Source organism: Acomys russatus, chromosome 12, assembly GCF_903995435.1.
Source record: "Acomys russatus chromosome 12, mAcoRus1.1, whole genome shotgun sequence".
NCBI classification, from domain to species: Eukaryota; Metazoa; Chordata; class Mammalia; order Rodentia; family Muridae; genus Acomys; species Acomys russatus.
In genome coordinates, this window is record NC_067148.1 from 7,509,160 (window position 1) to 7,581,248 (window position 72,089).

The window sequence follows — 72,089 nt, forward strand, 5'->3', positions numbered from 1 at the left end:
TAATTTAGTTCCTTGCTGAAGGTGATAAAGGCCACTCATTTATTCCTCATACCATAGAAATTCTTTCCACTGCTTCAACGTCTTCCCATGATCCTGAAAGTGCAGTTGAGTAATGAGACCTGGAGAACAGTGTCACGGCAGGCAGGAATAGGCAGACTCTTTGTCAAATAACATACAACCCACTCTTTGGAAAAAAAATTTACAGCAGAGAAGTAAAAAAAAAAAAAATAGACTTGCTTTCTCCTTATTAGTAACTGATGGATGTAGGACAATTGCTTGGCAACTTGAGTTTTGCACCTGATGATGAGAATAAGCACTTCTCCATTAAGGTTCACTCATGCGTGCATTTTTCTAACTTATTTCCATTGAAGGTACTATCATCCCTGGACGCGATGAAACAGAAAGATCAGACACCAGGATAGACCTCCTGCTCTCAGAAGGCAGCAAGCAAATGCTCTTCCAACATACGGCCAGCACTTTTGTCCATTATTTTTCTGTAGACATCAATAACTCATTTCCCCTTTGTATCCTGGGGTCTCTGGGGTTCTGACATAAGTGTTAGACATTTGAATGGCTGCGTACAAACTCAGTCTGACCATTTAATAGAAATTTTGAAAGAATATTTAATATTGTTCCAATTTTGTATAATATAATTGAGATACATAGATCCTAATATCAATGGGATAAGATTGGCTTAGGTGTTATATCAGATAATGAAGTAAGAGAACTGCAATGTCCATGCTGTTGTAATTTATCATGCAAAGATGTGCATAATTAATTAACAATTTAAAATTAGATTAAAATTAAATTAAATTACACTCAAATTTTTAAAAATCAGATTTAAATTTTTATTATGTATTTGGAATTTCCAAGTTTTTAATGTACGTACATTTATGGGATTATTTTCCAAACATTATAATCTATTCTTTTTTAGGTTTTTTTAAAACTAAGCCACAGACAGATCAGCTCTATAAAAGAAAAAGAACAGAGAGGAACTCAGCCTATCCAGTGGTGTCGTGTCCTAATGAGCAGCTGCACTGATAACTAGACAACCCTCTTCCGCACGGTTCCTCCAAACCGTAGCATTCACTCACCTTATTACTATAACCTGACCAAGAACTACTTACACAAACTAAACTTAGCCCAGTTTAGAATTAGATGGAGAAAATCTCACTGAGGTAAAATCTCCCATGGAGATTCTAAGAACAACCATATGGAGGACTGGGTTAGTGCTAGCAAGCCAGCACCCTGAGTTTCGGTCCCTCCTTGTCAGCTAGTCCTTTGTCTGCAATTAAAACACAGAATTAACTACTCCAGAGCCCCTCATGACCAGTCAGTCCTGGCTAACTTAGGGAGGATCCTTCATTTCCTTTAGCTTCTCCTGAAAATGCATGTGCCAAATGGAAGACTCTCTTAATAATTTTCTGCGTAGACATTTAGCAAAGAATGCTGTAGCTAAGTAGTTTGTCTCAAAAGTTGTCAGTCTAATTACAATCATGAGAGAATGTTATCACATTGCTAAAAGTACCCTTTCTTTTATGTATTTTTCTTTTATTACATTTGTTCTGAAGTAACTTCACATATATACATAATGATTAGTGGTGGCTCTCACCCAAACCTGCCCGTCACCCCTGTCAACCACCATTCCTCCTCTCAAATCCCTCATGATTATAAGAACCACCTTTTGGGATCTACTTTGCACTAGGTACACAACTAAAGACAGTGTTTTTCCTTTCCAAATCTCTCAGTATGTCCTCCCCACTTCCTTGACTGTTGAGAGGGCTGGTCTTGTGTGAAATCAGTACAAAATCTACAGTCAATGTGGGTTAATGATTATAATTGTATCAAGCCTGAAGAATTCTGATCTCTATTTTCTCCACTTCATGCTCCGCAATAGTCAATATACACTTTGGAACTATATATCAAGTTTCCACATGGTTTTATTTTCTCAACTCCTGTTGATTTATGCATCCCTATGTATCACCTTGCCATTCATGTGCTTACTTATGAAAAGTGAATCAAGCATTAATCACAATTTCCATACAGGTATAATCATAAATAGGTAGGCCTATGGAATTTCATTGAGAATGTAGGAATAAACCCATTCCTGCATGCAAAACCAATGGGTTCCAACAGGGAAGAGAATGCCACTCAGTGAAGAAAAACATTCCATTCAACAAAAGTTCTAAGAAAACTTGAACAGCATAAACAAATGTGTTTGAACTTCTCCCCCTTCACACTGTGACAGAAATGTAGTTGAAACTTTAAAAAGAATATAAACATATGAGCTAAAACTTTTCAAAACTTTCTGAGGAAAACAAAGGGGAAGTCATGCTAATCTTAGATCTAACAGTGAGTTCATAGATTGAAACCAGAGCACAGCAATAGCAACTATATACAAGATTTAAAACATCAGAAAGGTCAGAAGATATTAAGAATTTGAAAAGCTAAACTAAAGAAATGGGAGAGAACATCTAAAACCGTGAAACGGATGAGAGTCTAGGACTGAGAATACCAAGAGAACAAAGTACTATCACCAAGAGAACAAAGTACTATCACCAAGAGAACAAAGTACTATCACCAAGAAAACAAAGTACTATCACCAAGCCATCAGATTAAAGCAGTTTAGTTGACTGGTTCTTGAAAAGGCTTAATTGTTTGTTGGTTTTTTCATGGGGGGATGTTTAATTAATTTTATATTTTGAGAAAAGGTTTCACTACGTTGCCCAAGTAACATACAACTCAGGATTATCCTGTTCTGCTTCTGAAAGTTGATATTCCAAGCTTACACCAAAGTTTCTAGCTTTCCTAGATATTTTATTGGCAATTAATTGACAAAACTCAAGTTTGTGGATTATAAGGATAACAAGCATGAATTTACCTTACTTAACCTCTACATACTTTAAGTTAATATTATAATAAAAATAATTATGGAAGTACTAAATGGATGTATCTCAGACAATATTTTTCCATATTTAATTAAATAATAAGAAAACTAATAGCACATCTTAAATATTTACAAAGGTGCGGCTCAAGAAAGGAGATGCACCATAATATTAAAGAATTCTGAGTCTTGTTTTGCTAGTCAAGAAATTAATTTGCTATTTAAGTATTCCTAAAATCAGGATGGAAGAAAGCAAGTAAATATTTTTGGGAGGCACAGGCTTTGTAAGATGAAGTTTGCAATAAGTAGTACAGATCTCACACTTGATGCTGAAGACACTGGTGAAATTCATTTACAAGTATATTTCAACTTAAATAAAGAAATTGCTTCTATGTTAAATTAAGTTTAACTATAACATTCCTTTATGATTTGCTATCAAAATAAATAAATATGTGTCATTACAAATACTGGGTATATTATTAAGTTAGGCAATACAGTATCACCTGTTTCAGAAGCTCAAGTATTGAAGGTAAGGCTTTGCCCGTCCTGTAAAACATGAGGTAGGAGCATGGCGGGTAATCTATTCTCCTAACATGTGTGGACAGTGTATTTCATGTTGGGGTAATAACCTGCTCTTAACATTACAAGATACGTGTGTGGTTCCTTTCACTTGATTTGATTTTGCATATTATACCTAACTGCTACAGTTTTGATTTTTTTCTGATTTACCATTCACTCATGAGTATCATTATATGTAATACCTTTTCTTGTTAGTTATAACTCAAATAGTATTTATAAAATGAGATAACAGTGTCATACAGATGTTTCCCCTTGCACATATCAAACATGCATATTAAGTGAAAATGTCTGTTGCACAGACACGTGTTTATGCAGTTTTCTTATTTTGAACAATATTAAGAATTTTTTGGGAAATGAGGGCAATAGCAGGTTTCTGCATTTAAAGGATTTCATTAGATTCTAATTGTGATTAAGAAGTGTATTTGCAGTTCACCTTATGGGCATAGATTAAAGATGTGAAGTGGCCCACAAGGGGCCTCATTAGCATGGCGATTACAAGTTAATCAGTACTACAAAGATCAGAGAAATAATGAAACAGAAAAACAAATTTTTGATGCATTCATTATTAGATTTTCTTGGCTTTTAAAGGTTTAAACACTATCAGGCTAATGTTTGTGGCTTTCATCTCTCTGCATTATGCTACCCTAGGGGAACAGGTTTGTGCTTTAGGTTAAAGCCACTGAGGGAGTAGCAGCATCGGGTCATTTATTTTATTGTAGTTTTTTTCAAACCAATAAACATTTAGGAAATGAGTAGCAGGATCGAGATGCACTGATAGGCACTGTCGTGAACACACGTGCAAACAAGACTGGAGGTTGATCACAAGAAAACACATTAAACCAAGGGAACTTGGTATATGAAAGAAACTCTAGATGAGTATATGAAAGAGAAATTAAAAAACACTCCAACTCTATGTAAATCTTAAAGGAGAAGACCACACAGCTCAGTAGTTGAGAGTGAGTATTGTTCTAGAGGACCTGAGTTCAATTCCCAATACCTATATCAAGTGGATCACATCCTCCTGCACCTCTAGGGGATCCAACCCCTCTTGCCTCTCAGGGTACCCACATATGTGTACTATCCATTCACATAGATATACACACATGATTAAAACATAAAATAAATCATTAAAAATAAATAAACAAGAAGGGATACAACTATAAAAAATAAATCTGGGTTCAAATGATAGGAAACACCAGTACAGTGCAAAGAAGATGGAATTTTCACCTCTATTAAACAAAGAAAGTGTTGTGGTTTTGTTTGCTTGTTTGTTTGTTTTTGTTTTTTGCTTTGTTTTGTTTTGTTTTTGAGTAATCAGATTTTGGTGTGCTCCAAGTTCCAAAGCAAAAACAAAAAACAAACATATGCTTTCTTAAAAATTGGAAAGTAGAAGGAAATAGCGATAGTGTCTCTTTGTACTATCTAGAGTGATTTAAGCCTTTTTCCTCCTAGGATTGATGGATGAGCAGAGATGTGAGTGGATCACATATCAAAATCAGTGTAAAGGTGTATCTGCTGGGACTGGGCTCCATAAGTCTGCATACCTAATGACTGTGGTTTTCTGGAGTGGTCTCCATCTGTTGTGTGACTTTACTTGATGATGGAGGGTGAACACTGTATTTATCTGTGGGTGTAAGAACAGCACTCCCACATCCAAAACTCAGAGAATATTGTGGAAGAGAAGAATATTGTGTAAGAGCCAGAGGATTGGGGAGTTTGCTGTGAGTTTGTGTCTTCTGATAACATCACCAGCTACACTCATACAGTCTCACTGACAGGACATGAGCTGAACACAGACAACACCAAAAGGCATGTCAAACCGCGTGAGGGAAAGCTTACAAAATAGCAACCCTACCCAAAGAAATACATAAAACTGGGAGAGACATAGGTAACCTTCCCCGGGGAAGAGCACATCAACTGGTTGTCCAGTGCCAAATGTTCAGCCCTGAAACCATGCATACAAGTAGCATTATACAGACTCAAAAGCTTTTTAAGGAGTTGGTATATGTGTATATGCAAATACATATATGAATGCAATAACAACTGATGAAAAAAGAAGCCATGAATTGAATAGAGATTAAGGAGGAGTGTGTGGAAGAATTTTCAGGGAGGAAAAGAAGAGAGAAATGTCCTACTTGAAATACGGCCTCAAAAATAAACGAAGAAATAAGCAAAAACAGTAAGAAGAATATAGGCTTCAGGTAACGGGCCCTCTTCTAACCTTGTACTTTACTTTTTACGTATTTTCTAATGTAAACCATGTAGTGATATTATTAGCATCCCACCTTAATGAAAAGAATTAAATGATTATTCCCAAATTAATAACCAGTTTATACAGAGTCAGACTACAAGTCAGGGTCTCCCATAATCTAAGTGCTCTCTACTTTTTACAAAGGAAATTTCAAGAAAGAAGTCTTAATCCCAATCATATGCTAACACCTGAATTTATCCAAATGACCAGAACAAAGGACTAAAGCAACAGCATCCTCCATACCAGTCCTCACAAACTTATCCCCAAAACATCTATCAATAGCATCCACCAAGACTCCATTGAGATCTTATGTAAGTTAGATATAAGCATGATCTTGAGGCCCTTAGCCTATCGAAATATTTGAAGTAAACATTTAAAAAATAAATATCCATTAGAAAGTTTCTCTGGGATATATGGTATTGAGGCCATAAGACAATTTCCTTCCTTCTGGAGAGATGTCAATCGGACCAGATTACAACTTCTGAATCCTTTTTCCATGGCACATTCTCACTAAACTGAGGACTGTATTTCCGATTATGTGAGTTGGGAGGAAATACATCTTGAGTCTGAAGGCATTTGTCTAACACCAGTCTGTTCAGCAGGTGGATTTAACCCAAGTGGTCCTTGCCATAGAATGTCCCAGCAGTGATAACCTTTGGAGGAGTCACTTTGTGAGTTGACTAAGCTAGAAAGGTTGATTTATGACAAAGTACTAGAAAACACACTTGACTACATACCTAAACAATTTCTTATAACTAGCTATCTCAACAATGAAGTGAGGGTCTTTTCCTTCTATGACTGATTGGGACTGTCTCTGTTGGGTCTACATTCTTTAATGTTTCCCTAGACATTCTAAGCCTATTATCTCCTTATTTATAGCCACAGAGAGGGAATAGTATTTTTTTAAATCAATTTTCCAATGAGGAAATTGCAATGGGACTTAAATGCCTTAATAACTTATATATAGCCAAACAGCTAGATAGTGACAAAGTAAAGACATGAGCTCATTCTTGCCACTTGGTCATTCTCCACCTACACCACAGGGTCAATGAGCAGCCTCAAACATCTAGAGTCATGTATGATACTCTAGGTCTACAACTTTGTAAATCAAGGGAATGCCGAGGAAAATCATCAAAAGAACCAGGAAGTATTTAGAAAAAGAAAAATTAATGTCCTTTTCTCAAGCAATTTTCTAAGACATAGGAAAACCCCCTTATCTTGGTCATGACTCTTAGGCAAGAATCCACCAGTTCTGTTCTATACCACATGAACTGCAGATCCTAATCGACTTTTTAGTATATACAGAGAACCAAGTAAAAGCTAGAGTTACAGAAATTAAGGGATATAGCTTTCTTTGGGTTGTTGCCAACACCTAAATTATCCCCACAAAAGAAAATTTTGAATGCTTAATCTAGGATGCTGTCTATTGAGATACTAGGGGCTCTGTACCTCATTTAGAGTCTAATTCCATCTGGAAATGATGAGGGTGTGAATCAGTAAAGTATAGCTGAGCCATGGGAAGTAACTATGTCATCATATCACATTATAAAGAAGATAGCTTGTATGTCGGTCATCATATAGTTAAAGAAAGTACATGAACATGTGTTAAATATCCTTACTCTGCAAGTAAGCTTCTGTGTCACAGAGTCATCAAAACTCCATGGATTCATCAACTTACCAAGACTCCAGGGGACCCAACACATAGCAGTACACAGAGTTATAATGTATTAAACAAAGGGATGCAAAGAAAGATGAAAAGCCACACGGATAAAGTCCACACAGAAGCAACCACATGCTTCCTCAAGGCTTCTCCCCAGAGGAAAAGCAGATGCTCTTCATTCTCAGTTCTCCAGAAACATGTTGTGACAATGTGTCTGGAGTGTTTCCAACCAGAGACGCTCATCAGAAACCCAAGGCCTAGGGTGGTTATTCCCAGGGGTAGTGTAAGCAGCCTGCACCTGGTAAGTTTCACAATCCCAGATTCTGAGAAAGTAAGCAAGTGTCCATACAAGACATTTGCTTAGATTTAGGGAAATCTGTTGTTAGGTTTAGGCAGAACAATTTAGCAGTGAGATACTCTTGCCAGTTAAGGACAGGAAATCAAAATTCCCAGATGTCACACAAGGGCCAGTCTTGTAAACAGGACTACAGGTCATCGGCCTCACACCTGCTACATTAAAACTTTCGGCACAACTTTCCATGGGGAAAATACAGGAAGACAGAGATAAATTATAGAGAATCAGGACTTCCTTGTTCATTAAAGAAAATAAACCAAAAAGTTTCTCTTTCTTCTGGACTCAACATACATGACAAGATAGCACAACAGTTAAGAGTCACACTGTTGTTGTTGTTGTTGTTGTTGTTGTTGTTGTCGTTGTTGAACATTCAAAATTCTTGTTTTATCTAAGGAATGTGTCAGTGGTCAATACTGGGATGATAAGAAGAGTGTAGGTTTGCAAGAGTATTTTGAAAAATGAATGATGTATTTGATTTCTAACAATAAATAGAATTCACCTGTATTGAAAATGAGAAAAACAAAAACAAAAACACCACAATCATTTTAGTCATGCTCAATTCAGTATGGCCCTTCACCAGAAATTTAGCAGAACTTTCCAAATACTTTGATCCATTCATTTGTGTCTTTACAAATAGAAATCATACTGTAAGAGATAATTTCTTTTCATTTGTTCTTTGAAATTTTCATATATATGTATGTGTATTAGGTATGTATGTATGTATGTATGTATGTATGTACATCCCTCTCACATTCATGTCTTTTTGCTGTTTATTTTTCTGTTGTGACCGACTGTCGCTAAGAAGGGTCACCCAGGTGTTCATAGGTGTGAATTTATCCACCAGAGCATGACCAAGTCCCCAGTGGCTAAATCACTGAGAAAAAAGAAAGAATCCTCCTACCTCAGCTGCTATTAACTGTCAATGGCTCTCCAGGAGGGGCAGGGCCACAGAAGACCGTCCACTATCTGTGACTGAATGTTGAAGAACCTCTCTTGTCAGGATTCTATGAAGTTAACTTTCTCTTCTGTGCGTTCAAGAATTCTGTGATGTTTTGAATATGATTGCCCCCCATAGGTTCATGTTTGAATTGTGAGAGAGTGCATTAGGATGTGTGGCCTTGTGGTAAGAAGTGTATCACTGGAGGTGGGGCTTTGGGATTTCAAATGCTCAAGTTGGGCTCAGCATTTCATTCTGCATGCTTTCTGTGAATCCAGATGTAGAACTTTCAGCTACTCTTCAGTGCCAAGTCTCCCACCTGCCACCATGCTTCCTGCCATGATGATAATGGATTAAACCTCTGAATCTATAAGCCAGCCTCGATTAAATGATTTCCTTTAAAAGAGTTGCCATGGTCATGGTATCTCTTCACAGCAATAGGACACTAACAAAGACAAAGTCCATGGCCATGTTATGCCCAGAAGACACATCACAGCCCTCTCCTCCATCCTAGACCTTTCCATCCTTTCACACCTTCTTGCTACACTCCCTGAGACTTGAAGGGATAATACAGACTTCTCCTTTAGCACTGAGTACTCAACTGTAACTCATTCTTAAGACCTTCACTGGCCCATGAGTCACTTCATTAAGGACAGTTTGCTGAAAAGGCTGAAAATGGCAATAATCTACAAGTATAATCTTACATATTTAGGGGGCAGTTTGACAGCATGTCTTCATTTAGCAAAGCAGAAATAGTTGATTACCTGCTAGGACCTATGACCCCACCGCATTTGACTAGGTTCACGGGGCAGGAATAACTAACTTCTGTGGAACCGACCTCAAATCCAGTTAGAAAACAGTTGGTTACAGCCATAACAATTTTGCTACTGTTGAATCAGTGGACACATCTTACCTGAAGCTTGATTTTGGTCCATGAAAGGTCTACATGTATATAAGAAAAATAATGTAGTTCCTGTGCCAGCTGCTTGCATTGACATCGTTTAGTACTATGAAGGGTGGAAGCTTCCAGGCTAATATCAGTATGATTTCCCTGTGCACTGCAACCAATGTATATGGTACCTTCTGAATAGGGTCTTACCCTGTAGGTCAAGTGGGCACTAACAGCAATATCCTGTGAGAAATCATAATATCTTGGTTCAGCAATGTGTTTTCCCTTGTCGCTGTTCACAGCTTTCTATATCGCTGTACATCGTGTTGTACTGATACACTGTAGGGTATTTATCCACGCATCAATTTCTACATGTCAGACTGTCCTGGGTAAAAAATGGGACAAGAATCATCCAACTGTCAGGGTGCTGACATTTTGAGACGAATAAAAGCAAAGATAGTGGATTATTACAAGGAGTAGCAAGTAATGTGGAAAAATACACAGTGTGACAGGCAGAACAGAAACCGCATCCCCTGTGAAGACAAATAAAGATCTTCTGAGCGTGCTTTGAAACTTTACCAATGTAAACAAGCTTGACCTGGGTGATCTGAAGAGAGTGGATTCTAAAAAGCGCCATCAATCACTGCAGAGGCATGTAGCCAGCAGGAGTACTGGTCACAGTCACGGATACACCATATCTGTGCCTGCCCAGTGTTGAATCCAGAGAATGATGAGTTAAACTTTTAAAAGGTCACTCTGGGAACAAATCAACATTCGTCCTAGGAAGAGAAGCTTGTATCCAAAGTTTTTCCTCACTTGCATCTGTAACAATGCAAGTGAGAGAAAACTTAGTGTGAAATAAACACAAGAGAGTTGGAGTAAGCTGGTCACATGTGGAAAATATACAGAGAAAAAGCCAAGGAGAGTGTCATTACTGCTCAAAGTGGTCACGGTATGAAGCACAACTCACAGATTCGGCTCGGTCACACATTTGTAGCAACAGTTTTATAAATAAATTATTTGTAATAAAATTCCTTTTTCCTTTCATTTAGTTCGTCATACATTTTGTTATATGTTTTCAGAGCATACAGGTATTTGACCTGTCATTTTCTGCCTTTATTAGTTTGAGTAATAAGCTTATAAAGTAATTCTATACCTCCAAAATTCATTACACATTTTTACTGAATTTGTGGATTTATTTTTATGTTGGTATTATGTTTGAAATCTATTTTGAATACAATATGAATAATGAATATCTTTTCTACTTCCCCTAGTTACTGATTAGTTACACCAACACCTTAATCAGTTAATTTCCTTTCTTTCCACTCATTTTGACATCACTTTCCATTGATATACAGAATGATTCTATTTAGGCCTATTACTGGAATGTGCATTGCCATTTATCTACCCGAACATAATCAGGACCAAATTATTTTCTCAAATACTGGACCTTTATACTGTTGTACTGAATACAGAATTTATGTCCTTATCCTTATTGTTTTTCAGAATTATATGTTTTATTCATGCATAGCACCTATTTCAAATGAACTAAAAATCATGTTGTCACAATTTAGAAAAAAACACAAAAGTTTAGTACCTGCCGACCTACCACAATATTAGCTAGAATCATGAAGGTTTTTTCTTCATTTTTTTCTTCAATTAATTTATTCAGATTACAACTAAATTGTTATCCCATCACTTGTATCCTCTCATTCCTCTCTCCTTCCCGCTTTCACCCTATTCCCCTCCCCTAGGTCTATGACTGAGGGGGACCTCCTCCCCCACTATATGGTCATAGGCTATCAAGTCTCATCTTGGTATCTGGCTCATTCTTTCTTTGAGTGTCAGCAGGCCTCCCCACCAAGGAGAGGTGGTCAAATATGGGCCCCAGAGTTCATGTCAGAGTCAGTGCCCCCTCTCCACATAACTGTGGAGAATATCCTATTCATTGGGTAGATCAGAGTAGGGGTTTGATGTTTACTACTTATATTGCCCTTGGTTAGTCCAATAGTTTGAGCAGAATCCCCTGGGCCATGATCAAGATGTTCTTCTTGTAGGTTTCGAGGACCCTCTGGGTCCTTCTATTTCCCCATCACCTATATTTCCTTTACCTAGAGTCTCAGTAGGATGTCCTCACATCTATCCCAATCTCCTGGTAAGTGAAGACTTTTGGACTAGTGAGTATATACCATGTATAAGTGAGTATATACCATGTGAGTCTTTCTACTTCTGGATTAACTCACTCAGTATGATCATTTCTACTCCCATCCATTTGTCCACAAATTTCTGGATTTCCTTGTTTTTAATAGCTGAGTAGTATTCCATAGTGTACATGTACCACAGTTTCTTTATCCACTCTTCAACTGAGGAACATTTAGACTGGTTCCAAGTTCTGGCTATTATGAATAAGGCTGCTATAAATATGGTTGAGCATATGTCCTTGTTGTGTGTTGGAGCAAATTCTGGGAATATTCCAAGTAGTGGAACAGCTGGGTCTTGAGGTAGCCCTATTCCAAGTTTTCTGAGAAAGCACCAGGTAGATTTCCAGAGTGGTTGTACAAGTTTGCATTCCCACCAGCAATGAAGGAGTATTCCTCTTTCTCCACATCCTCGCCAGCATGTGGTGTCCCTTGAATTTTTTATCTTAGCCATTCTGATGGGTGTAAGATGGAATCTCAGAGTTGTTTTGATTTGCATTTCTTTGACGACTAAAGACATTGAGCGTTTCTTTAAGTGTTTCTCAGCCATTCGATATTCCTCTGTTGAAAATTGAGAAATGGGAATCGTATAAGTTTTTTTAGATCCAGTATTTAATTCTAAAATTTAACAAAATGCATAAACAAGCAAAAGTTATTATTTTCTCTTTAATCTTTATGTCTTGAAGATAAGTTTATTAATTGTCTCTTTAAAACAAAATTCAGAGAATTGTTATATTTTGTAAGAGAAATTGCACTGTGATCATTTTTATAAATAATTTATTTTATAAACATTTACATTTTGCAATACCAAATCACTCATAATAGATAACTTGTCCATTTTTATTGATAACTCTAACTTCAAATCACATTTGTTTTCTTCAAATGAAAGAAATAACCTTAAGTTGGTTTTGATTTTCCTCTATTTTAGGCCCAATTCAGAATTCAGTATTTAAGCATTGTTTCATTAACAGGTATCCAACACATGGCTTTTGAGTTTTCAAAGCAAAGAATAATCTGATATTTCAATTATATGAAATTGATTTTCACATTTAAATTTTTATTTCCTAAACCAGTCTTTTCTTCTCAATAAAAGACTAAATGACATTACATTTTATGAGACACAGAAATATAACTTTGAGAGAACATTTTTTAAAAAACTATGAGAATTTTAACATAACTTTGTTTTACTGTGAAAATTTGCAGCATGGCATTTATATACATAACTGTAGTTTGAAGGGATAGTTTGGCAAATCCGGCAGAGAGCAGACTACATTCAAATTGCTTTGTCAAGAAATGGCTGAAGCTAGTGTTCAGTTCAGGCTCAAGAATATTTGTGGAGTTGAAACGTCATTGGTGCTCAAGTCAGGTGTTATCTTTGTGGAATCTGCTCACTTATGTGAGAAGTTTTCACATCGGTAAGAAAAATTCACACATCCCACACTAGCCCAACCATTCAAGTAAGACAAAAGTATGAAATTCATAACAATTGTTTAAGATTTTTGTATAGGACGGCATTAACAGGCAGGTGCATGTCAGGAGGATGATAGAGGAGAAGAAGGAGGCAGAGGTGCTGGGAATCAGCTAGCACAAGGCTCCTGACTCCTATGCATAATGACTTGGGGTTCAAACTGAGGTCTCTAGGTCGGTCAGCAAGCATCTGTTCCTGCTGAGTCTTCCCACCAGCCTTGGTTCTATTTAAATATTTGTGGGAACTTCCAAGATGGCGGTGACCAGACCGTACCTGAGTGGCAGAAGGTCAGAGACTTCAATCATTGAGTAACCTGGCAGCTGACTCCAAAACACCTACACTCGTATTCTTCCCCACCTACAATAGCGTTCCACCCCTACCACACACACCCCTCTCCCCAGGCCTTCCCCTGGGTCCAGGAGAGATCTGCTATATGCTCACCCCGTGCTTTCCACCTACTTGATCTGAGGTCCGCAGTTCCAGGGGCACTCCACTCCAGCAACCAGAGATTTGTTTTTTTGTTTGGTTTGGTTTTTTTTTTTTTTTTTTTTTTTTTTTTGGTTTTTCAAGACAGGGTTTCTCTGTGTAGCCTTAGCCATCCTGGACTCACTTTGTAGACCAGGCTGGCCTCGAACTCACAGCGATCCGCCTGCCTCTGCCTCCCGAGTGCTGGGATTAAAGGCGTGCGCCACCACGCCTGGCTGCAACCAGAGATTTGATTCCTCCCACTTCCTCAAGGGCAGTTCCTGGATGCTAGAGACAGCATCCAAACCTCCAACCCAGGTCCCACTGATATATTAGACAAAATGAGCACACAGGGTCACAGGTCTAGGATGAGAGAGCCCAGCTGAATCTAAGTGCCAGGAACAAAGTGTCCACTCAGCGAAAAAAAGCGTGGCACAAGTGACACCAAAAGGCGCCTATTTGTGATCCTCTGAACTTCACTCACCATCCTGAAGAGGACTCCAGACTCCAGAGATGAGCAGATCCAGGATTCTGTTCAGTTCTATTAGCTGATGAACATTACATCAGAGTAGAGGGCTGAAAAAGGGTCTTCCAAGCAAACGGACCCAAGAAGCAAGCTGGAGTAGCCATCTAATGACTAATAAAATAGATTTCCAACCAAAACTAATCAAAAGAGATGAGGAAGAACATTTCATTCTCATCAAAGGAAAAAATCCACCAAGAAGACATCTCAATCCTGAATATCTATCGCCCAAATACAAGGGTATCTACTTTGTAAAAGAAACATTGAGGAAGCTTAATCCACACATTGATCCCCACACATTAATAGTGGGAGATTTCAACACCCAACTCTCACCACAGGATAGATCATTGAAACAGAAACTACAGAGAAAAATAATGAAATTAGCAAAGGTCATGAATCAAACGGACCTAATGGATGTCTTCAGAACTTGTCACCCAAACACAAAAGAATGTACTTCCTTCTCAGCATCTCATGACATCTTCTCCAAAATAGACCATATACTCAGTCACAAAGCAAACCTCAACCAATAAAGAAAATTGAATTGACCCATTGTTTTTTATCAGATCGTGATGAATTAAAGCTAAACCTCAACAACACAACAGAAATAGCAAAAAGCCTACACACTCCTCAAAATTGAACAACTCCCTGCTCAATGACCACTGAGTCAACAAAGAAATTAAAGACTTACTAACATTTAATGAAAAAAAAAGACACAACCTACACAAATTTATGGGGCATCATTAAAGCAATGCTAAGAGAAAAGTTCACAGTACTGAATACCTTCATAAAGAAATTAGAGAGATTCTATACTAGAAACTTAACATCTCACCTGAAACTTTAGAAAAATTATGCAAACACACACAAGACAAGTAGATGGCAGAAAATAATCAAACTCGAGGCTGAAATCAATAAATTGGAAACAAAGGGAACAATATAAAAAGTCAATGAAGAAAATAGCTGAGTTTTTTTCTGGTGGGGGAATCTACAAGACAGAAAAACCCCTAGCCAAACTAACTAAAAGGCAGAAAGAAAGTACCCAAGTTAACAAAATGAGAAAGGACAAGGGGGACATAACAAGAGACACTGAGGAAATCTAAAGAATCATTATGTCTTACTTCAAAAGCCTATATTCCATAAAATTCGAAAATCTAAAGGAAACGGGCAATTTTCTTGATAGGTTTCACTTACCAAAGTTAAATCACCATCAGGTAAACAGTTTAAACTGTCCTATAACCCCTAAGAAAATTGAGGCAGTCATGAAAAATCTCCTAAGCACAAAAAAATTCCCAGAGACAGATGATTTTAGAGCAGAATTCTACCAGACCTTCAAAGAAGAACTAATACCTATATTTCTCAAATAATTCCATAAAATGAAACAGAAGGAACATTTCCAAACTCATTCTATGAGGCCAGATCACCATGATATCTAAACCACATGATTTCTCAACACAAAAGAGAATTTCAGACCAGTTTAACTCATGAACATTGATGCAAAAATACTCAATAAAATACTTGCAAGACGAATCCAAGAACACATCAATTACAACATCCACCTTGATAAAGTAGGCTTCATCCCATGGATGCAGGGATGGATTAACATACAAAAATCTATCAATATAGTCCGCCATATAAATAAACTGAAAGAAAAATATCACATGATCATCTCATTAGATGATTCAAGCCTTTGCAGAAGGAAATTGAAGAAGATATCAGAAGACGAAAAGATCTCTCATGCTCGTGAATTGACAGGATTAAAATAGTAAAAATAGACATCTTAGCAAAAGCAATATACAGATTTAATGCAATTCCCATCAAAATACCAGCACAATTCCTTACTGACCTTGAAAGAACAATTCTAAACTTTATTTGGAAAAACAAAAAGTCCTGGATAGTCAAAACAATCTTATACAACAAAAGAAGTTTTGGAGTCATCTCCAGCTCTGACTTAGAGCTCTACTGGAAAGCAATAGCAATAAAAATGCTAGGCAAAGAATGCTGTCAATAGAAGGAAAAGGCAGTCTACAGAATGGGAAAAGATCTTCACCAATCCTACATCCACCAACAAAGGCCTAATATAAAATATATATATAAAGGACTCAAAAAGTAAACACCAACAAATAAAACAACCCAATAAAAAAAACAGGGCACAAAGTTAAAAAGAGAATTCTCAGCAAAGGAATATTGAGTGGTTGAGAAACACTTTTAAATGCTCAACATCCCTACTTACCAGGGAAATACAAATAAAAATGACTCTGAGATTCCTTCTTAAATCCATCAGAATAACTAAGAAGAAAAAACTCAAGTGACAGCTCATGCTGGAGAAGATGTGGAGAAAGGGGAACATTTTTGCACTGTTGGTGACAGCGCAGATTTGTACAACCACTTTGGAAATCAGTCTGGCACTTTCTCCAAAAACTTGGAACTGTTCTACCTCAAGACCCAGCTATACCACTCCTGGGCATATACACAAAGATGCTCCACCATACAACAAGGACATTTGTTCAACTATGTCCATATCAGCTTTGTTTGTAATAGCCAGAATCTGGAAACAACCTAGATGTCCTTCAACCAAAGAATGGATAAAGTAACTATGGTATGTTTACACAATGGAAAACTACTCAGCTATTAAAAACAAGGAAACCATGAAGGTTATAGGCAAATGGATGGAACTGGAAAAGATCATCCTGAGTTAGATAACACAAAAATAGAATGACATACATGTACTCATTCATAAGCAGATATTAGCTATTTAGTATGGGATAAACATACTACTATTCACAGACCCAAGGAAGATAAGTAACAAGGAGGACCCAAAGGAGGATGCTTAATCGCCCCTCAGAGGGAGAAACAGAATAGACTTAAGTTGTGGTTGAAGAGAGGGAACAGGTAGGAGAGGAAACATTGAGAGAAATAAGGATAAGGATTAGACCCCTGGGCTGGGGGCAAGAAGACTGAAAGCCTACAGAGAAAAGAGATACTTGTGGATGGGGGAATCTTTGTGACAAGCTAAGTCAGAACAGGCCTCTGGGAGGATATGAGGGGGAATCTAGCTGAAACTCCTAGTAACAGGGACTATGGAGACTGAAAAGGACACACTCTAACTAGACAAGACTCACAGTAGAGGGAGGAGAACACCAACCCACCCACAAAAACTTTGATCCAAAGCTTACCCTGCCTACAGGATATGCAAAGATAAAGTTAGAGCAGAGATTGAAGTAATATTCAACCAATGACTGACCCAAGCCAAGACCCACCACATGGAAAAAAGCCAAGCCCTGACACTATTAACAATACTTTGCTATGCTTACAGACAGGTTACCTCTTAGATGCTGCACCCAGAAACAGTTGGAAACAGATGCTGAGATTTACAGCCAAATATTGGGTGAAACATGGTGAGTCTAGTGGCAAACTGGGGGAAAGGATAAAAGTACATAGAGGTGACAAGAGCTCCACAAGAAAACCAACAGAACCTGCTAACCAGAGCCCAGAGGATACTATGGAGTCTGAAGCACCAATCAAAGACCATACATGGACTGGCCAGAGGTCCTCTACATGGATGTAGCTGATGGACAGCTCAGGTTTCATGTAGGTCCACTAGTAAGGGGAGTAGGGGCTGTCTCTGACATAGAGTCTGTTGCCTGCTTTTTGACCCTAGACTGGCACAGGGAAAGAGGACAAACTCAATCCTGATGTGAGTTGAGGAGCTGGGGTGGCTGGGCAAGGGGCTCCCCTTTTCTGAGGAATAGGGGAGAGGAAGCTGGAAGGGAAGGTAGAACTGAGAGGAGAGGAGGAACACAGCTATGACTGAGATATAAAGTGAATAAATAAATTAATTCATTAAAAATAATAAATACTTTCATCTTGTTTTCTCAGATTTAATCTATTTGTTTCTTGTAAAGAAACCTAGCTTTTGTCCTTATTACTCAGTTTCTCCATTTTTGGTTTTAGGTTCATTATTTTGTTCCTCTGGTTCCTAAGAACCATTTCTTAAGGGTAATCTCTGTTTTCATTGATGACTGACTTTCCACTCACTTCATGTAAACTAAGATAAGAACAACCACCCTGACTGCTTAGAACTCACCATGTGGCTGACGGTCACTATGGAAATTATACATCACACTGCTGGTAGCTATGAAACACTTGCCTCTCTAGACAGAGCATATAAAACATTCAATGGCAAAAATTGGTAGATGAGTATTCACCCAGTGAGAAAGTAACATCAAGCCCATTCAAACGCTCACTTTAACACACTTACATTACCTTTGTTAGTATTTTTATTGTTTGACTAAATAACCAGTGTCCCAAGTTGTATCAATAAGGAAGTGTGACAGTTGGTAGTGGATGCTTGTTTGTTATGTTTTTATGTAGAGACATGATGTTCACCTGCAGAGATGAAGAAGCTAGAACAGAGAAATGATACCCATAGAAAGAAAGGTGGTCATCCATCCCCATTCGCAGTGCCAGTGCCTGCTGCGCACTGCTCTGCTCGCATTATTAATACTGACTAGTTTTGCTCTCTATCCAATCATTATCCAATGGAGCTTTTACTAGTAATGAAAATCTCCATCCAGGCCACCCACTGTGTTAGCTCCTAACCACTGTAGCTGTCGAGCCTTTCGACAGTGACCGGGGATCATCACTCATTAACTATTATTTAACTTAATTTAACTTTTATCAGACACATGTATCTAGTGACTGCTGTTTTGACTAGTGAGATAATGGGACCCTAAATGGTAAGGGCTGAAATGATACCTGAGCTAGTCATCATTCTGAGGAGACAGATGCCTTCTGTGGACTGTCACCCTAACGAAAGAGAAAGGGGGGGAGGGGGAAATAGCCAGAGGATGGAATATTCTCAAAGAAGCAGTAACAAGACGCCTGAGTGGAAAACCTCATGGAGGATATGTGAATAGTTAGGGTAGTCCAGTGACCAACAAAATACGTTGTAGTTTCCTGAAATAGAGACCAGCTTTGGAACCACCAGAGAGACCTGACAAACATTTGCCAGCTGTGAAAACAGGAACATGTGCTCTTGCAGCATTTGCCACTCCATACATGTTTTAGCATCTCTTCCCGACTCCGGTTCAAATATCCAGTCACCTCACACGCTGCTCCCTGTGTTCCCGGCTAATTAGCACGCCACTGGCAAGGAAGGAAAGTGACCTTTTCTATAATTTCCCTTCTTCTATTCAACAAGAGCCTGTGAAGTACTCTGCAATTAATAGGAACATAGTGAGAGCTAAAGGTTTCATTTGATGGTTTAAGAATGGATTCATTCCACAGAGGAAATGAGTTCTACTCTGATAGCAGTTAGTATGCACTCCACAGCGCACTGTCTAATTGAGCCATTTTCTGTGTTTTACATGAATGACAGAACAAGTGATTGTTTAATTTTGTTATTTTTGCATTGTGTCTGAATGTAGCTTTTCATCAAGTCATAATTAGGAGTGACACAGAGACAGAATACACTACCTAAGCATGTATTAACATTCTATATGTGATCTATTTATATTTCCTCCTATTTAAGGACAAACAGAATTATTTTGTTTTGGATGTAAAAGCTACTTTTAAATGTTTCCAGAGACTGAGGCTACTCTATTTTAATTAAATTTTATGTCCCTTTAGCTAAATGGTCATAGAAATGTAACTAGTTTGTATTCTGCTTTTTTTTAATTTCCTATGAGTATTAAGGTTATATCTTTATTACTCCCTTTAGAAAATGTTATTTTGCAGCAAAGGTTAAAAAAAAACCTTTTTCCCTCCTCTGAAGGTCTAGACAAGCTAACAAAATAGCATTGCTTTCAGTGTCTCGCAAAAGTAAATAAATAAATAAAAGACTGGACCCAAAAACCACACAGCTGGTCTTTTCAATTTTCTTAACTACTGAGTTGGATTAACTGCATGATCCGAGTCAATTGATTGTGCAGAAATCAATGGCTGAGAAGGCCAGATCGTCTCTCCTGGTTGGCCTCTTTCCTAAGCCTCTAAGCATGTGATATTCATTCAGCGCACCGTCAAGTTTTAAAATAAATTACTTTCTAAGTGCCCAAGTTATAAACTTTGATTGATGGTGTTTGTCTCAGTAATACTCAGTAAATGAGTAACAAATATAATTTTGAAGTTTGCGTTCAAAATAGCATTTATTTTGATTAGGCCAATTATAACATGTCTGGATAATCGAGACATAAAGAAGAAAATAAAATCTACCTAATTTGTTCACTCACTATCAATCTTTTAATGTATGTCTTTAGAATTTCCCCACACACATGAGAGAGACAGTGACACACATGGAGAGATAGAGACAGAGACACAGACACGGAAATACACACACATGCACACACACATAGAGAGAGAAAGAGAGAGAGAGAGAGAGAGAGAGAGAGAGAGAGAGAGAGAGAGAGAAAGTGAGAAGAGAAGAGGACAGGAGAGGAAAGGAGAGGGGAATTTAAGTGTGTGCATCTAAAAATAATGCCTTCCCAAAAGTATTTCTTTATACCAATCCCTAGATACTGTGACTAAGATCAGGAGAAATCACAGCCCTGAACACGTGCCCGTTACCCTGGTTTACCTGTCATGTCCCGAGTCCTTAAAAGGAGATCACACTGGCAGAAAGGAAAGAAGCATCACACTAAAGCAGAAGGAATCCTGATTGCTTTAAACTGGGAAAAGAGAGCTACAAGCCAAGCAGTAGAGCTGGCTTCTGCAACCTTGCAAAGGCAGAGAAATGAATTCTTCCCTGGTGGGTCTGCCACCACACAGATTGCAGTCTAGTGTGATGGTGTTGGATTTTTCAATTTATAGATGTGCAAAACAATAGATGTTTACTGTGTATAGCTACCATAACTATGGCATGCTCTGCTAACTCTAGAAAATCATATGGGATATGCATGCATATGTGTGCATCTGTAGACAGCAGCTTTTTGTATAAATGCCGAAACCCACATCCATATGCATCCTAAAATAGGAGTGTCATGTGTGTGCTACTAACCATCTTCATTCTTTTAAATCTATTATGAGAAATTTTATAATTGTTAGTTGAGATTTGAAGTGTTATCACCCAATTGAAATTACTTTTTCAAATGTTAAAGTGTTGGGTATGACATGAAGATCCGATTGTACCTGCTGATTCAAAACACAGTCACTTGGGTAGGAAAACAGGAATCACAACTCCCTGGTCTTTATGCTTATCCTAAGGACTTCATGTGAAAAGCCAGGACTGGTCAGCATTCAAGGACCATGCCTTCCTATCCCTTCTCCATCCATCCATCCTCTCTACCACTTGGGATGAGTGACTGACTTTGTTGGAAAAGATCAAAAGAGGCATCATCCTAGTCTCTATATTATCTAGGGATAAGTAAAAACAGTGCAATGTAATCTGTTGTTTCTCTTGCTCTTTGGAGTCTCCTCCTGCCTTGCAAAGCACAGTAGGTCAAACAGTTCCTTAAGTGTGTGTGAACCTGACATGCTAAGTCTTCTGTGCTTATTCACTGCAGTTTCTCTAGGCAGATCAGCTGATTGAGGGAAGTGTGTTCTGTCTAGGAAGGTACAATGCATCAAAACAAAAACAAAGACAAAAACAAAAAACCCAGCCGTCATTTCATTTTGTAAAGAATATCCTGTGTATCTCGAAGATGTATTAGACATCAAAAGCATTTGAGAGAAGTTTTGGTAATTTTTTTTTTTTGGCATATATGTGTGTATTTGCTTGTGTTGCTTTTGACGGGGCTCACATGTGCATGTGTAGAAGCCAGCCTAGTATGAATGTGAGGCTCAGAGGACAGGAGTTGATGCAGGGGCAGGAGCTGATGCAGGGGCAGGAGTGGGTGCTCTCTTTCATCACATGAGTGCTGCTTACTAAGTCCAGATCATCAGATTTAACAGGAAAAACCTTTACCTGCTGAGCGTCTTGCCACACCACCCATTCCTTATACATCAATGGTTCTTGAAGCCAGCTGTATATAATTTGTAGAGCTCTAAAGTTAACAACACCACTTAAACATTCCCAATTCGCTGGTGGCTGGTATGCTGTATTTACTTTTTGTTTTTTGTTTTTTTTAACACATTTTTTATTGAAAAATAAAATAATTCATATTACATCTCATTTGCTATCCCATCCCATGCATCCTCCCATTCCTCCCTCCCTCCCACTTTCACCCCATTCCCCTTCCCTCTGACTGTGGCTGAGGGGGACCTCCTCCCCCTGAATATGATGCTAGATATCAAGTCTCTTCTTGGTAGTCTGCTATCCTTCCTCCGAGGGCCATCGGGCCTCCCCATCAAGGGGACATGGCCAAATATGGGGCAGCAGAGTTGGTGTGAAAGTCAATCCTCAGTCTCCACTTAACTGTGGAGAATGTTCTGTCCCTTGGCTAGATATGGGTAGGGGTTTGATGATGTCCTTGCTTGGTGCCTTAGATGGAGCAGAACCCCTGGGCTCAACATACCCAAATCTGTGGGATACATTGTATTTACTTTTTGAAAATGTCTCTAGGGTGTATCTACCCTAAAATACCAATTTAATCAGCTAGCTATTGAAAGCCTGGGAAGAGGAAATCCCTTAATAAGTTATGGCTAATAAGTCCTGGTGGTTTTAGTTTGTCTTTGCAATGTCCTCTTCCACAGTGGGAGCATTTAACAGTTGTCATGTCCAGTATGTGTGACTTGTCTTGCATAGTATTAATGTGGCACAATCTTGAAGAGTCAAGTCATGTATTAGAATCGTTGACTGAAGAAGAGCTGTCATATCTCAATGTCATCTAGTCTTCAAAGGAGGTAGCAGGCAGTGGCTAATTCTACTCCTATTCAGAAATTACCTCACTGTGTTGGTTTGAATCAATGCAGTCCCCGTAGACTCATATATTTAAATGCATGGTCCCCAATTGATAGAATGGTTTTGGAAAAAAATAAGAAGGTGAGGTCTTGGAGGAAGCATGTCAATGGGGGTGGGCTCAGAGATTTAAAAGCAAACAGCATTTCAGTTAGCTCTGTATCTGTCTTTCTCTGTCATCTGCATGCTATAATGCTCGCTGATATGGTCTGTGATTCACCCTCTAAAACTATAAGCTCCAAAAACTCTTTCTCCTATAAGTTGCCTTGGTCATGGTGCTTTGTCACAGCAATAGAAAAGTAGCTAAGATACATATATTATTCCTGTTTGTGAGAATACAAATTGGAAACATAAATTTTCTCATTTATCACAGTTGGAGCACGAGAAACTTACATTTTAGCACAATCCATTCTTTCTTTTCTGTGTCCTTTTGCCTACCACTCATCCATCCTTTTCTATTTTAGGCTTTTTTCTTATACCCTTTAACTTCCTCATTTAATTTCCTTTTGCTGAAATTCAGGAGGAAAATGAGAAGACTCAGGAGATGGATGACTCATTAGTCAGCTTTTCATCAGTGTAACAAAAATGCTTTAGCTAATTAACTTATAAAGAGAAGGAGTTCGCTATACATAAAGCGATAGAGGAGGTCTTGAATTCATCATGTCTACAGAGAGTTGAGACGCTTGGGAGGGGTCAGAAAGCTAGAAGTAACTCAAATACAGCATTCATGTATGAACTTTTCAAAAACACCAGATTAATCTTCCAGTGAGGTGAATAACATTGATTTTTTTCCTTCTTATTAACATTTGAGTAACATCATCAATGTTTTCTAATACAAAGCAAATGTTGAATTCTCAAAATTAGACCATTTTTTCACTTTAAATAATTATGTTAATTTTTGGTCTTAACAGCTCAAAGAGAGATTTTCTGTGGTTGGCACTCAGTTTTTGTTAGAAAGTCCATGGCTATTTAGAGAACCACTATTACCCTATGTGGCATAATTCCATTTAAATTATCTGTGTATGTATGTATTATGTATGTATGTATGTGTGCATATGTTGTGTATCTGTGTCTATTTACATATGGGTTTGTGTGTACTATACAATATATATAATGTATATATAGTTTACAGAATGTTTTCCTGTTATGTATTACATTGATTGTATAAAGTAAATAGGATAATTACTTTTATTGTCACTAAAAAATTTTTTTCAACTTTACATAAGAAAAATGTCATAGTCAGGAATCTACTTGCATGTATTTTCCTGTGCCAATTGTCTTTTTATACATATGGATAGGTGCGTGTGGATGGGGGAGACAGACTCAGAGAGACCGAGATGTTGTCAATTAAAAGTCTCTGCTTCATAGACCTTTGGTTAGAGTTTTTGATACCTAATTCTTTGCGGAAAGCACTACAGGAACCAAATAATCTTCCCACAGTGTTTTATCTACTACTAATCTAGTCTTGATTAATGACAAAATTACATAGAATAAAGTGACCAGGATAAAATTGTTAGTCACTGACCATGCCATAGCTAAGATTTTGATGGCATAAGTCTTTCTTCACAACATGCTAAAGAATGAAATGAAGTTAAAATGTGAGAAGACTGCTTTGAAACATTTATAAGAAGGAATCCTAATTTTAGCAGTGCTGAGCATACAAACAGCTCAGGAATATAATGTGCTTATTTGATCTTCCATGTGAACAGAGCCACTGATTGCCAAGGTGCTGTGATCTGTAAAACCATGGGAACCATCTTCCCTTGACAAAGCAGCCCTTCCAATGGGAGAAGGGCTTGAGATGCTGCCTGAACCCTACATGTGGCAGAAGTAGTTATTCAAGTATTGTCAGTTGGTTATTAATAACTTTCTGACTATCTGATTATTCAGTTAAATACCTATTCTGTCTTTGTTTGGGCCACTGGAAGATAAAAGTATGCTTGTAAAATTTATATAATCTTCAGTTTCATGAAAATAATATTTTGTTCCTTCAGTCATTGAAAGAACATGTTGCCTGCACAAAGACTTAAAACATAGCAGCCAGAGACATGACAGGCAGTTTATTTAATCCTAGATATGTTATAATATGTCAGGTAATACTTTTACTATTTTTACTCTTTAAGTGTATAAAATGCATAAAGATTCCATAGTGTGTATGTGTGTGTGTGTGTGTGTATGTATGTATGTGTGTGCACCTACGCACGCATGTGTGTACCATGGTGAATATGTGAAAGTCAAAAAACAACTTATACAAACAACTTTTTTCTTTCCACTCTATAGGTTTTATGAATCTATGATTCAAACCCAGGTCATTAGACTTGGTGGCAAGCACCTTTACCCATCAAGCCACCTTGCCTTGCCAGAGCAAGGAAGAATATATATAATCCTTACATGTATAAGTATAAATATATAAATGTGCTTTATATCAAGCAAGACAATGGATGTATAATAAAATGGTTATATCAGAATGTCAATTAAAATTATAACCAGACATTCCCATTTATAAGATTCAAAAGATTCAAAATTTACTGTTGCTAATGTGCTGTTCTCACCAACCACCTGAGACTTTTTTATATCAAAAGCTCAAAGGCTAAGTCTTTCATGATTTAATATTTCACTGTGTCGTGGGCAATGAGTGAGATACGTCCGATTAGTTTCAAAGTTAGGTGTGAATTTCTGTGAGACAATTTAGCAGGCTGAGGCTTATGTGTGTAAAATGTCAGGGTTTTCAAGTTTGATGAGATGTCAGTACCTTGGGATCAGTTAATTTAAAATTTATTGAGCAAAGAAGAAATCTACCACTAAAGCGTATTTTTGAAAAGCACAAAGCATCTCCAAGAATGCCAACATCATCCTCACCTTGGTGTGTGTTCTTCGAGACTCAAAGCTTTCCGGATCCTCTAGGCATCTCTGCTAGGTTGGGAGATCACTTCTTTGACTACACCATGACAATCCACTGGCCGTGCTGATTGTCTTGACATTTAATGTACTTCTAATTTAGAGCATTTACCAAATTATATTAAGCATAATACAGGGTTAAAGAAGCACTATCACTTTTTCTTTATTTTATTAAAGAGGTCTCTCATCTTCTTCCTTTACATTTCCCTCATCCAGAAAAGAAAAGATTGCTGTCATTTTCAGTGTGGTTAGCCTTTTATCTTTCAGTGGCACTTCAGGTCGCTAAGTGGTATCCAGTTTATTTGTATTCCGGTGCCACTCCAGCAAAGCACGCCTCTCCATCAGCTGAGCACAGACTTCAGGTGCTGTGCACTTGAAGCCATGCCGTGAACCAATCGACAATATCAGCTGCAGGCAGTCATCCGGTAGACAATTTCCATGTAGCTGATGGAGAATATTTGGCATCCCTAGCTGTAGTTTTTCCCTGGGAATTCTGAGATTGCTTTCTTTGCCTTTCTTAAAGTTGTGGGAAAGATTAAGCTTTGTCACAGGGGGAAGCAGTCTTGGCAGGCTTTACCCTTGGGGCACCCCATGAATACCTTGTGAAAGACTGAGTGGAGCCATCCTGGGCCTGGAATTCAGGAAGCAGACCTAGGAACCCCACCTGGCTATTGTTTTTCTAATTGACCCTCAACGGAGAAGGAGACCACCATTCCCACGTGACTCAGGCAGGTGGGGAGGAGAGAACAACAGGTTCAGCCCGGGCTTGAGCGCATGGGGAGCAGCGAACAGGCTGGACCAGCACGCAGGCCAGAGAGACACCTAAGGATCCATCCCGTGGAACGGATACCGGAAGGTTCACTCTTTTGTCCCTTTAACCTTTTTTCCTTCTTGTGTAAGCTAGTTGGGTTGTATAATAAAGTTTAATTATTAAGAAAGAGAGCCAACAAAAAGTGTCATATTTTATTCCAACTCTCTTTTGTCCTATTGAATGTGTATCATAAGTAGTTCCTCTATCATGTTGAAAAGTTTAATATAATTATTATTCCCATAAATAATTATTTTCAATAATATTGATGATGAATTTCAGTATAATTTTATTTGTGAAAAATGCTATGATTGAATGTTTTATTTTTATCTAATTTTACACCTTATTATTAAAACCAAACTTTAATTACTCCCATGACTTTTCATATGTGTTTACATAACTGCTGCTTCAGCTTTATGATGCCTGGAATCTACAGAATAACTCATTATTGAAGCATACATAGGGTGGTATAGTATCCACCTATTGCTATTTCACTTTGTGCAACGTTCATTACTTACTCATTCTTCTTCAAGAGAGTCAAAAACTATAGGTTATAATGTAAGTAACAAATCATGAAAACTTTGGCCTAAATACTACAAAAATTCAAAATAAAACTCAAGAGGGAAAATAACCATGATTGCCAAACAGTTGTCAACATTCTGGAGAGTCTGAAAAGCCCATGTTGGGATATTGGTGTTACTCTGAGTACAGCCTACCGGTGGGTGCAGATGGGCTAAATGGATAGACTTCTTTGAGTGAGAAGAGGAAAAAAACAAAAGGATAAGTAGAAACATTGAATGTCATTCTGACATGTTGGGAAGACAGACTGTACTCTGTCTAGGAGCCTGAAGTGATTCAAGCATAATGCTAGTGTTTAATAGGAGGTTTGAAAATGCAAGACTGTCCAATATGGTTTCAGTTCACCACAGAGGAAGTATTCTTTAGATTGTTTTTTCTATATGCAAAATGTTAGCTATTTAACTCACTTATATTAGTTCTACTTAAATTCTAAAGTCAGTTTTTCTGTTTTACATATTTTATCACTATAGCTTCTTTAGTGAGCATTTGCAATTATAACTTTCATAAAACATGATTTCATCTGTTAATAAAGCAGTACTCTATTGACTTTTCTCAAACTAACCTAAATGCCATGCATAGGTCAACAAAATAAATCTATAAATCTCAACAGACACAAATGCTTATTTTATTAATGCCAGCTTTAACTCCAAATTAAAATCATATGGGATTCACATTGTGTACATATTTCAAATAAAAATAATTTTGCGTTTTAATATCAAATACATAAGGGGAGTAATTATAGCATTTGCTGTCCTTTTCTCCTGGTTTTATGTGCATGGACTCAGATGATAATGATTAAAATGAATTTGCTCAACACAAACACAGACATCATAAAAATATGAAGGTATACAGACAGATGGGAAGTGAATAGATAAACAGATGGCCATATTACTTTGAAAAATGAAACTAAAAGCCTTCTTGTCATTCAAACTAACACTCGATAGCATTTTTCAACTTTCACTTTGGATCAGGAATAACAGTGCCAACTCAGAACCTTTCAAACTTTCCAAACCATAACAAATGCAAAGTCCATTTGAAGTTTTTTTTTTTTAAACGTCAGACCATAAGTAACAAAACACAAGTGGAAGAAGGAACCAAAGTGTTGATTTTATTCTATGTACACACAATATGTACAGACAGAAGGAACATGCTGAGGGGGACACCATAAAAACCATCTCCAGTTTGACTAGCCTCAGAAGACGTTCTGCAGAAGCAATGCTGGAGCTCAATAGTAGGTCTGTTAAACCTTTATAGGTCTCTTAGACCTACATGATATAGCTACACTTCAAGCTGGTGGAATAAATACATCCTTCCTAAAAAAAAAATCCATCAGGGTTAGTTCATAAATTATGCTTGGACTAAGATACAGGAAGAGAAATAATAGACATATAACAAAGAAAGAAAAACCTGAAACAAAATTAATGAATCTAATGTATACTAAAAGCAACGGGACCTCAGTTAGTGCTTCAGTGTCATCAGGCCCCTCTGGGCCCTGGTTAGTTGGCTCTGTTGGTCTTCTTGTGAAGCTCCTGTCACCTCCAAGTCCTTTTCTCCTTTCCCGACTTTTCCACAAGGCTCCCTATATATACATTGCCCAATGTTTGGCTGTGAGTCTCAGAATCTGTTTCGAGGTGCCACTAGGTGGAGCCACTCAAGGACAACTCTGCTTGACTCCTGTCTGCACGCATAGAAGAGTATGGTTTATAGTGTCAGGGGTTGGTTTTCTCTCGTGGGGTGGGTCTTGGGTTGGGCCACACATTGGTTGGACCTTCCCTCAATCTCTGCTGTATCAGCTCTATTTTCATCCTCGCACATCATATAGGCAGGGTGGATTTTTGAGTCAAAGCTTTTGTGGGTAATTTGGTGTTTCCCCACCCTTCAATAGGAGACTTGTCTAGTTAGATGATGTCCTCATCAGTCTCAGGCTCTATGACCCTGCTACTAGAACTCTTGGCTAGAGTCCCTCTCATATCCCCCCAGAAGCCTACCCTAACTTAGGTCTACAGGTTGTCATAGAGGTGCCCTGACCTTACTTTCTCTTTTCTCTACAGGCCTTTTGTCCTCCCGCTCCCGCCACCCAGGTATGATCTCCACCCTCATATCTGTGTTTCCTCTTCTAACTTATTCCCTCTCCTCAACTACAACCCGTTAAGGCTGAAGCACCAACCAAGGACCTTTTTTGAACTGGACCTAGGCCTTCTACAAAGATGTATTAGATGGTGAGCAGGAATGACACTACAACCAGGATGTAAAATACATACATACACACACACATACACACATACATACATTCATACACACATACATACACACACACATACATACATACATACACACACACACATACGTACATACACACATACATACACACTACACACACATACATACATACACACATACATACGTACATACATACATACATTCACTTTAAAAAATAAAATAAAAAGGACCAAGGATTTCTGGACCTAACACTAGATTTATGCACAGATTTTAAAATAAATAAAACCATAACATAGATAAGACTGCCATTGATAAGGATCCAAGTTCCAGCATGTATACTCTGTTTCTGGATAATAGAGGTCCCTAATACTTTTTGGCAATGACTAAGAAAGTCATAATTTGACTAGCTGTAGAAGCTCTGAGCCTATAGTTCAAAACCATGAGCTTATGAATCCAGGCACAGAGAACAGAAACTGTATGTTCCAATGTCAGATATTATATGATCACACTCATAGTCCTGCCAGAACACTGTAAAATCTGGGATGCAGTGAATGCTTACTTAGGGTGAGTCAGCAAGCATGAATGCATTGGAACAAGATATAAAGCTTCTTTTTAATTTTATTATAAATATATTTTACTATATATCCATGGTAAGAATATTGGCAAACATTTTGTTGTATTTATGTGGTATTTATGTGTATAATATGAAATGCCTAGGAAATCTACTAATAGAAGATGAGACCATAATGACAGAAAAATACTAAAGTTCAAAAAAATCAAATAAAATGTTTACAATAATATAGGAATCTTATTAGTCTTCCAAGTTAGCATGCATTAAAATACTTGATATTGGATCTTTCTGGGAGAGTGAAACAAAATAGATTTTATGAGTGGAGTCAGGATTAGGAGGGTGAGGATGGCAAGATCACATGGAGAGGGGAAAGGAACATGGGGTTAAGGGAAGAAATGTTGGAAGAGATAGCTGGAATTTAAGGACATTTGTGGGGTATTATGGAAATGCAATGCATTGGAAACTTTCTAAAATATATGAAGTCTCCAAATAAGGAGGGAGACAGAGTCCCAGATGGCAACCTCTCATCACCAAAGCTTCCAGTAGTGGGATTGAATCACTTTCATTTGAGGTGTTTGTCCAATGTGTCCCACGAAAGTCCCCCAAATAACCCAGGCTATTGCTAAGATAATAAAATGCTTTCCACAAACTGACAGCATGGCCCCACTGCTGAATACAATGCACACAACTCACTGAACATGCAGAGGTCGAGCTGGTGCCTACATTGCACCCTCACCCTTATGTTCGAGTGTCCTTGGTACAAGACGCTATTCTTCAGGCTACCAAGAAAATAACATAAACACCAACCCAGTCACAAGACCTTTGATCTACATTCTGTCCTGCCTGCAAAATATGCCAAGGCAATAATGATGCACAAGTTGTACTCGTAGCCAACTTTTGTCTGATTTGACTCCATGCATACAGAACACAGCTTGAGTGACCAAGAACCAAAAAACAGGTGACCAAGAGACCAAGAGTAAAACAAAACACTAATGTTTTTTAAAAAGAACAAAAGAAGTAACAAAATTCTCCTAATGATATCCTGCTACACTCATAGATCGGTGCCTTATTCAGTCATCATCATAGAAGCTTCCTCCAGCAACAGAGGAGAACAAATACAGAGAACCCTCCCCCAGGCAATCAATAAGAAGAGAGAGAGGAGGATGGAGGGAGGGAAGGAGAGAGGGGGAGAAAGAGACAGAGACAGAGAAAGACAGAGGGAGGGAGAGAGGGAGGGAAGAAGGGAGGGAGGAAGAGAGAGACCTGGAAACACATAGCACTAAATAAAATATCTCCATCAAATCCCTCTGAACCTCACTGAAGAGGAGGTGGAATGCGAAAGCCAGAAGGGATGAAGGACACCAGGAGAACAAAGGCCCCTAAATCAACTGAGCAAGGCTCACGTGAACTCACAGAGACTGAGGCAGCAATCACAATGTTTACATGGGTCTGCACCAAGTCCTCTGCATATGTATTATAGTTTTCAGCTATATTATGTATTACAGCTTTCATAGGTTTTTATGGGAATCCTAAGTGCATGAATAAATGGGTCTCTAATGCTTGGGCCTTCTGTTTGGGCTCTTTTTCTTCTGTTGGATTGACTTATCCGTCTTTGACGTGGATCATTTTTGTTTTCTTATCATGTTTTATTTTGTTATGTTTTGTGGTTATCTTATAGAATCCTTCTCTTTTAGAATAAGGCAGACAGGGAGCCAGGCACACGCCTTTAGTCCCAGCAGTTGGGGAGGCAGAGGCAAGAGGATCGCTGTGAGTTTGAGGACAGCTTGGTCTACAAAGTGAATCTAGGACAGTCAAAGCTACAAAGAGAGACCCTGTCTAGAAAAAGGAGGGGAGGGATCTAGATGGGGGACATGGTGGGGGGAGAACTGGGATGGATAGAGTGAGGGGAAACTAATCAGGATATATTCATGAGAAAATAGTTTATTTTTTAATAAAAGGGTAAAATAAAGAACAAGCAAATAAATTAAATAAAAACAAAATAAAATACTCACGTGAATCCAGTTTAATAGCCAGAACATTTAAGAGCTGGACATAGAACCTAGTGGCTCCGAGGAGTACAAAGTACTGTCTGACCTGGAATGTGGCTCTCACATACTTGTACGTGAGCTAGTGAGTTAATGACTGAAGCAAAATTCCTGGGACAAAGACAATGACCGTCATCACTCCCAGGACAGAAAGCAGCACCTTTCTTCTGGTTCTCCTTGGCCGCATGCTCCGAGGCCCATCGCTATATCCTAAAGGATGCCACTGGAGTAGCAAGCTTGAGTCCTGAACCAAGGCAGCTGCAGAGTCTGAGATTTGAAGTTTCTGGGAATGAAAGAGATCCCAGGAGCATTGCCCGAAGAACCGCAGTCTTATGTGCTGCCTCTTCTTTTCTTTTTTCTTTTCTTTTTTTTTTTTTTTAAGACTGTAGTTCTTTTATGACACTTCTAGCATATTTTTGTTGTGTGTTTCTCCTTCCAGAATAAGTTATAGGAAAGAGGACTTTTTAAAAATCTGTCAGCTACTTTATTATTTTCACATCTGCTGTTTATTTTATTATAACTTTTGATTGTGGAAAATCTTTACATCCTGGTTGTAGCTCTCTGCCTCTTTGCCTCCCGATACCACCCTGTCTCCCTCATACCTTCTCCCTCTCTCCCCTGGTTCTCAGGAAGGGGATCCCTCCTCCCCAACATCTGATCTCAGCCTATCAAGTCTCACCTGGACTGCCTTATTCATAACAGCCAGAATCTGGAAACAACCTAGATATCCCTCAACGAAAGATTGGATAAAGAAACCGTGGTACATTTACACAATGAAATACGACTCAGCTTTTAAAAACAAGAAAATCTTGAAATTTGTAGGCAAATGGATGGAACTAGAAACGATCATCCTGAGTGAAGTAATCCAGATCAAAAAAGATGCATAGAATGTACTCACTCACTTGTAAGCACATATTAGCCACATAATACAGAATAACCACACTACAATACACAGACCTAAAGAAAGTATATGGCAAGAAGGACCCTAGGGAGGATGCTTAATTCTCATTCAGGAGGACAAATAGAATAGACCCTGAACGTAGTGAAAAGAAGTACCGGATAAGAGGCTAGCATATAGGTCCTCTGAAAGACTCCACCCAGCGGGAGAACCAAGTAGATGCTGAGACAAGCTGCCAAACTTTGGGGTGGACCACAGGGTATCTTATGGAAGAGTTGAGAAATAGAAGGAGTCTGGAGGAGAGGGGTGCTGCAGAGAGTGATGCTCCAACCAAGGACAATGCAGGATGAGGACCTAGACCTTCTGCTCAGGTGTAGTGGAAAGGCATCATAATCTCCTTGTGGATCCCATAATATGGGGAATAGGGACTACTTCTGGCATGAACTCGGGCCCCCACACACTGATTACTTCCCCCTTGAGGGGTGGCCTTGCAGGCCACAGAGGGAAAGCAGACTTTCAAATCACTGTTGTATCTATAGAACTATAAGCATATGTTAGATTAAACATTTTGTGCATTTAAATGTTTTAGTATTTATTAATGTCTGAAATAAAGAATGCTTTTCTACCCAGACCTGTGGATTCGTTTGTAGTACTGAGCACCAGATCTACTGCATTTTAGGCAAGTATTCTACACTGAGCTGTATCTCCAGCCCACCTGTGGGTTTCTAGACACTAAAGACACTAGTTGGCAAATTATAAAATCTATACTATAACTTTCTAGATAATAGGAGTGAGTTACAATAGTGTAAATTTGTATGGCTATTGAGAAGAATTCGTGACTGATGCAAATAAATTACTGAAACTGTCATTGGGCATTTATTGTTTTACATATAGTGATCTGCTGTGGATATTTCTTCCACTGCACACGCTGTTTATGGGTGGAAAGAGTTTGCTACAAATTTAAAATAGAAATGAAAGTTCATTTCAACAATACTTTCATTTAAAATAGTATTAAAATTCAGAATAAATAATCCAACACAGAATACAACTTGTTTGTCTTTTCCCTTTAAGACATTATTTCACAAAACAAAATTGCAAATACAACCTGTAGACTATTCTCTTCCTCTCGCCCATTCCAGAGCTATCTGCACTACTTCTGTTCCTGTGTTAAACAATACAGAATCTTTCTCTGCCCACTTGTAGTTTGTATACAGGATGGATACTGATTTCTTTTGATTAATTTTTTTATGCAGCCATTTCACTGAAGGTGTTTGACCAGCTGTAGAAATTCTCTGGTGGGATTTTTAGGGTCACTTACATACATTATCATCTTATCTTTGAACAGCGAAACATTTGACTTCTTCCTGTCCAATTTGTATTCCCTTGATCTCCTTTAGTATTCTTATTGCTCTAGCTAGGACTTCAAACACTATATTGAAGAAAAGCAGAGAGACTGGGCAGCCTTGTCTTATCCCTGAATTCAGTGGAATTGCTTTAAGTTTCTCTCCTATTAATTTGATGCTGACTATCAGCTTGCTGTATATAGCTTTCATTATGTTTAGCTAATCTATCAATGTAATCCACTGTATAAACAAACTGAAAGAAATATCACATAATCATGTCATTAGATACAGAAAAGGACTTTGACAAAATCCAACAGCCTTTATGATAAAAGTCTTGGACAATTCAAGGATACAAAGCCTATACCTAAACATAATAAATACCAAACCTTAAAAATGCCTTTCCATCTAGCTATCACAAAGCTTTTTAAAAACTTAAATCCGGAAAGAATTTCCTTGAAAACATCTGTCAGATCTTTTTAAGCTTTCCAAAATTGTCCAGCCGCGTCCTTATGAGATGCAAAAGAACAAGAAAGTGGGCCTGAATTCTCCACAATGGAAGGACATCACCACATCATGTGCTCTGCACTTTTAGTGTCCTTTATTCTCATGCATAAAAAGTTTTATGGATATACTCACCCCACAACCAGAAAAGATCATAAATACCATGACTTCAAGACCTTGACCTTTTAAGAATATTTAATTTGAAACATTTCTCTTCTCATCTCTAGATCACACTTCAGAGACTTATGAAAGTCTTGCTCATTTTATTTGCAAACTATATTGCTATTACTAGTATTTATTGCACTTAGCTCTCACCTTTTTGAGAGTAACATGAAAATGTTATTTGCATAGGAGAAAATCATTGCATCTCAATACCACCCTGGCTATATATTTTAATTCATTTCCATGACTGACCTCACAATAGTTATTGACAGATGTCATTTTAAAAACTACTGGATAATTACTTTTCCAAAATATTAAACTGATCTTTATTTCTGCCTTAGAGGTGGGTCTTTGGCCTAAATAAACTCAAAATAAATGCTTACTGTCAATTTTCCCACTACCTAAATTTTCACATACTAGGGTTGGTTCTTTTCATTTAGAACAGTTTTAGAGCAGTTTTGGGTGCACAGTAATGTTGAAAGAAGCCATAAAAGTTACACACACACACACACACACGCACACACACACACACACACACACACACTTTCATATTATGCCTAAACCCCACCCCCACCAGAATGGTGGATTCTCTCTAGCTAGCCAGCCTGTGTGAATACTTTATTACTACCCAGCTTCTTACATGAGGGCTCATGCTTGGTGTTTTATGTTCTATAGATCTGGACAAGTACACCATAATAAATATCCACCAACAATGCATCTTCTATGCTTTGCTTGTTCATCCTTCCTTCATCCATAATCCCTAGGGAACACTGTTCATTTTAATGTCTCCATACTTTTCCCATTTCCAGAATATCATATATTTGAGCATGTATGGGACACAGTATTTTTGACTGGGCTTCTTTTACTTCAGAATATACATTTCTTTACCTGGCTCCATAACACATTCTTTTTTCATCAGCCGGGTGCACCACACTTCATCTCTTCACTCAGTAAAGACAAATTTATTGCTTCAGTTTAGTAATTAGGAAGACAGCTGTTGTAAATAGTCAGTGCAATTATCTGTGTAAACATAGGTTTTGAACTTCAATGTGCAAATACCAAGGAATATGCTGAACGTTGTTAGGGACTGACAAACTGTCTTTCAAAGTCGCCGTACCATCTTTCTTCTCTACCAGCATTGAAAATTATAGTTATTCTTTACCCTCAGAAGCATTTACATTATCATTTCTCTGGTCTCGGGCCATTCTAATACGCCTGTAATGGCATGTTTTGTTATTGTACTTTGTATTTCTGTGGTAGAGTATGATGTGCCAAAAAGATGCATATGCAAAAATAATTTACTATCATGGCTTTTGTCCTGAAGTCGTGTGTGAGGCAGGTTAGAAGGATATTATATCTTCAGATATAATGTGCATTTAGGGTAGTTATTTTTCCTCTCCACTGGATGCAAAATCTAAAGTCATGAGTCTAAAAGACTGCAAGTGACACTTAACTGTGATATAAACAAGACAACCTTAGCAGAGAGTACACAGCTAAACCAGCAAACATATTACAGATGATGGTTCATTTATCTCAGTGTGGGGTATCATACCTAAAATTTTACTCAATAATCCTCTTGTGCATCAACATGAACAAAGAGGAAAATTTCACTTTAGCATCTAATTCAATAAGTCTAAGACTGTATGCTTTAATAACAGTTGAAGGAATGTTTACATGAGTGTTTTAAGGAGATTTTGCATTTAAAAGTTCTTGACTGGTAACACTGTAACTGCAGTGATGAAGGATGTGTAGCTCTTCTGTGATATTTGATCACAGTACAAAGATTTCAATAAACAGTCTACATAGTGCTTCTTCAAGATGCACAGCTGTCTTCTTTAGCTGCCTAGGATGACACTTTAAACTTTAGTAGGTGTCCATCTATAGTATTTGAGCATGATCTACAATACTAATAACGGTATAAGTTATTAGTGAACATTCTCCTCTTTTTTAACTACTATGAATTCTATAATCATCTACCTCATCTTGCTGTAATTGAAATTTAATAACAATTGACTTCATCTCCCTTGGTCATGGATCAGGAGAATTAACATAGTAAAAATGGCCATCTTACCAAAAGCAATTTACAGAGTCAATGCAATCCCTATCAAAATACTTACACAATATTTTAAAGACATTGAAAGATCAGTTCTCAACTTCATATGGAAAAACAAAAAACCCAGACTAGCAAAAACAATTCTGTACAATAAAAATCCTTCTGAGAAATTTCCATACCTGATCTCAAGCTGTTCTATAGAGCAACAGTAATTAAAACAGCATGGTACTGGCACAGCAATAAGCTGGTTGATCAACGGAATAGAATCAAAGACCCAGAAATGAATCCACACACATATGGTCATTTAATTTTTGACAAAGAAGCCAAATCTATTTTATGGAAAAAAGATAACATCTTCAATAAATAGTGCTGGTCTAACTGGATGTCTACATGAAGAAAGATGCAACTGGACCCATATTTGTCACCATTCACAAAACTCAAGTCCAAGTGGATTAAAGACCTCAACATAAAACCAGAGACACTAAATCAGTTAGAATAAAAAGTGGGGAAGAGCCTGGAAAACATTGGCACAGGAGACAATTTCCTGAACAGAACACAAACAGCCCAGGCCTTAAGGTCAACAATTAATAAATGAGACCTCATGAGACTGAGAAGCTTCTGTAAGGCAGAACCTGGAAACAGTAAATGCCCCTCAGTTGAAGAATGGATAAAGAAACTGTGGTACATTTACACAATGGAATACTACTCAGCTATTAAAAGCAAGGAAATCCAGAAATTTGTGGACAAATGTATGGGACTAGAAATGATCATAATGAGTGAACTAATCTAGAAGCAGAAAGATTCACATGGTATATACTCACTTATAATTGGGCACTAGCCCAAGAGGCAAGTCCCATGAAAGTCTTCACTTACCAGGACATTAGGATAGATGTGAGGACATCCTACTGAGACTCTAGGTAAGAGAAATATAGGAGATGGGGAAATAGAAGGACATAGAAAGTCCTAGAAACCTACAAGAAGAACATTGTGGTTGGTGGGTCAAGGTCCAGGGGGTTCTGCTCAAACTATTGCACTATCCAAGGACAATACAAGTAGTAAACATCGAACCCCTACTCTGGTCTACCCAATGGACAGGACATTCTCCACAGTTATGTGGAGAGCGGGGACTGACTCAGACGTGAACTCTGGTGCTCCATATTTGTCCACCTTCCCTTAGTGGGGAGGCCTGGTGGCACTCAAAGAAAGATAAGCAGGCTACCCAGATGAGACTTGATAGCCTCTGACCATAGAGTGGGGAAAGAGGCCCCCCTCAGTCTTAGACCTAGGGAAGGGGAATAGGGTGAAAGCGGGAGGGAGGGAGAAATGGGAGGATACAAGTGATGGGATAACAATTTAGTTGTAATCTGAATAAATTAATAAAATTAAAATTAAAAAAAACAATTGACTTCAAACCACCCCTGCACAAACACACACACACACACACACACACACACACACACACACACACACACACACACTAACCAAAACCACCAATAAATATAGTATTTTCCAAAACTTGCTTTGTCAGCATTTGGAGTGAGTTTTTTTTCTATCTAGATTTTTGTTCATGTTTCTTCTTTTTAACCTTTCTTTCATCTTGCCTAATCTATTTTGAAAATCATTTCAATGATACAACATCTGAAGAACTAAAGTTAAGAAGCCGATTTGCATTTAGTCCTTTTTGGATGATTTTTATGCCCACTAGAAGTGATCCTCAGCCCAGATATGATGAGTCAGCAAAGCAAACAGTGGAAGCTTCTAAATTATGAATTAGGACAATAATTTAATGAATGAAAAATTCCCCTAAGAATGCCAAACTATGGGCTGGAGAGGTGGCTTTCAATATGCATTGATCCCTTCTTAATCATAACTATAAATACCCTGGTTAAAGGCCTTTTATCATTAATTCTAGTTCTTTTCAGAGTTGACTGGCTGATCAAACAAGAAAACAATGTAATACTTTCAATTGGAACATTTTTTTTCTTAAATAAAATGTTAGAATGGAAAAAAAGAAAGGTTGGAAAAGATAAAATGCCTTGAATGCTGGGAACCAGAGTCATTTAAATAGAATTGCTCTTTTAAGTGTTGACAATCTGTTTCAATACTGTCAAAAGCATAAGTATGAATGTAATTATTTTCAACCTAAAAAGGAATTTCCAATCTAACTACATATAATTACTCTCAAGTGTCTGTTTTTCTGTCTGCCGTCTCTTTGGGAAATTTTATAATCTAGAAATTAACATTTTACAAGAATACATAAATCTGTTTTCAGAGGCAATGGGAATTTGAACACAATGGGACTGATTTTATCCCAATTATACCTCACTTAGCTTCATGAAAAGATGACTGTAAGTGAAAAAGCGTGATAAGTATAATTCAAATTATTTAGTTCATCCAGCAAAAAGGTTTTGTTACACAGCTTCAATTTGAAAAAGAGGAATCATACCAATGACCAAATAAGAAATGCTTTTTCAATTCAGAAAGTTTCTAAGTCTTTGCTTTCAATAGCTTTTATGAGGACTCGGGTGGGTTGCTAGTTAGTTGAGCATTGACACTTTATGATACAACAAAGTTATAAATAATATTACATCATTAAAACTTCCATTATCATTGTCATACTCATTTACTGTCCCTCAAACCTGAAAGATATGTAGGCAAACATCCTGGTCATGAATGCCTGTGTTAACTTAAAAATAAACAGTCTCAACTCCTTACTTAAAGGACACATTCTGAAAAATTATTCTTAGTAAAATTGTAGAAATTCAAAATGTCATTTGAATTATGTTTGCTATTATAATTATAACAATAATTCAATTCAGGAAAAAAGAAAACAGCTGTGAGCTGGGATTTGAACCTATGTCTTCTGGAAGAACAGTCAGTTCTCTTAACCACTAAGCCATCTCTCCAGCCCTTAGGGAAAAAAAAATCTTAAATACTAGAAACCTTGTATTGCCTGGAAACTATGTTCTGTGTTTTGTATTTTGTAGCCAAAAATTTTTTGAGAAAATATGAAAACTTCTAAATGTAAAATAAACTATATCACATACAAATTCTACCGAAAAAAGTAAAGCAAAATTTAAAATGAAGAAAAATAATTCACTGTTCTAAGATCTTAGGAGGAGAAACCTTGTGATACTGTTTAGATTCAAACTGCCCTCATGAATTGATTAGCCCTGTCATGTAACTTATTGGTCAATGGGCTGCTAGGTTAATGAAGTATTTTGAGACCTGATCTCTACAAAAGCCATTTGATCTAGGCACTCACAAGATGGCTCACCATTTCATACTTTGAGTAGCCTCAAGATTCTGTAGCAGTAAGTTCACCACATGTAACTCCTATACCCTGGACCAGAACAATAAACCAAATATATGCCCTTTTTCTATATAACTTACCCAGTAGGTGCTATTGTATCAGGAAGAGAAAATGAACTAACAAAAGCATCATGGCTCCATGCTGGCAAATATGTCATAGTATAGAGGACAGCTGTAAGATTAAGGGTCTTATATTACAATTTTAGTTAATAATCTGATTTAGTTACCATACCGTGCCTCACAAAAAGTTAGCATTTGAATTAAGAAAACCAGCAGATATGTAGAATACTCCAAGTATAAAGAAAGGGGGAATTCAAAGACCTGAGAAGAGAGATCATAGCTAACAAGTAGGTTCAGAAAACACTGACCATCCTCCAGACCCCATATCAAGAATGGAGGGAGCAAGAGAGAAATACATCAATGGTAAAGGCAGCTTTCATATGCTGTTTCGTTTGTACTTAATTTTGTTCAAAATTAAGGAATCTAAAGCAAAGTAGTTTGAAGACCACTCAGTTATATACTATAAAACAAAGCACTAGGCAGTAATCCTAGATCCCTACATAACTATTTTCTCCATGTCCCTCAGAGCCATTCCTAAACTTTCAGCCAATTCAGTTTTCAGTTGGATTTTCTTTTCTTTTCTTTTCTTTTACTTTGTACAATTTTTTCTTTTTTTCTTTTTGTACATATACATTTATATTATTACACATTTATACAATAAACTACCTACAGTAAGAGCAACCATGAAACAATCAGGAATTATATAAATGCTACATTCTTAGTGTTTTGGCTATCTGCATGTGGACGCCTTGAGGAAAACATCTTTCCTATCATGGGAAGTCTAAAATTCTGATTATAAATCAATATCTATCATATCTCATCATTAGCAATTTAAAAATCTATCTAGACCTAAAAACATCTTAACCCCTAAACAACTAAGCTTAATTGTAAAACTAAACTACCTGGTCTTCAACTCCATCAGAGACTTGAGAAGGAATAAACTTGATTACCTGAATATACAGAAGTGCAGATTAGCAGCCTCCCAAATGAGATGATGACAGAGACAGTTTGCTGCCTGAGCAGTCAACCAAAACTCTCTATAATTTTAGAGCATCATCTTCAGCCTTCTGGCCCAGCATATCTATGTATGTCTCACCTTTCACTTACATATGTGTATTTCCAGTTGAACTCTAAGGACATTTGTAGTTCATAGAAGGTGCATTCTTTTCCTGACAGTATCTTGTATTTTGTAATCTTTTTAAATTGTCCACTTTGTGGCAATTTATGCCCTAAATCATTTTGCTGATATAAATTTCATATACCTAATAACTATGCTATACTCCTATATATAAAATGTATTATATCTATAAATTGGTAATGAATGGAAAACCTCAGAGTATAAACAAATGTGATATGTTTTAGTACTAATATTACATATGTTCAATTTTATCAAATAAAGTGCAAATATAAGATAAATATTTTAGAATTGTTTAGATAATTGCCTAACCTTGTTTTGATGGAATCATTTGTGAAAAAAAAAAATCTTCAAAACTAAACACTGCTGAGCATCAAGTATTCAACTATATATAAATATTCATTTCAGAATTCATTTCAATAATTAGCAAGTAACATTATGCTTGATAATTCCATTATATATTGCTGTGTGGAGGAAGAAAGAGCTTTTCTGGCTTGAGTTTATAAACTGATACCAGCATCAGCAAAGTAATGAGTATAAATTCTGCATCAAAGAGTCATCTGTTGGAAAGGCTTGGGCTCTGTTTTTCTCAAAGTGACATTTGCAAAGTCTGTTCCTGAAAATCTAATCTGTCTGAATATTTGGTCTATGATTCTGTATTAGTATGGAAAGCATAAAATTGAGAAAAATCTTGAAAGCCATCTCATATGCTAAAAAGAAGGACAGTTAGACTTTTCAAAGTGAAGAGACAAACAGTGCCTGAGGAAAACAATCAGTTGTGTAGATGTGAGAAAATATCAAGTCCCAACTCAAGGGGTTTACTTTTAGTTGCTCTCTTAGGAAATAAAGAGTTCCTATCTACAGTCTCAATGTAAACAAGTGACTACAATTTTTAAAAGAAAAAAAAATGTTGAATGATTTTTTTTATTGAAGAGGCAAACCTTGCTGGATGCAGTCAATATTCCTTATAAATCCCTTTTGTGCAGGATTACTGTCACATCTGAGAGAAATGTAGAATGTTGGTACCCAGAAACAGCTCTCTCTCTCTCTCTCTCTCTCTCTCTCTCTCTCTCTCTCTCTCTCTCTCTCTCTCTCTCTTTCTCTCCCTCTCTTTCTCTCCCTCTCTTTCTCTCCCTCTCCCTCCCTCTCTCTCCCTCTCTTTCTCTCTCTCCCACCTCTCTCTCTTTCTCTCTCTTTCTCTCTCTTTCCCCCTCTCTCTCTTACTTTGATGGTCTCATTCATTAAATTGTAAGTGTACTGCGAAATTAAACATGTCACACAATTTTTACAAGATTAAAGTTCCCTCTGCTGCTTTATAGTTTAAAAAAAGAGAAAAACTTCTTGGTGACTAATGAGAACATTTGAAATATTAAGAAGTGAACTTAATGTTCTTGCTGTCCCTTTTACTAGCTTTCTTGTGCTGGTATAACAGTATTTTATTATATGCTACTTGGCACTTTTATGTACCACTGGTGGTATAAACAACATTTATCTTTCACAGTTCTGGGACAGGGAAGTCAAAGATAAAGTTGCCAGCTGATTTTGTGCCTAGTGAGGACACTCTTCTTGCCTACTGACAGCCACCTTTTAACTAGCCTTGAAGCAGGACAGAAAACGAGAAACATGACAGAGAGGAGAACACAAAAAAGAAGCTTGGAATCTTCCTCTTCTTACAGTGATGATATTTGTACCATGAATACCCCACTCTCAAGGCCACACCTAGACCTGATTCATCCCCAAATACTCCATATCCAAATATAGGCATAACGATGTTAGCATTTCGACATATAAATTGTGGGAGGTGGGGGCTGAAATATACGTGTGTGTTTGTGCGCATTATGTAAGTAGTTTTTTAAAAGTCATTTTTCAAAACCAAAATCACTTCAGTCTTTGGTTTTAAATTCGAAGGAAACAAACTTTTTTAAAATTTGCTTCACAGTTCTTTCTGGGAAAAGTGCTGCTCACTAATGTTAGTAAGGTACATGCAATGTTCTAACACCTCCCATGTTTTAAGCTCATTCATTACCCATAAAACTCTAGGAGGCCAGAAATGTTACCAAGAATAAAGTTGATCCTCAGCAGATATGGTGTGACAAACAATTCCAATCCCAGAATTCAGTGGGCTAAGGCACAAGGATTGCCAGTTCCAGGTCAGGCTGAGCTACAGTAGCAAAGCCTACCAAACAGAAATGATATAAAACCTACTGTATTTTTCCAGCATATAAGATGAATTTTTAAACGCCCCCTCCCTAAAACTCCATGCCTTAGTCACGGGTTGTCCTATATGCCATGTACTTACCTGCAGCTTGTTTCCCCTTGCTTCATATGTCTGGCACGTGTAGCGGGGGGTGCCACTGCAGATTCCCTGCTCAGTGTGGGAAGCATGAAGCAGGAGGAGCAAGCTGCATACATCTCCCTGTACCTCCAGGAGGATAACGTGAGCCTTTGGGGTGAGTGTGGAGTGTGCCTTAAAGGGGTAGTGTAGGCTGGCACTGGCTGTCTGCAGGCATTTAATAAAGCACCTGGCTGTCTGTGCCCTATCTGCAAATAGATACATGCCTGCCCAGGGTAGGCGTTGGAAGAGGGGCAGTCTTATATGTTAAGCACGTTCCAAACTCTATATTGTAACTGGAAAAGTTGAGGATTGTCTTATATGCTCAGTCATCTTTTCTCTGGGAAATACGGAATTATTTGGGAAAGGCTACATATCAAGACCTACCAAAACACATTGGCATAAAAACTAATTATTTTGTAAAACTGAATAACTCAGTTCAGGAAAAAAATATGCAAATGTCTTAAATGACCAAATTTCTAAGACATATAGTCTAGACCAGATCCCATTTTCTTCTCAAGTACCTGTAACATACTTACACCATTAGAGTGTTAGATATCAAACAACTTGTCTTATTAAGGCCATAGATCTAAATAATAGTTGGAAAAGATCAAAAGCAATGTTCTTGCCTAGAGAAAACGAAGTTTTAAGATGTTTCACAGCTATGTATTGCATTACCTTAAATATTTATATTTACATTTCCCAGAACCAATGAGAAGTCCTTATGTGTCAAAGTAAATATGAAGACACATGTCTCCACTGACATCAAATAATAGGAAAAAAGTGCTGCACATTTAATAGAAACATTTACATGCATCGTATATGAGTTAATATTTAAAATTATGTGTTATGATTTATTGTATCTCATAAAAAATAATTGGATTGTATAATTGATTAAATATTACTGCCTTGAGAAGTCTATGGTAAACCACTTTCATTTACAGCTATCAGACACTGGTGACATTTAGGAAAATAACGTGCATAGCCTCTGATTTTTTCTGAGTCCTTAACAGAAGCTTTAATCCCCACACTGAGACAGTGTGAAGGCCCAGCTTGGCATAGGTGCTTTATTTACTTTCAGTTGCTGTATGTAACTCAAATATTTATCCACAAGCAACACTATCTGACTCGTATGAATATAGTCTTCCAGGTGAAACAGCCAAACCATCAGCATGTGGGTGACATCGGCCATAACGGATGGTATAAGGATGGGTAGATGGGCTTCTCGGGATTTGTACAGAGAATACACAACATCACAACTTTTCATCTGTACCCTGGGGCACACATTGTTATTAGTCCATCAAGCTGCCCAACCTACCACTAGACTCCCCTTTATATTGTTAGCTCACAATTTCCATGCATGTCTGTCATGGTCTTCAGAAGTTGTCTTAAAGAAGCCCTCAACATTATCAATTAATTTTTTCTTTGGAAAAACACACATGTTTAATAAAAGAGGCTATGATCACACAGCTTCATCGGTCCTTCTAAGCAAATAGTAGAAACAGTCCCTCTAACATTACTGCTTTCAGACTGGGAGTAGAAGTGTTTCTGAGTGGTGTGTGGCAGTGATAGTGACAGCAAATGTTACTTAAAACTCTGATATTCAAAAGATGGTCACTAGTTGCCATAGAGAATATGTTAACTCTGCATCAGATTGACAAGGACAGAGGACATACAGCCAGTTTCAACTATAGTCCGGGTGCATATTTTACTAAAACTGAATTTGGATTCATAAACATAAAGAGTGTTTGCAAGCAGTATACTGAGAAAATTAAAATCTGCATAGCTAAATGCAGTTTGTTGAGTCATATGACATAGCCGTTTTAGTGAGTCAGAGGTGTCAAATATTTCTTAATGGTCCTAACTAATACTAAAGTTATAAATATATAAGTATAATTTTCATTTATAATGATGGAGACATCATTGTAAACAAATGATAAAGAAAAAACATGGTGGTGTTTGGTGTCATATCATTTATCTCCTTTGCCTGAATATAATGTTAAATATTACCTTAATTCTTTGGTCCTGCTTACATCTCACAGTCTCTAGAAGACTGTCAGAGAGAAGATTAAAAACTGGCACTATGAATCACAGCTTCTTTAAAACCTTGTTTTCTAAACACTGTACTGACAAATGATGAGAGTATTATGAACTCCTCAGTTCAATAATTCAATATTCCACCAGTTGTTAGCAAAGGTAGTGTGAAACAAAACACACTCTGAGAGAGGCGCCAAGGGTAAGAATCCTGTCTCTAAGTCTATAAACTTATTACATGCTATTACAAAGTGCCAACAGCTTTCCTTTCCCGGTACCTTCATTTTTCTCTGAATCGATTGGAATTACCACATTAAATCTGTGTCTCTAAGAGCTCAGCATGGAAATAAGCAGTCAGATTAAACACAAGAAGGTGAGCAAACTCCCACAGCAGAATTGCTGTTCTTATCATCTTGAGTGCTTCGTACGCATCCACGTGTATTTAAGGGGCAAGACAAGTCTCAACACACTGCCCCATGCTTAGGCAAGAAAAGCCATTATAAAAGATTATTCCCTCCAAGAGTCTATATTCTGATATCAAATTCAGTGAACATATTATGCTTTTAAGGACAAATTTGCCTTTAAAATAACATTAAGATAGAAAAGAAAAATATTTCACAGGAGGTACCAGATTTCACATGTACGGTACAAATCACAATGTTTCAATTCTGAGAGGGACAGGCTCGAGGAGTGTTGTGGAAGAGTGGGAGGAAGAACAGAGGGAGCCAGAAGTGTCAAGGACACCATCAGGAGATCTACAAAGTAATCTAATCTGGGCCCACAGGGGCTCATAGAGACTGAACTACCAAACAAAGAGTATGCATGGACTGAACCTAGACTCCTGGCCCCATATACATGTAGCAGATGTGCAGCTTAGTCATTACTTGGGTCCCCTAACAATAGAAGTAGGGGTTGTCTCTGAATCTGCTACCTACTGCTGGGTGACTTTCCCCTTGCTGGCCTGCCCTGTCACTCCCCAGTGGGAGAGGGTTGTTTAGTCCTACAGTGACTTGAGATACCAGGGTGGATTGGTACCAATTGGAGGCATCCCTTCCTTTCTCTGGGAGGAAGGAGAGAGGGGAAATGCAGAGTGTCGGGGTGAGACTGGGAGGAAGGGAGGGAGGGGCCGGGATCAGGATGTAAACTGATTGAGTAAGACAGACAGACAGACAGACAGACAGACAGACAGACATGGAGGGAAAAAATTGGAAACTCGATTGCCTCCTCAATGGTGAAACCTAACTTTAGATGGACGCCAACATTTTATCCCACTTCAAGCCTCAAACCGTGTCAACTGCACACACTTGTCCTAGTATCTCTCCTAGTTACTGCCCTGGTGGGTTTCTCAGTCTGAAATATGGCTTCTTTCTCCAGACCCTCCAAGGACCTAAGTCCTAGTCAAGTGCCAATCATGCCCAGAGCTAGTAAGGCCTTTGTAACTGACAAGACCCTACTTGTAACACATTTCACCACCACCACTCCTAATGGCCCTTTGCCATCCATTTGGGCATTAAATAACTCTTTTGAATTCTATTCTATCTATCAAAATCAGCTATCTGAAGTACCACTTGCCTTTCTGTTCATCTGTTTAATGGGTAGTTGCTCATGATTGATTCAGTTTGTATACCAGAGCCAAGCCACAGGTTTACAATGCATATTGTATATGTAATCCTTCCTAGCAAACTGACTTGAATGGATTATTGAATACTGTCTGGCAGATCTCCTGCCCCTGATGTGAGATGTGGCTGTTCCAGGTCTGGCCCTAGGATGCAAAGCTCTATTTTGAGAGAATCATTTACTCTTTAAGAGCAAGAATCTACTTAGGTGACCCCACCTGCCACCATTTTCTATTTGAAATGTTTTTACTAAATATTTTATACTAACACCATTGTATATTACTATTGTTTATTTAAAAATTAGAATTTTCACCAAAAAAAAAAAATGGTGAAATAATGCAATAACACAGTCCGGCATATCAAGTTCACAGTCTCCTTAACTGTCCACTGAGGTATTGAAGCTTTTAAATATTAAGGTTCTTAAATATTTTAAAGTTTGTTATGCTTCGTCCAATCCTTGAACATCAATTCCTGGTCTTCTCTTCTCTTTGTATGTGTGCACATACAAGTCTAGGCAGGTGTGTGTGTTCATCTACAAATCTAGGCACGTGTGCACACACGTTTCCTCAGGGCAGGTTCTTCATTTGACGTGGGCTATTATGGCTGACGCAAAGTATGGCTTGTCAAATTTCTAATCTACTTTAAAGAAAAGAAATCACTTTGAAATGTTCAGAATTTAGAGACCTTTTAGCCCTAAATTGAAAAAAAAAAAATGGTTAGAGATGAGAGGCATAATAAACAGCCTAATAATGCAGTAATATAGTCAATGTAGCTAATGGGCTGTGGGCAATATATATTATCAAATTATATAGTATCTTACCTATACAGGTTAATGATTAGAAGAGTAAAATTCTCAGCACACAAATCACAAATCAAAATAAATTGGATCACTAGACTGAACTTGACAAATGATACAATAACCTCATGATGGTGACTGTTTACTTCTGCCAAAAAAGCAGGACACAATTTGCATCTCACTCGGCCCATGCTACCATAAAGAGAGAAGCAATGGAGACTGGGTGACATAAATAAGGGAAATAGGTTGGGATTCCCAGGGCAGGACGCCAGTGCAGTGAGTTTCTGGGGAGGACTTGTTCCTGGGCTGCAGGCTTCCACCCTCACTCTTTTCTCACATGAAGGAAGGAGAGTTCTCTGTGCTCTTTTATAAAGACACTAATCCCATTCATGAGTGCTCCTGAGTGCCCAAGAGAAAGAAAAACATATGTCAAAGGAAAGTCTTGAATTGAATAATTACAACAGCTTTATTCATTATAGCCCCAATCTGGAAACAAGCCAAATGTCCGCAGAGAATAGAAAAGATGTGCAATCATACAATGAAATAATTGCTGGCAGTACAATACAAGGAGGGACTGATACATAGTGAGGATTAATCTCAGATGCATACCATTTGGTATGGACACGAGCAGATTAAATTATGTTTCTACAACTTGATAAAAATATACACAGGAGGCTGTGACAGGAAGATTGCGAGTTTTAGGCTAGCCTGGGCTACATGTGAGACTCTCAAAAAAAAAAAAAAAAAGCAGAGAGAAAGGAAGGAAGGAAAAAAAAAAATTAAGAAAGAAAAAAAAAAAAAAGAAAAGCCTTAAAATAAAAAATGAGTGTTGCCTTATTGAGGCTGTAGGGTCAGATGAAAGGGAGGGTATAAGAATTTCTATGACATAATGGAGTTGTCATTAATTAGGCTGTTAGTTATAACAGCATAAGAGTGGGTAATACACAGCAAATGCTAATGTAGAATTCTAACATTTAACATTGTGGACTTGATCTCAATTTTACAAACTCAAGTTCATAAATATCATCCTTAACTTGTATAAATTAGAGGAAGGACAGTCTAGATTGTGGCCTGGGTACCAGTTTTCTAACTATTCTTCTGAACAAATGTACTGAGCCACTAAGGCCAAACAGAAGGGATTTGAAATCAGAGTTAAACACACAAATGATTTTTTTTTAATTTACTTTAAAAAAATTTATTTACTTCACATCCCAACCATAGCCCCCTTTGTCATCTCCTCCCGGTCCCTCCCTCCTTCCATTCTCCCCACGGCCCTCCCCTCATCCTCAGAGATAGGTAGCCCTTCTCCACTGTCAGTTGACCCCAGCCTGTCAAGTCTCATCAGGATTGCTTGCACTCTCTTCCTCTGTGGCCTGCAAGATGGTAAGGCCATAAAGACAAGGAAAGGTGATCAAAGAGCAGGTGAAAGAGTTCACTGCAGAGGCTGCCCCTGCTCCCTTTACTAGGGGAAACCGAGCTGCCCATTGGCTGCAACTGCACAGGGGGTCTAGGTCCTCTCAAGGCATGGCCTTTGGTTGGTGTATCAGTCTCCACAGGAAAAAGAAATTGTATTTTCTAAAAAAGTTATGTTGCTCTTTAGGTGGGGTTGACATAAAAGGGGCTGCCTGTATTTAATGGGCACAACGTGAAATATAGGTTTAGAGATAAGTTTGTGACCTTGAAACTGTGACCTTCAAAACTTTCTTCCTGTGCCTGTGAAGGTTGTCCAGTGGTTATAAATGCGTATCACTCCTGTATGAAGATGGGAGTTCTGATCCCCGGAAATCATGACAAGGCCAGGTACGCCTGGTGGCCAGCTTTAATTCCAGTCTTCGAAATCACAGACAGGACCCAATCCCCTAAGCTCTTCCCTATCACTGCTACAGAAACAGCTATGTCCTCTGTGGGCCCAATAAAACATCTTCTCCTGACCATTCTCCCACCCTCTACTTTCCTCTGTGTCCTAACCCCAACTCAAGATGACTCCTCCTGCTACACCACAGGCCATGCAAGACAGAAAGCCAGGCAGGCTGGCCACAGACCTCAGCTCTCTCTGTTCCCCTAGACCCAATGCCTGAGTCTCTTCACTATAGACAGTATAAAATTAAATGGAAAGAAACACAAAGCAATTCCACTAAAATCAGGAACTAGACAAGGTTGTCTATATCTAGTTAACGTAATAATTTAAGTTCTAACTAGAACAATATGACAACTAAAGGAAATCAAGGTGATACGTATTAAAAAGAAAAATACCAAAGTATTGTTATTTGTAAATAATATGATTTTATATACAAGTTACATAAAAATTCCACCAGGAAACTGACAAACACTTTCAGCAAAGTGACTGGATACAAGATAACACAGAAATTAGTAGCTCTCCTACATACAAATGACAAAAACACTGAGAAAGAATGGGAAACAAAACCTTGCACAACAGCCTTAAGGAATATAACATATCTGGGGCTTTAACTCTAAACAAGCAATTGAAAGACTTGTATGATAAAAAAACTTCAAACCTTTGAAGAAATAAATCAATGATGTGAGAAGATGGAAATTTCTCCCATGAAAATGGCCATTCGGCCAACAGCAATCTATAGATCCAATACTTCAATATTCTAACATAATTTTTTTTGCAGAACTTGGAAGAACAATTCTCAATTTCATATGGAAAAACAAAAATCCCAGGAAAGCAAAAACAATAATAAACAATAAAAATTTCTGAAGATACCATAATCCCTGATTTAAAGTTGCATTACAGAGCTGTAGTAGTAAAGCAGTATGGTACTGGCAAAAAAAAACCAGATACATAAATCTGTTCATAGATAAATCAACTTGAATACCAAGACATAAATACACACACACACATATACACACACACCTTATATTTGATAAAGACACCAGAAATACACACTAGAAAAAGAGCATCTACCATGTGAGTCTTTCTGCTTCTGAGTTAATTCACTCAGTATGACCAACTCTAGCCCCATACATTTGTCCAAAATTTTTGGGATTTCTGTGTTTTTAATAGCTAAGTAGTATTCCATAGTGTAAATGTACCACAGTTTCTTTATCCACTCTTCAACTAAGGGCATTTAGGCTGTTTCCAGGTTCTTGCTATTATGAATAAGGCTGCTGTGAACATAGTTGAACATGTCCTTCTTGTGTGGTGGAGCATTTTCTGGGTATATTCCAAGGAGTGGAATAGCTGGGTGATGAGGAAGCTTTATTCCCACTTCTCTGAGAAAGTGCCAGATAAATTTCCAAAGTGGTTGCACAAATTTGCATTCCCACCAGCAATGAAGGAGTGTTCCTCTTTCTCCACATGCTCACCAACATATGGTATCACTTGAATTTTTTATCTTAGTCATTCTAATGGGTGTAAGATGGAATCTCAGAATCATTTTGATTTGTATTTCTCTGATGACTAAAGACATTGAGTGTTTCTTTAAGTGTTTCTCAGCCATTCGATATTCCTCTGTTGAGAATTCTGTTTAGTTCTCAGCCCCATTTCTCAATTGGATTATTTGGTTTGGTGGTATTTAATTTCTTGAGTTCTTTATATATTTTGGGTATAAGACCTTTGTCAGATGTAGAGTTGGTGAAGATCTTTTCCCAGTCTGTAGGCTGTTGCTTTGTTCTGTTGACAGTGTCTCCTGCCTTACTGAAGCTTCTCAGCCTCATGAGGTCCCATTTATTAATTGTTGACCTTAAGGCCTGGGCTGTTGGTGTTCTGTTCAGGAAGTTGTCTACTATGCCAATGTGTTTCAGGCTCTTCCCTACTTTCTCTTCTAATTGATTTAGTGTCTCTGGTTTTATGTTGAGGTCTTTAATCCACTTGGACTTGAGTTTTCACTTACCAGGAGATTGGGATAGATGTGAGGACATCGTACTGAGACTCTACATAAGAGAAATATAGGAGATAGGGAAATAGAAGGACCCAGAGGGCCCTAGAGACCTACAAGAAGAACATCATGATGTGTGGATCATAGCCCAGGGGGTCTGCTCAAACTATTGCATTAACCAAGGACAATACAATAATAAACATCGAACCCCTACTCCGATCTACCCAATAGACGGGACATTATCCAAAGGTATGTGGAGGGTGGGGACTGACTTTGACATGAACTCTAGTGCTCCATATTTGACCACCTCCTCTTGGTAAGGAGGCCTTCTGGAACTCAGAGAAAGAATAAGCAGGACACCAAGATGAGACTTGATAGCCTATGACGATATAGTGGAGGAGGAGGTCCCCTCTTGGTCATAGACCTAGGGGATGGGAATAGGGTGAAAGCGGGTGGGAGGGAGAAATGAGAGGATACAAGTGATGGAACTGCAATTGAGTTGTAATCTGAATAAATTAATAAAATTTTTAAAAAAGAAAAAGAGCATCTTCAAAGTATAGAGCTGGTCAAACTGGGTTTCTGTATGTAGAAAAATACAAATAGATCCATGCTAATCACCCTGCACAAAATTCAAGTTAAATTGTATCAAAGACCTCACCATAAGGCCAAATACACTGAACCAGAGAAGAGAAAATAGAGAAGAGCCTTGAATGCATTGGCACAGGAGATGACTTTCTGAACAAAACACTATTAGGATCACAGACTCTAGGATCAACAATCAATAAATGGGACCTCCTGAAACCGAAAATCTTCTGTAAGGCAAAGGACACTGTCAATCAGCCAAAGTAGCAGGCTCCAGAGTGTGAAAAGCTGTTTTACTTAACAGCTAATAACCACTTATAAATGATTGCATACCATATTTATCTTTCTGAGTAAGAGTTACTTTACTCAGGATGAGGTGGGCTTTTCTTTTTTTTTTTTTTTTTTTTTTTAGTTCTATTCATATTTCTTAAAATTTCATGATGTCATTTTTGACAGCTGAGTAATACTCCATTGTATAAAACTACCACATTTTTTTAACCTATTCTTCTGGTGAGGGACATCTGGGTTGTTTCTAGTTTGTGGCTATTGTGAATAGAATCGCAATGGACAAAGTTGAACAAGTGACCTTGTGATAGGATGAAGAGTCCCTTGAGTATATCCCCAAGAGTGGTAGAGCTGGGTCTTGAAGAAGACAGGTCGCCAATTTTCTGAGGAACCATCATATTAATGATAACCAAGGTAGAATCCGCAGACACAAATAGGTTAGACGAAAACAAGGCCTCTGGAAGGAGAAATAGAATGTATCTTGAGGTGCACAGCAGGCAGATGAGGACAGGAATGGGTGAAATTAGATGAGGTAGGGAATATTTGATGGAATCAGAGTGTAGTGGGAGAGACGAGTGGGATTAATAAGCATCTGAAGGCAGTTTGAAGACCTTGTTCATTAAAAACTTCCTGTAATGTATGAGGGTGATTCTAGTGATGACTCCTATAATGGGGATACAGAGTCTGAACTGGCCATCTCTTGGAACCATAAAAGGCAAGACGGGGATGCTTTAAGTTGAGCTGTTGCCTGAGGGGGTCCCGTGGCCATCTCCAAACCAACCAAGCTGATGTTAGTTCAAAGCGTTGCTCTATATAAACTGACATTTTAGTCCCAAGGACAACATCCACAGAGAACTAAAGGTGAAGAAACCAAGACGGTGCCTGAATGGAGTCCTCACCTCTAGGTTCTATTCTCTTTGGTGTGGGAAGGCTACTGAGATAGAAACCTGGACACCAGCGAAGCCATAAAGCCTTTGCCCAAAACTCTGTCCGGCCTGTAATATAAGCTGGGTAAATGTTGCTTCAGAACTTGTGGAAATAGCTAACCAATGTCTGACTTAACTTGAAACCCATTTCATGAGGAGCCCCTGCTCAACACTGCTTTGATGGCCTAGGGCAGAACCAAAGACAACTGGTCTAAAAAGTAGGAAAATAAAAAGAGTCAATGAAATTATTTCTGATAATACTCTGCTCTACCCACAGATCTGTGCTTTGTTCAGTCATCTTCAGAGAGGGCTCCTCTGGCAGCAGGTGTGAGTGAGTAGATAAGGAGACTGACAACCAGACATTTTACTGAGAGTCTAAATTGAAGGCCTCTTCCCTCAGAAATGGAGAACATCATGGGGAAAGGGGTAGAAGTATTGTAAGAGTTAAAGGGGATGGTGGGCGCCAGAAGAACATGGCCTGCCACCTGAATCAACTAAACAGGGCACATATGGAGCCATCAAACAAGAGGCCTGCATGGATGTGCACTCGGGTCCTCTGAATACATGTTACGGCTGATAGGGAGGTTGTTAGCTCATAACTCTGGGGACCAGTGTGTTTCTTCCTCTTTTGACTGCTCTTGGGACTTTATTTCATCCTGTTGAACTGTCTTTGTCCAGCGTCAGTGTGAGATTATTGTCTCTGAGAGGCTTTCTCTTTTCTGCTGGAAGACAGAACAGGAGAGAGAAGTGGGGGGTGGGAGGACTGGCAGGAGGAGAAACTATGGTTAGGATATAGTTATGAAAGAAGAATCTATTTTTCAATTTTAAAACTTATCCAATCAGTAAAGTAAAAGCATTTTCATCATTTTTAAAAGAAAGGTGTAGATGATAGCTAGATAATATATGATAGATAGATAGATAGATAGATAGATAGATAGATAGATACATACATAGATAGATACACACACATACATACATACATGCATGCATACATACACACACAGACACATGGATAGATAATAGAGATATGATAGAAACAGGAGAGAGAGAGGAGAAAGAAAGGAAGAAAGAGAGATCTGAGATGGAATCCCCAGATGGTGCTGGCATGCAATAGTAACATGTCTGTGAGCTCTGTGTTTTATTGAGAGACACTTCCTCATTCAATGTGGTAGGTTCCTAGCATAAACCTCAGGCCTCCACATGTATGCATACATATCACACATGTGCACACCTGTGTGCACATACATGAAAAATAGAATTTTTATTTTTTTCAAAATATTTTTTCGTAATTTATTCTTGTTACATTTCAATGGTTATCCCCTCCCTTGTATCCTCCCACTCTTCCCTCTCTTCCATTTTCCCCTTACTCCCCTCCCCTATGACTGTGCCTGAGGGGGACTTAAAGTCTCTTTTACCTTCTTTATTTTTTTGTTACAGATACTCCCAACAGCATATACATCTTAACAACATTTCAAGTAATACAGAACTATTAGCCCATTTAGTAACAATACTAGCCTAGTATACCTTGGAAATAATTAATTCTTAGAAACGTTACTAAAATCCTGGAGCAAAGGAAATCTGTCTTTTGCTATGTGACTATGATTAGAAATTGGAGATTTGATGTCTAGTCTTCCCTTTGGAGAGAAGACGGGACTAATTCTTCTCTGAGCTCTCGGTGAGCTCTTGACCAAGACACACTCTAAAGACCATTATGAGAACTGCTATTTATAGATACTCAGGCAATCCAAGATAAAACTTGATCCCCACACTAACTAGGATCCTTAGGGGGAAAAACTTTTCTTTTTCTTTGAGTTCAAGTATTAAAACAAAAGAGGAAAAACTGAAAAGTAGGAAAATATCATTGAAAACCCCAAGTCTACTCTATCCAGGATTATCATCGTATTTTGTTTTTACTTAAATCAACTTGCAGTTTTCTCTCATTTGCAAAGAAAAATTGTTTGCTGACATAAAAATAAAATATTTTCACAAATTTGTAAATTTTAACGTGGCTCTAAAAAGTAGCATTGATATGGTTCTTACCATTTACAATAATGCTTACACACCTTTTAATTTACCCAATAAAACAGATTTTTGTGGTACATGTCACCATCATGATATATATGTGATATATAGTCTCATGATATAGAGCCTGAACACCTCCCAGGGCCTCATCCTACTGAGCAGCACAGCAGATTTCAGTGCTTGGTATGAAAGTAAAGTGGTCCTTGAGCTAACCCAGGCCCTCAGTAAGCATAACTTCACTCCGTATTGTGGCATATGTGTTGTTGTTACTACTGGTTCTCATTGTCACCTGTCCTCTATGAATTACCACAGTCTGGGCAGAAACCATGCAGTGAACCAGGATCTGGCATTTTCTAATGCCAACTGCCCTGATTGCTTCCATAATTCCCTTTCGTATAGTTTCCTTCTGTGCCTTGTAAACAGTCATTTTAGTTTATCAAATTGCTATAATATTCCTTTAGGAATCTCCCAAATATTAGTTCAGAATCTTAATATCCTTTAAAGCAGTAGAGGCCTTTCAGAGTAAATAGATTCTAATCTCTGAGGCACTCAGTTTTATTTGATTTCTGTAGAGCTGTCTTTCAAGTATTTTTTTAGTCTGTAATTAATTTCCAAATTCACATGACCATTATTTCTAACACCCATCTACCACATACCTGTAAAGACTGGAGCTACCTAAACAGCTAATCATCATCACACTGCCGCCACCACCACCACCACCACCACCACCGCCACCACCACCACTGCTACCACCACCACCACCACCACCACTGCTACCACCACCACCACCACCGCTACCACCACAACCACCACCACCACCGCTACCACCACCACCACCACCACCACCACTGCTACCACCACCGCTACCACCACAACCACCACAACCACCACCACCATCACTACCACCACCACCACTGCTACCACCACAACCACCACCACCACCACCACCATCACCACCGCTACCACCACCACCACCACCTCCATCACCACCACTGCCATCAGCCCAGCACCACCACCACCACCACTCACCAGCGCTACCATCACCAACACTGCCATCAGCCCAGCACCACCACCACCACCACCACTCACCACCGCTACCACCACCACCACTGCCATCACTCTGCCACCACTGCTAGCACCACCACCAAGACCAGCCATGAAAACAAAAACTAAAGACCCTCAGTTTTAGATATCCCAAATTCCTAAACCTTAAATGGATGACAGATATTGAATCTTTCCCTGTTGAGTAAATGTAGCTTAGTGCCACCAAGCATTTCCTGGGAAAGTCAACTGTTGGCATTTCTCAGCAGGACAGATTCACTTCCCTTTATGAAAGTACCATGGGTAATGGTACTTTCAAGCTTGCTGATGTATTAGAAATACTTTTCTCAATTGGCCTTTTTTTGTTTATTTCACTAACTCTCTGTTTATTCTTGCTAAATAAAATGCTTGGATCCCAACAGAGAAGCCTTTTGAGACCTATTTAACCATTGTCTTTATCACTAAGAAAAGGAACCCAAAAGGGCAAACTGCTTGCCATCCACAAGAGAAAGCATCTGTCAATGGAATTATTGATAGGTTTTAGGGATTAATTAAGCAGAAGTTCAGAAAAGGAAATTAGTGCTCTGGCTCTGCCCTCATCATGTCTTTTCAGTAAGGCTTCATTATCCTATAATGAAAATACAAAGGCTCCCTCTATTAAAAATAAATGGACTAGATCATTGGCAGGCTTTTTACTTACTTATTTATTTGTTTATTTAATTTTGGAGCTTACTATTTATGGAGAAAGACATGGTGAACTGTGACAGAATTGTGCTGAGAGGCCAAGACCTCTGTGTCAGAAGAATATGTTTGAAACTCAAATTCAGTCTAAAACTGCAGGTGTAGATACACCAAATGTGCACTTGGTACAAGTTCTGACCTGAATATGAAATCCTGACAGGTTCCTTTGTGCAAAGCTGGTCCCAAGTTGGTGGTGGCTTTGGGGGACCTGGTAGAAACTTTAGGTGATATGATGTGACTTTGAAGGATGCATTTGGCCCTGGATTTGTGTCTGTCACTTGGTTTCCTGTCAGCCATGGTGTACAGAAGACCTTTACATGTTCATGGAGACATGAAATTCTGCCCAAGTGTGTGGAAGGAAGCAACCATGAACTGACGCTGTGAGGCAAAATGAATCCCATGTTCCTTAAGTCGTTCTTTCAGGTATTTGTGACATGAATGGGAAAAATAACTACTGCAGTGAAGATGATTCTCCTACCTGCCATTCCCTGACACCACTGAGACATGCTCTGGAGACACAATCAGGTCCTCTGCAAATCTCTTTCACCAAGAGGAGTTAATCTACTTAAAAAGCACTAAACACGGCAATGTTGGTTGTCACTTCCTCAAATACACTTCCACTGAAATTAGAAGACAGACATATTTTTATGTTGTTGCTTGTTTGCATCGCCTCTTCAGGCGGAAACGGCATCTTCCACCGCTGCATTTACATTGAAGAATATTTCCTCCTCTGACTAGGGACACAGTCTAGGTCATAAGACCCCCCTCTTCTCCTTAGGTCTGGAATACATTGGGCTTTGTGCATTCATGCAGGCCTGTGCCAATACTATCTTGCAAATGAGGCCTGTGTGCATTCCAGTGTCCAACCTCTAACCAATGAGAATCAACATTGTAGTCTACAAAGTTGGTTTAAAAATGAATGAATAAGTAAATAAAACCCAAAAGAAGACTATTCTTTACGTTTGGGTTTTGTTTTTTGAGACAGTTTCTCTGTGTAGCTTTGGCTGTTCTGGAATCACTTTGTAGACCAGACTGGCTTCGAACTCATGGCAATCCAACTGCCTCTGCCTCACTAGTGCTGTGATTAAAGGTGTGTGCCACCATGCCCAGCCAAGAAGACTATACTTTTTTTTTTTTTACACATGTATAAGAAAACTACATCCAACAAGGAGAACCATGTGACAATCATGAGAATAATGAGTTCTATACATGTTACATTCATAGTGACTTGGCCATCTGCATTCGTCTCATTTGAAGTGTTTTTCCTGTCTTGTCGGGTCTAAATTTCCGAATGAGATTCAATATTTATCCTATCTCAACTCTAATAGCTTAACTTCTTTATCTTAATCTAAAACGATCTTGTCTCCTAACCAACTAAGCTTGGTTGTAAAACTATACTATCTTGTCTTCAATGCCCCTCAGAGACTTCAGAAGGAATAAAACTTAAATTCCAGAGTGAACCAGCAGTGTGGCTTAGCAGCTTCCAAAATGTATAAATTGACTTAAGACAGTTTACTGCCTGACCAGTCACCCAAAACACTTTATAACGTTGGAGTCTCATCTTGAGCTTTCTGGCTTAATATCTCTGCCAGACTTGTTTGCAGGGCAGGAACTATTGAGGACTTGCTTACCCTGACTTGGCAGAGTGCGGCCATCGACTCTGCCTATTAAGAACAGGAAATCTTGAGTTTTGCTGGCAAATAGAAGGAATTAGAAATGATCATCCCAAGCAAGATAACCCAGACCCAAAAAGACATGCATGGTATATACTCACTCATATGTGGAATTTAAACCAACATAGACAGCCTAGGAGAGACTCCTCCCAGCAGACTACAGGGATAGTTACAGAGACTTAAAGATGGACACTGAACAGAGTCCCAAGTGTGTAGGGTGGCCCAATCAGGCCACAGAGGAAGAGGTCATATATAGCACAAGAGATAGTAGATAAACTAAGATCAGATGTTAGGGGAGGAGAGCTCCCCTACCTAAGGACTAGGAGAGGGAGGGAAAGGGAATGAGAGAGGGGATGGGATCGGGAATAGATGAAGGAGGAGGTGGGATCAGGAGGGGATGAAAGAGCGGGCCACAATTGGGATATAAAGAACTCAAACTACAGAAGACTATTCTTAATATCAGACACTCTTGATTATTAACTCAAATTTATCAGTAAGAGGCATACCACAATTTAAGAAAAAAGTCATCAGTTATCAGGGCTACTTGGTCATTATTTTTGCCTCCTACTCTCCATTAATATAGAAAATATTTTCTACTGAAGATGTCATACTGTACAGCAAAGCAAGGCAGTTTGAAAAACAGAAAAGAGCTTAGTATAAAATGTAGCAAAGAAACTTTACTCAAAAAAAGAATGCTGAGATTGCAGCTAAGTAGATACAGGTACGCTTCTTGATGCAATTAATGGTGAGTGTGAGCAGAGAGTACACGAATCTTCATGTATACGTATATGTATATGTATATATATGCCATTTAATGCTTAATATACAAATACATAGAAGAGAAAGTGATAAATCTGGAAGCTCCCGAAGTGGATCACTATGGTATGTGATCAAACTACTTTATCAACTCCTCTTAGATCAGTTTTGATCAGTTAAAAATGTAATGATGGCATAAAAGAAGAATTTCCATTCCTGACAAACACGGTATTGCTTAAGAGAGTAAGAGACTGCACCAAATGGAAAAATGCCAAGAACCATGGGCCAGTCTCCACCACGCACGCAGTGTAGCTGAGGCCAACGTGCACTCCAGAGTGGGCAGGTGACTGAGCGTGTACTTATTTGACACACTTGTGGAGCCGCATAACAAAGGCCAAGGTGCTGGATGTGCCCGTTATGTAATAGGAACTTCTATCCTGGCTTTCAGATTGCTGCCTTCTTGCTGTAGCCATACACAGTAAACATATAAGGGGCCCAGGACCAACATGGGGGCCCCAACTTCATAAGTTGATCTGAACCAAATCACCTTCTCAAAGCTTCATCTCTCCAAAGCCCTCCAGATTCCATTACTTTTGGAGGCTAAAGTGTCAACATACAAGCTAAAAGGTTATAAACATTTAGCCCATAATTTTCTGCCCTTCATCCTCTACAAGGCAAATGCTTCTACGTCAGAAGTACATCCCATCCTTACTTTTTCATTGCCATGACTAAATAACTGACAAGAAGAATTTTAAGGAGAAAGAGTGTCTTTTAGCTTATGGTTTGGCAAGGAAGCCCATCCTGGTGATGAGAGAGTCCAAGGCTGCTTGTTTACATGTGAGAAGATTGGGAAACTGAGGTAAGAAGTGAAGCATCTATAAAACCTTAAGGCTCAATCTTGAGGAACCAACTTTCACTAGCTGGGTTCCATATTCTATAAATTCTACAACATCCAAATACAGGACCACCAACTGACAACCAAGAGCTTGAACACCAGTTTCTGGCTCACATTTTCACACTCAGACCACTGTGGCACCTGGCACCTTCCAATTCTTTATTAACCTCAGTATCGGTCTTATAGCTAAGACCCTCTTCTAACTGTCATGGGAATCAGTCATAAGAGTTGAGGTGCAAGTCACATCGAAGAAAATGCCCTCTCAAGCTCTAAACTTGTGAACTTAGCAAACACCATACTCCTAAAGTGTGATGAGTTGACAAGCATGGGATGGGGATTCCCATTGCAAAGGGGAAGTCACAAACTAGAAAGGCGTAGAAGGAGGAGGTGAGTTCCAAGCAAAGTAAACCTAGCCAGGTAATCACCCTATGTCTGGAACTCATGAATGACTCTCAGTGCTGTGATGCCCTGCATCCTGAGCCATTTTGGGTTGTGATGCTGCCTTTTAGGCCGCTGGGATAATGTTCCTGCTCCTGCAGGCCTGCCAAGCAAGGTTATATTCTAGATGTTTTATCAGGTATAGACCCACCCAGAAGGATCTTCTGTGGAGAGCTCTTGCCTTCCCATTTACAGTTACAGGTGACCTTCCTCAGTGCTGCCACAGTGGCATCATTTGGCTTATTAAAAGGAGGCATTAGCCCTGACCTCAGAAACACCTGAGAAATTATTCATCCCTTGTTGTGAAGTGAGTGCATGCTCCCAGCCAGTCTCATAGTCTTGTCTTATACAATGTTCATTACCCAACAGCCTTTCTTCATCCAGTTCCATGTCAGAATTCTTTAAACAGGCAGTTTCTTCTCACACAATATGATCTCCTATTGAGATAGCCAACCACACTCTGCCGTTTTCTTCTCAAGTGTTCTCAAATGTTATTAAACGTACATGCTGAGAACTCTCTAAACCATTAGATAAATTCATTTTTGCTTAATGATGCTTTCTCTAAAGCACTTATTCATATTAGTATTATTGATAAGTAGGTAGGAAGACCCAAGATGTCTTTTCCATGTATAGATATTCCCAAAAAAAATCACTAGGATATAAATTTAATCCATCTAAGTCCTTTGTCACTTTAAAACCACAAACTCTAATAACATAATTCCCACTTCAGGTGAAAATCTCATGAGGAAATCCTCTGCCATATATTTCTATAAACAATCTGTTTATTGGTTTTTCTAAGAAAATTCCTCCACAGTGCTCTTCTTATCTTCCTGAGATCCTTCCAAGGTAACCTTTAATTGTCTTATCATAGAAATCTTGGATAATTACTAACCTGAATCTGGAGCTTACTTCAAGCATCTGTTTTGCACCCAGTTTCAAATATGATATCCCATTTTCAGGTATTTGACAGAGCAGCATTAGAACGTCAACACCAAAATCTGTCTTAACTCAGTCTATCCCATCTGATAGAGGATATTGTACGACTTAAGTAAAAAGAATTGGTCCTTACAATTCTGAAGAGTCCAAGGTTAAGTTAAAAGGTTACAAGTGGAGGAAAGAAAGAGAGGTTATGGAGAGATCTGGCATCTTTTCTCCATAAGATCACTAATCCCAACATAAAGGCCCTAGCCTTCATGATCTTATCTAAAGGTAATTATTTTACAAAGGTCTCACCTCTAAATCCTTTATACTTATACAGGATGTTAGGGCTTTGAGATACAAATTCAGGGAGTACAAAGGTCTTCAGATCATAAGAGAAACTAAGCCAATTTGCCTTAGTAAAGAACCCATCCATTGTGGTAAAGTACCACTGGTGAATTTATAGATACTATGCATGGTCTATTAGTAAACCTCACCCACTAATGAAAAGGTAAATGGCGACATAATTAAGTTGTCAGGATATGATTAAATATTCAAGATTAAATGAGATTCAAAATGACAATCAACAAAGAAATGTTGCGTGCCTCCGTTGCCTCATCCATACACGAATGTGCTAGTGAAATGGATATAATACTGAGTGAAAGATACGTTTTTGTGATGGTTCACCAGCATGACTGAATTAAGTGATGGCGAGGACTGATGAGATGTGTTTCTAAATATTTATGTGCCAGCATTTCCACAGATGGCTGACAAGAGGGACAATGACTTGGGTGAAAGATTTGCCCTTAGTCTAGGCAGCACCATCTCATGGGTTGGCATCTTGGATGGGAGGGCACTGGAGAAGGTTTCCAGTGTGTGCGATTGCACAGGCTCCTTTCTCCTGAGTCAATGGGAATATAACTACCAGGGTCTAAGGACCTGAGATCCCAATTTTGTCATCCTTCCAGCAGCATTCTGAGAACCTCTATGAAACTCTGAAAGGAATGTAGTCTTCTTTATTAAGCTTTATTTGTACTTAAATCAATCACAGTTGTTTTTATCACTTTTGATTAAAAGTCACACTACCAAAGTGCACATGCAAAATATGTAGCTATTTTTAAAAGGCCTTCACTTGTGAAATTGAATAAATAGAACATGCAAGGCATAATTACTTAGGCACTACACAACCCAGGAAAGGAATCTATAGAAACACAAGACAGCTGATTCAACTACAGCATATACCCAAAACTATGGGTGAAGATTTAAACAGCTTCAAAGAAGGATATAAACTGGAAAGAGGTCTAAAAAAATCAATGATATCATCTATTTGTTTTTTAGTGTTCTCACTAATGTTGGTATGGTACAAGAAAGTCTGAAGAAACCTACATATTCTCAAGGAAAATGTCTGTTTATAGCACACAAATTAAGTTGATGTAAAGTCATCATTTAGGGAATGACATGGTGGGAAATCTAAGTTGAGGTAAAAAAGAGGACATTCAACAACAAAGCAAAACAAAGTTCACAGTAACACTGATAATTTCATATTATGATTTTATGACTTAAATAATAAAGACATGAGCTGTAAATATATAAGAAGTAGTAATGACAATCAGGAACATGTCATGTGAAACCCACAGGAGTAAATAGTCTTCCAAAGAGATAAAATACAAAGGGATAAAGCATCTCCCTCTCTCAAAACTAAATGAAAGCCATGACTCACAAAAGGTAGAATTTACCAGTATTGGGTTGAGGAGAGGCCTGGAAGGGTAAAGACCCCTGCCACCAAGTCTAAGTACCTGAGTCTACTCTCTGGGACTCTGGGATTTACATGATGAAAGAAGAGAAGCATCCCCCCAAAAGTTGTCCTCTAACCTCCATACACATACTATGTAATGGTGCATGCACACATACACACACAGACACATGCATGCACATGTGCGTGCACACACACACACACATACACACACACACACACACACACACACACACACACACACAACTTCAATACAATGTCCAGATTCCTTCTTTACCTCTTCATGAATTGAAGCAGCACAAAAGTTGCTGCAGCAACTTTTGAAAATGTTTTTTTTAATCCATCAAGCATACAAGTTCCCTGTCTTCACTACGTATTCTCAATAAAATACGACAGGCAATCAAGGTCTGTACTTTGAGTCCTCAGGCTGAGAAAAGCAGATACAGAAGAAAAATGGCCCTAATTAGTTAGCACTAAGCTATGACCTGGGAGAGCTGACAGGAATAAAGGTCCTTGGAACAAGAACTGGATAAGTAAATAGAGATGTAAAACAATGAAATAAATTCTGCTGGTATCTAATGACAGGGAGCAATCTCATAAACATAATAGTAAACTAAAGGAAAAGCACCGAAAACATGTACAATTGAGTCTGATGTTCAGTTGTACAGAAAGATTGTCTTACACACACACACACACACACACACACACACACACACACACACACACACATTTGTCTTACCTAAACTCAAAGGTATGCGTACATACCTATATTTTGATATAAGGTTGCAAACTTTTTCTTATAGTCTACAGATTAGTTCCTCTACCATTTTATGATCATTAAACATTTCCACTGAGGAAAAGCAAAAGCTCCAAAAGATCCATAAGGCAAACAGGGTCTTATCTGACAAGTGGAGCAGCAGTCAGGTAAGGGAAAGACAGGGAGTGAAGTTGAGATAAGTCTAAGTAACAGCAGATGACAATGACCAAGAGATGAAGACAAAAGGAGAAAAGATCATCAGCTGGCTAAGAGGGACCACCGATTGTTGCATAAAAAGCTATTTATTCTTCCTGTAGTACTGACGCCAAACGAAGTGTTAAAAACATGTAAATACACAAAGGTAATTTCCTTACATAAAAAGAAATCTGAGCCCCCCCCCCCAGTAGAAATGCATAAGACTATCCCAAGAAGAAGCAATATAGATTAATCAATCCTTGTCCTAGAGGGAAAAATGCTGTACAGAAATCTGAAAATCCATGACAAGAAATACTCCTTGAGATGCTGAGGTACAAGGAAAAAACAACATTCTTGCAGGATGAACAATTCAGCTGGTCTCAAGTCCTCCAAGGCATACGCAATGCCAGCAAACAACATGGCAACACTGCTCATATATGTCTCCAAACATGAGCCAGGAGTCTTTGATAACTTGAAGCTGCCTTTCATAAAAATACACATTTAGTCTGGAAGAACCTGCTAAATTAATGCCACCTGCATCTAAACATTGACCTAAATGTGACTAAATGAGTTACATTTCAGAACAGATCACTGATTATACCTGGAGGATGCAGTGAGGCAATGTCTCCCAGATCTTTGTCTCTTTGTTGAAAAGATATCTCTTAAAACTAATAATCCATACACTGGAAGCAAGTTTAGATGTCCCTTCAGCATCTCTCCTGCTGAAGTCAGGTAACTTTAATCAATGTACAGTGTTGTTAAACAGTACTCATCGGAGCTGCTATTTCTGGTTAGCTTTATTTTCTTTTCGCATACACAAAGAAATTTGAATTACAACTTCTTTTTTTTTTTTTTTTTTTGTTATTTACATCCCAATTGCATCTTCCTGTCCCTCTTTTCCTCCCAGTCCCTCCCTCTCCCCTAACATATCCCATTCCTCCTTTCCGTACTCCTCCAAACATTAGGCAGAGCTTGGGTAAACATGTGGAAGAGGGGAGGAAGGATTGAATGAAACAGAAAGGTCAAGTTCACTGCACACACACACACACACACACACACACACACACACACACACACACATACACATGCACACACACACACATATATCCTGGGCCTATTAGTCCACACTAAACCACCAAACAAAAGCATGGACCTAGACCCCCTAAACATATGTAATATATGAGCAGCTTGGTCATCATGTGTGTCCGCTGACAACTTGAGTGGGGCCTGTCTCTGACTCTATTGCCTGCATGTAGATCCTTTTTCTCTAAGTGGGCTGCTACGTCTATCCTCAATAGGAGAAGATACACCTAGGCCTACTGAATCTTGGTATGCCAAGGTTGATATACATACGAGGGCTCTCCATCTCTGAGGAATTACAACTTCTTAATATTACTTCGATGGTTATTTAGTGGTGAAACTTGGAGTCTTTTGTAATTCAGACTCTTTTGATGCATATTAGTATATTTTAATGTGTTCTATAAGGACAGTAACATCATTAAATAAAAGGTTAGAATAATACACCAGAAATGTGTAATTGAGATAGAAAATTTTTTTGCCTGGCTATTTTGACCTTTGCTTTAACAAAACTCTTCATTTCCAGTATTTCTTAATTGATCAAAAACTTACATGTGACTCGATAGCAAACATGTCACTAACTTAAAAATAATAATAAATTAACAGAAAATCAGAATGACATGCTAATAGCCAACACGGGAAAAAAAAATCTTAGAAATTTCCCTCAACCCCTTGTCAAGCAAAGTACTAATTGCCGCTAGAAGAAAAATGGCGAGGGAAGAAAGGAAATGATTTGAAAGAATTTGTGCTCTCTCGCAAATCACACAAATGATTATTATTCTGTGAGCTGCAGACTGAATAACTATAATATGCTCTGCTTAGAATGCTATTGTGTTTCTCTAGTGGGTGCAGGTTTTCCTAGTATAGCCAAGGTTATAAGGCTCCATGGGAGCCTTCTAGTTCCAAGGCATTATGCAAATGTAATATATTAACAGCTGATCCCCTATTTGGAATGTTAAAGGGGATATTTGCACTAAAAAAATTAAATGGCTCCTTTTATAGATTAAAAAAAGAAGAAGAAGAAAGAAGAAATCCATTTTAAATGACCACAAGCCTTAATATTTTTGGTTATTATCAAACAAAAGATATGGTAGTTCCTAGCTCAGAGAGAGAATGCTTTTAAAAAGCATTATTTTTTTTAAAAAAGCAATTATTACCTTCTGCAAATGAAGAGCAGAGCTTCCTTTTTGATGGATTTCTGGTGCTGAGCTAAACTTAAATTGTGCTATGTGTGGATTTGATTAAATAATAGCAAATCCCTACCTTACCCTGAGTTACTGCAGAAAATGGGTAAGACCCCATTGAAAGAAAATAATTCCATCAAAGAGGACTTGGCCACAGCCAGGCTGTTTGCAAACACCTGCGAATCTAGTTCCTTTTCATCCCTGCAATTCTGTGACTCTAAATCCAATCATGTTTTAAGTCTGTAAGAGCACATGGCACTGTTGGTTATTTTGGGGGGATTTTTGGTTGTTGCTGTTTTGTTTTGGCTTTGGTTTTGCAGCCCTGGTTGTCCTGGAAATCACTCTGTAGACCAGACTAGCATCAAGCTCACAGAGATCCACCTGCCTCTGCCTCCTGGGTGCTGGATTAAAGGTGTGCTCCACCACCACTACCAGTCTACACATAGCACTGTCTTAAGGGACTCCTGTAGAAGCATTTCGGTGTGCTCAGAAGACTCAGAGATGATGCAGCAGAATTGAGTCTCATTGTTCAACTGAAGGATGTTTGGTCTCTCTGTGGGCCTCCCTTTGTTGATATTGCATCCCTTCTGTCACAGAGTGCTTCACAGGACTGCAAACAGGTCATAGAAACTACTGTTCTGTGTAGGGGTTGCCTATAAAGAAATTCTCCAATAATATATCATGCAACCTGCCCCAATGCCAGGAGAAAGAAATGCTGCTCAGAACAGCCACAAAGATTTATTTTTGCCCTAAACTAGGTCACTTGCAATGCCCTAAACTACGTCACTACTTTTCTGTTACTATCACAAAATGCTGAGGTAATCAACTCTTAAGAAATTAAGACGTATTTTGGCTCACCACTTTAGACTTTGCAGTGTGTAGTCCTCTGGCCACTTGCTTTGAAGCCTACAGAACGCATGATAAAGAGAAATTGCTCACTTTAAAGCAGCCAGCAAGTAAGAAAGAAAAAGGAAGAGACTAGGCTTCCCAAATCTCCATCAAAGCCATCTGTAATCATGTAACTAATGTTTTCAGCCAAGGCTTATCTCCAGAAGGTTCCACCTCCTTCCCATCCACAGCAACTGTCACACATGACAAAACTGCTTGAAGCTGGTGCACAAGAATAACTAAGGCAGGAGATGTTTTAATATAGTTTATTAATTTATTCTTGTTACATCTCAATGGTTATCCCATCCCTTGTGTCCTCCCATTCTTCCCTCCCTCCCATTGTCCCATTATTCCCCTCCCCTATGACTGTTCCTGAGGGGGATTTCCTCCCCCTGTATATGCTCATAGGGTATCAAGTCTCTTCTTGGTAGCCTGCTATCCTTCCTCTGAGTGCCACCAGGTCTCCCCCTCTAGGGGACATGGTCAAATGTGAGGCACCAGAGTACATGAGAAAGTCATATCCCACTCTCCACTCAACTGTGGAGAATGTTCTGACCGTTGGCTAGATCTGGGTAGGGGTTCGAAGTTTATTGCATGTATTGTCCTTGGCTGGTGCCATAGTTTGAGCAGGACCCCTGGGCCCAGATCTAAGGCAGGAGATTTAACCAGGTTTTCTATCTACTAGCAGCAAATCCCCTCAAAACCAGTCCACTTTCTCTTCCTAATGACCAGACAAACTTGAAGATGCAGAAGCAACACAAGTCTAAATGACGACGCCCAGGCCCAACTTTCCCAAAGCCAGTATGGTTTACTGTCTATGGTAGAGCTGTGTGCACACAAAACAGGGTGTGTCCGTGTGAACCCTAAACCTGAGCAAACTGACAGAACCCTCATAGCACGTTTATAAAGAATTACACCAAATTATTTGCCTCACCCACCCCTTGCCTGAGAGTCTGCCAAACCAGTCTATTAAGTATACAGATTAATTTCTTCTGGGGGGAATGTAGTTTTCCCTCCTTCCACGTTTCCTATCTCCACAAAAGCAGCCATGATTTAAAAGCTCAGTCTCAATCTGTGAGCTTTTATAAAAGCAGGAATTTTCCCACAAACTATTTTACCAAACAAAAGTCATGAGCTTCCATGAGTAGGTGGCACAGCTTCTCTATAACCTAATTATCCAGCCTTGGGAATTAAATAAATAAATAGTAACTTTTCTAGGTGTGAAAACATGGAAAGGAGGAAGACAAAACTTTCTCATGACTTTCTTCTTGAAGCTGAACCGCAAGCTGCAAATTAGAACTAGGAGGGTTGCTTAAACCCCAGCGCAGCAGTGTGTCCAAGCAAAGCTAGTCACAGCTAAGGCTTTATGTGAAAGGACCTTGAAGAAGGTTCAGACAGGACTGCTGAGCAAATGAAAATGGGATAAGGAGAATATAGGATTTTTCAAATCACTTTCTTTTACTGCCTCTAGATGCTTTCCATGAAGTCTCAAGGCTCTCATACAAATCACCTCTCCTCATTGGCCATCACAAAGAGCTTAAGAACCTACAGACGATTAAAATGCTCTGAACTGAGACCACATGACGTCTACAGCTTCATTTCATGCAGCCACGAGAGCCACTGCTGCCGTATTCCAGAAAATTAATTTTCCACCTAGTGATTTCCTTTAGTTTTCCCCATAATGGAGCATTGAAAAACCTACAAATCCAAGAATTTAAAGAGCTGTGGGCAGTGTTCAGCCAACTACACAGTCAAGTTACCCTGGAATCAGGGTATATATAATATTGGGGGTAACTTTAAAAAGATGGAGACGAAAGGAGCTGTTGAAGAAAGGTACATAAAGAAAAGAACCAACAGGAAGAACAACTCTTCACTATTGCTTACGTTCATGGGACAGGACCAGTAAAAGAGTTTGAGATACATTCACTGTTTACAATATGCATATTCAAAGGTTAGCAAACAGCTGGGGAGGGAAGCAAAAGAAAATGGCTATGTCAATGATGGCATGGAAAGGTGATGGCAGACATAGACTGATGGAGAAAACTAATTGAGCAATAGAAAGCCATGAAAACACAGAAAATATAAATCACAGTTTCCAAAGGTATGGAGTGACCAGCAACTATAGCAGAGCATGGCACTGGTCTTTGGAAACCACTGCAGCAGAAAGGAAGAAGTTGTGTTTAATTTACTTTTACTATCCTACCAAAAGTAACTAGAAGCAAATGGTGTTTCCCATTTTCAACTGTTTTTTTGTTTGTTTGTTTGTTTGTTTGTTTTAACCAAAGCTTTAACATATAGCAGGACTTTAACAAGGCAGCTTTTCCAATAAGTTGGAAAGGCTCTCTTGGCTTATATTCATTTGATTATGTTAGGCCTAATTTTAGCCTAATGGAATATTATATTTATTGTGCATTCAGAAGGGCTTTCTTATTTCTTTAATGTAACTACCATGTACTCGAGTGTCAGCTAAAGGGATTCTATAATCTCTTTCTTTAAAAAGTTTTTCTTTCTTCTTTTTGTTTTGTTTTTTGCTTTGGTTTTTGTTTGTTTGTTTGTTTGTTTGTTTGTTTTCTACAAGGGGAAAGAATGTAGTCACTTCGGCAATCTAAAACTCAATCAAAGTGCATTTAATTTTTATTTTAATCAATTTAGGAAATGGATTTAAGCAGAGTGTATAAATATAAAAACACAAAATGCGAGACAGAGAGAGAGACAGCGAGAGAGAGAGAGAGAGAGAGAGAGAGAGAGAGAGAGAGAGAGAGAGAGAGAGAACATGTAATGAAAATTGTTCAAGGGTTTTGAAAGAGAGCAAGGGAGGGTACATCAGAGTGTTTAGGGGTGGAAAAGCAAGTGGGAATATAGTTATACTATAATCTCAGAAGTGTATTTTTAAAATTTTCCTAGCTGATAGCACTTCATGAATATGTCACCAAATATGACTGAAGTATTCTTTATATTTCCCTATGTCTCCAGTGTTTAGATGCTTCTCATAAGTAATCCTTCATTCTCATGACCATGTGTCAGCATCCTAGTACATTTATTCTCTTATATACTGAATCGCGCTTCCCTTTCCATCTCTATAAAGAACTCTGACCAGTACACCAAAATCTAATGTTTGTAAATTGTGAAAGAATAAAAGGTTGAAATTTCAGAAAATATATATTTCTTGAAACAAACAAATATTTTAAGTAAACACTATAAATTAATAACTGAAATAAGGAATACTATAAGTTGATAGAGTACTAAGTTGAAGATATCTCAAAAATTCCATAAAAGAAATAAATTTAAATAATATTGGGGGAGACAGAAAATAAAAAAATAAAGAAGTTAAGAGTCTGGTAAACTCTAATAAATTTCTGAAAGCTAAATATCAAGATTAACATGTTAAAATATGTAAATTAAAATAAATCTAATGAAAAGATTACATAAAAAAGGAAAGAATGCAACAGGCTGTGTAAATATGCTTAGAAGCATTTGAAAACATATTAAAGTACAGAACATATTTTTTAAATTGTCAAATCAATAAAATACCACTAATTCAAAAAAAGAATGAATAATACAAAGAATTCAAGATAAGAGGAAATCCAAATGGTCAAAAAACAAAAGGAAAATTATTTGACTTTCCCAAAGTGAGAACTAAGATAAAATTATTTCACAGTAAAAATTAAGAGGAAAGTTGATGTTGATGTTAAGAACATGCACTACTTGTCTTGGTCA